Below are 72,089 nucleotides of genomic sequence, written 5' to 3'. Positions count from 1 at the left end.
ATCCATATTGGAGCACTTTTTGGTATAGCCCCCTTATAAACCGAATCCCAGATTTGGATTGCTTAACCTCTTGGAAGAGAAAATTTCATCCGATCCGGTGAAAATTTGGTACGCGTTAGTTAGTACACTCAAACAAAAGTGAACCCTCTAAGGCTCGAAAGCCAATTTAACTCTATATAAGTTCATGGAATCATTAAGTTTTGAGAATATTTCCTTAACTTTCATAATTAGTTAAATGAACTAAAAAAGCATAAAGATTTACAAAATTCGGGACTGACACAAAATAATTAAGAATTTCCTAAAATTTTTAATTATATGGCGTCCATCTCGAAGTTCGTATGATACCAAAGACATTTTTGCAACTCCAATTTTTTCCTTCAAACTATGAAATTTTCTTGAACGAGTGAAAAAAAAAACATTAATTATATCTAAAAAATGTTTTTGAATTTGTCGAAAAATATTTATTTATTTTTTTTGAAACCCACGTCGTGACTTCCAATACTGTCAACATAAATCCAGCATATAAACCTCATGAGCCATAAAGAACTAAAACTCTTCACTTGACACATTTCCTCATTACAATTGGCCACTAAGCAAACCATGACCAACTTAATCGGTTGAGGTTCAATTACAAAACCAGTGTCCATAGGCAAAAAGCACACCATTCATCCATTCATGTTCCATCCCACCCAACTGTGGAATTGAGCACTTTTCTTGGCTACAAATCCAGTTGAGTACACCTTTTTCCATTTCTGGGGTGTAATCGATTTTAAATTGAACACCTTAAGTGTCATAAGAGAATACAGAAGTCCAAGAATGATTACAATGAAAACGTAATATGAAATGTAATAAATAAATCTAAAAATACGCTCACCCATCTCAAGCCATGCCATATGTGAACGTATCGGAAGAAGGACGAATATGCGAATCGATTAAAGTCGATTAAATTACACGCAAATAAAAATGATCATTTGATGTAAACGGAGTGGACGGACGGTTATTGTAGCAATACCAACATGAAATAAATCTTTAAGAAAATGCCGCACTAAACAGGGCATTACATTTAGTAAAACTGGTAGCAAGATTTTGAAATGGATGAGAACTAAATAAAAACACTGAAGGAGTGGATGGATCTTCAGTTATGGGGATTGGTATGGTGAGCATTGCTAATCGCTACTTATGCAAGGCCAAAGTCATACGAATACTAAACGTTTATTCAAGAGGAAATTATAGACTTGTTTTTAGACACAATCTCCGATGTGATGAGGGAATCACTACAATCTCTATCGGACAGAGTCAGTAGCGATGGAATTTTCCCCTTCTGGAAAGGGTAAGAGAGAAGGCACTTGCCTTATGATTTAAGAGAAAGTAATGGGCGTTTATTGTGTGACAGTAACTATACAGAGCGAATGCGAACAATTATCTTGATGCGAGCGAATCCTGGGTCATGGACTAATTGACACGGGTCAAATGCTTACAGAGACCCAACGGTACTCGGACTTAGCGATCAGACAAATGGGATTTTCGTCAAGAAAGTTGCGGTAGCGTACGTGCTCGGGATCGGAAGCCACAAATGTGTCGCTTCCCTTGCAGTCGCACGATGTGAGGGGAGGAGGTTTGACAGAGCCTTTTCCCTTTGGCTAGAGGGATAGAGGTAGGACAAACGTCGTGTCCAGAGATACTACTCTGCTCCAGGGCTAGGACAAGGTTACAAGGATTCACGAGGTGAAATGAATTAAGGCAACTCAACACTAGAGAGACAACTCTCCTCCAGTGAAAGGACGGGAATGTGTAGGTGATGAAAGGAAACTCACGACTAGAAACCCAGCTCTCCTCCAGTGCAAGAGAGAAGTTGGGTAGGGGTGAGGAAAGGAAACTCACGACTAGAGACACAGCTCTCCTCCAGTGTAAGGACAGGAATGTGTAGGTGTATCAACGGGAACGTGTAGGTGAGGAAAAGAAACTTGGACTAGAGAGACAGTTCTCTTCCAGTATTAGAGGGAAATTGGCCAGGGGAGAGAAAATGAACCTCACAACTAGAGAGACAGCACTTCTCCAGTGTAAGGAGATTTGTGTAGGAGAATAAAGGAAAGTCAAGACTAGGGAGACAGATCTCCTCCAGTGTAAGAGGCGATAGGTGTTTGGTATGGAAGAGGAAAGGAAATTCACAACCAGGCAACATACGATTAGAGAGACCGCTCTCCTCCAGCGTAAGGTGGGGAATGTATAGGTGAGGAAAAAAATTATACGACTAGAGATAGTGATACCTGTCATACAGTGTTATACGGGTGGAGGATAGTATAATGATGATTTGTGTAGGGGGAGAGAGACAACTCACGACTAGAGAAACAGCTCTCCTCCAGTGTAAGAGTGGTGAAGGGTGTAGGCAGCGTTGCCAATTTAGCTTTTTTCCCGCTAGATTTGGCTTTTTTTGAAGACGTTTAGCGGGAAAAAAATGCATTTAGCTTTTAGCTTTTTTTCTGGCTTTTTTTCATGATCCTTTTAGCTATTTTTGGTTTTTTTATTTTTGACATGTTCCTATTGAAATATGGATAAAACTTCGTTTTTATCTAAGCCTTGCTGCCAGAATAAGGTTTTTCACATGTTTCAAATCTCAATTGAAACATTAATAATTATTCCAGCCATTATGCGGGCATTTTTGCAGCAAATACACCTTGTTGTAAAGTTCTTGCCTCGTATTCATAAAAGTATCGTAAACTTTAAATCTACTATTACCATACAAATTCCTTATATAAAATGTCAGTAAATTATTAGGAATATTAGCATTTGACCTGTTTATCCTTTTGATATTACTAAATTAAAATAGTAGATGTGAATTGCTTTGTACACTGAAAAAATATTGTCGTAAGGCCAAAGATTTCATGTCCTTAAAATACGAACGCGAATTTTGGTTATTTGTGAATTTCTCTTATATAAACTGTTTTCCTTGTCCAAAAGCCGATAAAGTCATTTGGTCCTTATAGTTAAGTGATTCAACTTAAGAATGGGTAGCTTTTCATGAAAGAAGGCTAGGGTCAATTCTAAAAAATTCTTTAAATTAATAGTCTTTAAATTTGTGGAGTTTTTGTATATTGACCACAAACCAAAATAACGTTAAAAAATAGAAGAGGTTTTGAAACATTTTATTTTAAAAACGTATACATAAAATAATTTCTATTTAAAGTCGGGTCTGAATTTGAAAATTTAAGTTTTCGTTAGCACGTTTTTAAAGCACTGTGATAACTCATGAAGAAAAAGCTGAGAAAACGAATAAATTCAAATTTGACTCGGAATCAATACAAAAATCATTAGTGTACAAAATCTTTGGAACCGAACATAGAAATAATTAAGGAAATAAAGTTTTGAATGTGGTATTATTTTTTTTAGCACCGAAAAATGCAATGAAAAATTCGTAGTGATAGGATCAAAACAAATCTGCTATTTATTAATGGGATGGATTTACATTTACGAAAATTGGACAACAATAGGTTTGGGAAATTTTCGAATAAAAGTTATTCAGTATAAACTTGCAAGACAGTTAGAATGGGTTTTATTCCCTTGGGTAAAATTAGGAGAAGTGTACACGTTCACGAATTTATCATTAATTCAGTTAAAACGAAATATATAGATATTTTCTAATGCAGTTCTATGTGACATGATTAACCAGCTGACAATTGCAAGTTCACTGGGAAAAATGTTTTTACAAGGAAATATAAACGAAGGACTTCCAGTAAAAATTTGTGATAGTAATCAAAATGTATCGAGTACGCCAACACAGCTAATATGACTTAGATTTTCTTACAGTCTCACAGAAATGGAATTAAATTGAATACAATTAAAATAATATGCATTTTAAGTGAAATAAAGCCTTTAAGTTTGTTAAATTTCAATCAAAAATGTGACTTTTGATACAAAAAAATTTAGCTTTTTTCTAGCTATTTTTTTAAATTTTTTAGCTTTTTTTGGCTAGTTTTTTGGACAAATCTAGCGGTTTTTGGTGAAACAATTCTGGCAACGCTGGGTGTAGGGCAGGGATGGAAAATGCAGTACTATAGTACTTTTTTCAATACTTTTTCACCCTGATCAGTACCGTAGTACCCCCGCGAATGATTTAGTACCTTTTGTATAGACATTTTTTGACCCGATATCGAATTTATGGTACAATAGTTTTGACAAAATATTTTGAGAAAGTATTTTGCTTATTTGCTCTTTTACATATTTGGCAAAACAGACAAGTTCATGCGGGAAGAAAATCTTGATTTTTAAAAGCCATAGTCAAAAACACGATTTTATTGAATTTCAAGAATGTCGAGAAAGCATGTGTTTCTATACTAAGCTTCCACACGAACACTTTCTAGATGAGAAGTTATCGATCGCATACTAAAATAATGCGAACCATTCGTCAGTCACGGTCGAAAGTTGAGACAAAAACTACCAAAAAATATTATTTTGCAGAATAAATCAGAAAATTTTGTAAAAATTTTACTTCTACAGAAAATTTTGTCAAAATTGTTTTCTTTTGGAAAATTTAGTCAAAATTTTATTTTTATAGAAAATTTTATCAAAATTTTATTTCTATAAACAATTTTGTTAAAATATTATTTCATTAGAAAATTTTGTCAAAAATTTACTTTAATTTATCTACAGAAAATTTATAATGTACCATGAAGTACAACTGTGGCAACCGTGATTACAATACTACGGCAGTCTTTGTAAGCGGATATAAAACTAAAAAAATATTTACAATTGAGTTGACAAACAAAATTTTATTGTCTTTCAAATTCAGTCTAAAGGAGCTCTTGACAATAATCATCCAATGGAATTTTTGTTAAAATTTAGTTAAAAGTACTTTTTTGCTCAAAAAAATACCTTTTTGTACTTTCTTAAAAATTGTATTTTCCATCCCTGGTGTAGGGTAGAGAAGAGGAAAGGAAGCATAAATAGATACAACTCTCCTCCAGTGTAGGGGAATTTGTGTATGTGAAGAAAGGCAACTTACGACTAGAGAGACAACTCTCCTCCAGTGTTAGGTGGATTTGAGCAGGGGAAGAAAGGCAACTTACGACTATAAAGACTTCCCTTCAATTCAAGAAGGGGGAATATCTAATATCCGACTAGTGAGACGGCTAGGAAAACAGATTTAGTTTTAGTTTATCTTAGGGTCCAGACTGAATTGGCTCCATAATACAGAGGATCGTACGAAGTATTAATGGGAGTATGTCCACAGGACTACCACATAAGGAAGAATGCGGTGGTTATAATCATTCGAATTAATGGGCTGAAGTCATTGAGAATACGGATTGCGGACATACTGAATAGAGGTGTGCGCGTGACACGCGTGAATCACGTGAGTCGTGAACAAAATTTGAAGGAACTCTCGTGAATGTGACTAAAATAAATATATTGTGCGTGAGCGTGCGTGAAAAAATAAAATCGGTTCGTGAGTGTGCGTGAATTAAATTTCTGCAAAACACACTCACGAAAAAAATCAATATTTAATTCATACTCGTATGTAAATTGAAATTAATTTAGCTCTCGAACTATATTCTATTTTTGAATTTTGTTAACTTTGCTGATTTCCGTTTGGAAAATGTCGTGAGTCTCGTGAATCACGTGAATTGTGCGTGAGTCTTTAAAAGTAGTTCGTGCGTGAGCATGCGTTAGTACTGGTTTTCAGTTCGTGAATGTGTGTGAGTGGGATTGGCTACCACACGTATCGTGCATGAGCGTGCGTGAATAAACATTTTGCTTCGTGAATGTGCGTGAGTGTGAGGAAAATTTCAGTCACGCGCACACTTCTAATACTGAACCGGTAGCTTCAGTTTACAGACATACTAAACTGGTAGCTTATGCCGGTCAACAAATTAGCAGCATGTTTATGATGGTGATCTTAACTCTATTATTCTAAACGTAGAGGACAGGGACGAGAACAGGATATATTTCGCAAATCGGAACATCTATGCGGATGGTTCTAAAATGGCTGACGTAGGTTGTCTCTATTACATTAAGCTGTACTACCTCTATCGTCGACAGTCAGGCCCTAAGCTGAGGAATATTCTCGGTTTCATCAAGGCCTCTGGGTGGAGAGCATAGGCAGGTCTGAAGGATATTATACCATATGATGGTATTATAACCGGCCGGAATGGAACAGTCATTAAGAGGAAGAGAAATGGAGGTTTAGTAACCACCATGGACCAACTATGTTCTAAGTGGACACAAATCCCTCCTGTATGGATTCGTGACATCCTCCATAACCTAATATAACCTAAGGCGAGTTTAGCTACACGCTGAAAATTAATATGATCACCCCAAACATGTTTTAAGAGCATCATTTTAGTTTTGGATGGAGAACATGTAACATGTTAGGTTAGGTTAGGTGGCAGCCCGAAGATTCACTTAACGATTCAGTCCATTGTGATACTATATTGGTGAAGGAACGTTATGCTCCTGTAACATGTTTGAGATGATCATAATATTTCTCAGCGTGTAGACTGTCATCTTAAAAGACACTCATCTTAAAAGACCAGAGAAAATATACCGAGACAAAATTCAATCCTATTGCTTTTTTGCCAGCCCTCGATGTTGCATAAAAAAATCTAAAATCAGATCAATATCATGTTGCAATCACATTTTTTATTTAGAGTTTGTTTGTTCCGTTTAGAGATTAAAAAGTGGTCGGATGACAATATACCCCACATAAAAGCAAACTCGTCGGATTATCTGATGCTTCATACTTGAAGAAGCAAGTGCAGAGAACGCACATAGTAGCATCTTTCGCCAGCGGATATTAAATAGAACTCTATATACAAGTCACCACAAAAGGACTACCATAAGTCTCTAACTCGTATTATATCACTTCAAACTATCCAAGAAGAGCCACCAAACAAGAGAAGTGGAATGGAGTTTTTGTTGTAGGTTTACCTTGTGTCCTTCATATATCTTTCCAAATGCTGTGCTTCTCTCGTATTTTTTTGAAGAACGCTGGTGGTGCAACGTCATTGATTATGGTGTCCAGGGACATATCCCTGGAGTCTCATTTGTGCGATCTTATGATCGCTTGGTTTTGTGTTGGCCAATACCTGTGACTTTTTAAAAGGCCACAATGGAAAAAATCATCATTTTTTAACAGACCATTTGACAGCCTCCAAAAGGATTCCAATATGGCAAATAAAAGGCACACGTAGTTTGTGTATAGAGAAATCTAATGTTAACCTTTTAATGTCCCATTTTTTTTCCAAGCTGCCAAAATATTCAAGGTTTATGACACAAAACCCAGAAAACGAAACAAGAAAAATCTATATGGAAAATTCAGTATATGCTGCAAAGTCTCTTGAAGAGTTGTTATTTTACTCATTTTCGACTGGCTGCGCCATTAGAGGGTTAATTATTTGAATTTTACTAAAAGTCTGTTCTATAAACACGTACGCCACTCGTTGAACTGAGTTCTTGCTTATATCTCCTCACAGTACTCTTCCTATGGTCTTTCTGGTGGACTTTGTGGCGCTTCTTAGAGGGAGAGCGTAGCGAAGTACTCGGTGGGGTTCTGTAGATCCCACGAGCTACGTGGATACTCTATCATTTCAGAGGAACTCAGTGGGGAGCTGTAGATCCGAGAAGTCAAAGGTGAAACTGTGGATTCGGATATCTATCCAGTCGCTCAAGCGATGTCCGTCCGTCCGTTAAAATCACTCTAACTTCCGAAACAAGCTATCGACTTGAAACTTGGCACTAGTAGTTGTTATTGATGTAGGTCGGATTGTATTGTAAATGGGCCATATCGGACCACTTTTAGATATAGCCCCCATGTAAACCGACTCACAGATTTCTCTTGCAAAGCCCCTTCGAATATCATGCGATCCGGTTGAAATTTGGTACGTGGTGTAAGTATATGCCTTCTAACAATCTAGGAAAAATTGGCCCATATCGGTTCATAATTATATATAGCCCCCTTATAAGTCGATCCCTAGATATGATATCCGAATCCTCCTGAAGACACAAATTTCACCCGTTCTATTTGAACTTAGTCCATGGCGTCTAACTACTTTGCAAAAATCTTTTTCTATACATGTAACATTGATCGAAAATCCCATGCCATTGCCACAACCAATGACACCCCAGTGATTCGTATGTTTGCCACCATGGATCACCAAAGGCATTTCCCTCTTAAATCCCTACAGAATTTGAATGACAAACGGAGAAAAAAAATCAAAGCTGTAAATCGACACTTTAGCTTTGTAAGCGGCGTCTAGAAGTAACGATTGAGCTTTTTCCGTCCGATCATCTTATTTTTTCTGCCAAGTCTTATTGTTTTGACCGGGAATTTGTGTTGGCCACTGGGTTTTGATCTTTTTAGCCAGATGTTAAAAAGAGGATATTAAAGTTTTGTGTTTTTGTTGTTGGTCGGTATGTCTGTCGGTTGGTCGGTCGGATGGTTGGTTCTATGCCACCAATGCATACGCAATGGAGGTTCAATAATCCATATTGGAAGCCCAAAAAACCATGTAACAACGCGTTTTACCCAACCAAACATCTTGTAATCGCACTAACATTGTCGGATGTCAAAAGGGGATTTCTGTTTTTTCGATTTGGATTTGCTTGGAATTCTCTCCTGGTTCACATCAACAACTGTAGCTGTACAAGTAAACGCATCCGAAGCAACAAACAGTGTCTGGCATACGCGCAATTTAAATGGGATTTCTTTTAAGGATGATCATTTAAAAATGCGTTGATGCTACCGCCAAACTAAGATTCATCCGTTTAGCTGTTGCTCAATGCCTCATTGGCAACAACGATAAATGCTTCTTCATCAGATATTTGGGAACAGAAGGTAGAAAGAAGTAAGCACAACAAGTAGTTTGATAGCAATAAATAATCGTTCTCTTGGCACTTATCCACCCTGGTGAAGATCGAAGACCATTCCATTCATTGATGGTAGGAACACATATCCACTATATTACCACCATATCGATTGGAACAGTTAACACGGCAATAAGTTTTGCCAAGAGATTTTGCTGTTAGTTTTGTTGTTGTGGCTCATGATCACCATCTCACTATCACCACCGCCTAGCTAGGTCGGTATGAGGGTGGGCTATAAAGATTGGTGAGCTTAATAAGCTATAGTGACAAAATTCACTTTGGGAAATTTGAGCTACATTAGAATACACCGTCGAAGATTCAGAACTCGGTCTTAATTTTGTTTTTGCGTACTAAGGAATTCGTTCCTATTCGAGTAATACAGTTATGTCACTTAACTCTTAGGGTCCATAGTTCCCTTACAAAAGCATTCAAGCTTATAAATCGCGATGAGACCTTCGACCACATAATTCTCTCCCAAAGTCATTTCAGCCTACAATTCCTACTGATACATCCGAGCATTCCTACTGATACACAGGGACCACAGTTCCCAAAATGAGACCTTCAATCCTACAGTATCTTACATCTCCGAGCTTACACACCGGGACATTGGATCCCACTGTTTCTGTTACTTTTCGGCCTACAGGCTTTCGAGCCATGGGAGCCACCGTGGTGCAATGGTTAGCATGCCCGCCATGCATACACAAAGCCGTGTGTTCACACCCAGTTTCGATAAAAACACCAACAAGTTTTTCAGCGGTGGATTATGCCACTTCAGTAATGCTGGTGACATTTCCGAGTGTTTCAAAGCTTCTCTATGTGGTTTCACTGCAATGTGGAGGTCCCTTGTCATTGAGCTTAATATAGAATCGGGCGGCACTCAGTGATTGGTTAGTTAGGTTAGGTTAACTACCTTTCCTTACACTGAGATCGTTGGGTCTGCAGTTACTTCACTGGGGCCATGGAAACCTCACAAAGACATTCCCAATAAGACATCGGAAAACGAAAACTTTCAGACCTGCAGTTCCTTAACTGAAGTATTAGAGCCTTCAGTTCCTTCATTGGGGTCGTCAAGACTTTCGGGGTAACAATCATCGATCTTCGGCCCTGAGATCTCCGACCCCACAAGCCACACTGAGGTATTGACCATACAATTGCCGCACGGAAACTTTCAGGCCTGCAATTCGTATACTGAGATCTTAAGGCCTGCAGTTCCTTCACTAATATCTTCGAAACACCAGTTGCCTCACAAAGGCACTCGAACTTACAATTCCCACAGAGGCCATTAGTTCCCATACGAAGACCTTCTGTCGTACATTTCTCAGACTGAGACCTTCAAGCCCATAGTTCCCCCTCAGAGGCCTTAGGGCCAACAGTTGCCATACGTAGATCTTCGGATTTGCAATTCTCACAATAAAATACTCGAGACTAAAATTCTTACTGAGGCGATTTGCACATAGATACATTCAGTTCTGTCATAATTGCTATTCGAAAACCTTCAATCCTACAGTTTCCATAGTGATATCTTATGCCCAATGAGACATTCACTGAGATTTTTGAACTCCAGCTCTCTCACAAAGGCCATCGCACCTACAGTTCCCTCAGAAACATCGGACAAATAATTGCAACACTGAGATATTTGTTCCTTCAGTTCTACCAATGAGATATTCGCACTTGCAGCTCCTTCACTAGAGCATCTGAGACCACAGTTCTCACACTGAGATCTACAGCCTCGTGACCTACACCCCAACCGGCGTGGTTTCATATACCGCCCACTCACCGAACTGAACCGTGAAGTGATACGCCACCGTGAACCGAGTATATTATCGATAGTTAAGGCTGCAAGATATTGTGTACCGCCTAGGCAACCCACTTAATTCTCAATAAAGACTCACTGTAAAACCTAATCACCTCTTGTGTTCTCTTTGTCTCTGAAACAAATAAATTTCTGTGACGAACCCGGCCCCGTGGGCAATACCCTAGCCTTGAGGGGAAACTTGTCGTTACAAAGCGTACAATTCCTCCATGTAGGCATTCGATCCTACAATTCTCACTGAGACCTCCGAGGCTACAATTTCCATACTCAGGCCTACAGTTCCTTCACTAAGACCTACGAGTCCTCATAGTTTCCTCATTGAGACCTTCGGGCCAAAAATGCTCACACAGAGACGTTCAGGGGGCTAATCACGGCATTCGATATCGAATTCATAATCGTATCGAAAAAATTGTCGATACGATTAAAAGTTTGGATCACGGCATTCGATCGAAATTTGATGCAATTTCTCAAGCGTTGCCAACAGCAAAAAACGAAGCAAAGCAAAATGAAATGACAAAACTAAGTTAGCGTCACAAAATACAATGTAGAAAAAAACATGTTTTTGGAGGTTTCAAAATAAAAAGTAAATTGTATTGCATTATATCTTATGGACCCATATCTCTTTTTACATTCCTCCAAATTCCTTCCTAATTGGAGGATGAGATGAATATAAAATAATTCGGCGACAAATAAGGAATAAAAGTGCACATTGTTATTGGTGTAAGTACATGGGTTTGAAATGGTGTGCACTGTTAGAAAGTCACCTTTTGTAGGCTCAATGGACGATTTCGGCTGACAAAGGAAGCGTTCAAATGGAAAATAATTTTTGGTGGCATGTCAACGTCAATTTTATCACTTTACAATTGTCTGCCGTTTTAAAACTTTTTGCGAGTGGGAGACTTCATAATTCACTATTCTTACAAGGTGGTCCAGAAGCGTTATGTTGTCACGGAATGGTACGGTATTTGGTCGATCACAATCTCTTGAATATCGATCTAGCATGTGCGCTTTATATATGGTTCTTTGCCAAGCTAGAATGCTCGCTGCGAACACTACTATGACCAATTTTTGTTTAACTTTTATTGGAATTGCATTGGTCCTAAATATTAAAAATATGTTCATTATATGTAAATTTACTACAAACTAGCAACAATTCGAACTAAAACTAATATATTTACTATTCCTATATGGCGAAAACAATGTAAAAAACATGTGAAAAATGTTTTACGATTGCAATTTACCAATCGAAAAAATTGTCGATCAAAAAAACTCGATATCGACTCCCGTGATCCGAAAAATTTAGATTTCGATCAAAAGTTCTCGATATCGAATGCCGTGATTAGCCCCCAGGTTCACCTTTCCGAGAGCATAGTTGACTCAATGGGACCTTCCGGCCGACATTATCTCTCAATGAGATTTCAATGAGCAAACAACACTCTCACTAAGCCATTCCAACCTACAATGCCTTTGAGACAACTGCCTACATTTCCTTAACTGAGACCTTCGTGCTCACCGTTTATTCACAAATGCATTTGAACCTACAATTCTCAGTGAGACCTCCTAAAATACAATTTCCACCTGAGGCCTATGGATTTACAGTTCCACAGAGATATCGAGGCTCACCTTTACTGCATTGAAACCATCGAGCAAACTGTTCCATCAATTCCTTCCGGCTTACAATATCTTTCACTGAGATATTAGAGGTCACAGCTCTCTCACAAAGACATTCAAGCCTACAATTCCCACTATAACCTTCGAGTACACATTTCCTTCAATGAGACCTCTGACTTCCTACAGTTCCTTTACCAAAATCATCCAGCCAACATTTCCAGAGTGAAATGTTGGCTGGATGAGTGAAGTCTTAAAATCTGCTCCAGAGAAGGGACTCATTGGAGCCTTCGAGACTACAGTTCCAAGACTAAGATCGAGCTTACAATTTTTACTGCGACCTCGTATCCTATAATTCTCACTTACGTTACCGACCAGCCTACGATTTCCAAACTGAGACCTACGGACCTGCAGGCCCATCACTAACATATTCGAGCCCATTGGTTTCTCACGGATACCTTCGGTTCAACAATTCTCGTACTGAAATCTCCGAAATTACGCTTTGATCACTGGGCCCCTGAGGACGCAGTTCTCACATTGAGATCATCTACCCCACTATGCTAAAAATATGTGACTCTACAAATTCCCTCTTAGACCTTCAAACCTGATATCTCCCCAAAGGAAGTTTAACGTGCAACTTTGAGATCTTGGAGCACACACTTGCCTCTGTGAGACCTTCCAATCTTCGATAGAATTGGGGACCTATAGTACCTTTGCGCTTTTGAGATCATCGGGCACACCGTTTTGAGATAATCGGGCACACAGTTACCTTAGTAATTCGCACACTGAAACATCTAAACTAAACTCAGTTCTCTTCTAGCCCACAGTACCTTACAATTTCCACTGAGACCTCCAACCCCAAACAAAGTTTGCAATTTGATGATCGAGCACACAGTTGTCCCAATGAGACCGTCCAATACCCACACTGAGACCTAGGAATCTAAAAATTCTTTTGGGCTTACAGTTGCCACAGTGAAACCTCTAAATCACAGTTCCAGCACTAAGACCTTCGAGCCCACAGTGCCTTCAACGATACCTTCCCCACTAATTTTTCTCATAGACGCCTCGACCGATCGCACAGTATGCCAGTCAATTACGAAGGTTGCCATCAATATTTTGGGATTTGGAACACCTGTTACTGCACTCTGGCAGCAAAAGGCGTTATCGTAAAGTTGGAAATCACATACGATCGCAATTTGTGCAACTTAAAAGATTCATATCGGCTCGGAATTAAAACGTGAACATTTCCGTGCTCTTATTTGTTCAATTTCGAATTCAAGTTTTGGTGATGAAGCTACATTCAATCGCGGTCGTAGTTCACTTAGCTGTGGTCCCGAAGACCATTGATGCTATGCTCAAATCGATTCTGCAAGATCGTTATTCTATCGTCTCAGCGAATAAGTCGTCGATGTCAAAAAGTGGTCGCCTTCATTCCCACTCATGATTGCAATTATCCATAACTGAACATACCACAATCATGGGAGTATACTTCAACACTTGAGAACATGATAGTACTTGGATTTGGTTGGGAGTATGAGTACTTATATCGATGTTATTATTGTTGTGGCTCCATTTCATTGGATAAATGACTATTTTGTGGTTTATCGGCGAGTTAGCAATGTCGTCTGGGCCTGCTGTTGCGGCCGCCGCCATGAACAACGATCGATGATCGTGCGATAAGGTAATTGGACTATTATGTCAAAAAGTATTTGGCATTCAAGAAATATGGGCTGACATGTGACATTTCGGCCAGGAACAACGCTTCATTCATACCGAGAGATGGCAGTAGCACAGTATGAGATGAAAATCGTTGGAGAAAAAGCCCTGGAAAATTCAAAATTTGTTAAACTCCAATTTTATGTAGAAATACAAATGTGAATGCTAAAACGAAAATCAGGGGAACGGGGGAACGTGTTGTATTATAGACCACAATGTTAGGTATGAAACATTTTTAAATAGTTTTTAATTAATTTTACCCGCCCTTTTGTGCCAAGACAACATAAATTTTCTTTGGTTTCAGGCATTCTCATCATTGCGACCTAAAAAGTGTATCATTCAGAATTTATGCAGCAGGTTGATTGCATTGCTAAGCATTAACCATTAAAGCCAAGCGCGACGAAGCGGGATGATCCAGGCAACTTCCATTAACTGCACGCCATTTTGATGTCACACTCATTTTTTTGGGCTCCTCTTCATTATCAACGGCAGTTTTAAGCATCAACCAGCTAGAAATCATTATGATTGGTTAATGGGTTTTCATGGCTTATCGTCCGTGTATTCAGCTACATCCCCTTTTGTATGTCGTTGCGGAAGGACGAATTTATGAAGAAAGCATTCATGTTGCCAGAGTTTTTATTTCATTTAGTGAAAGATGTAAAAGATTAATATTTTCCTATTATTTTAGACCATATTACCAATAAATATGAAGAAGTTAAGTAGCAATCTAAATAATCGGATAGCCAAGTAGACACCGACACAGATATCTCAACAAGATGGCGGTGTCATTAAATTGGCTCCTTTTATATTAATTGTAGTCCTCGAATTTGAGGGGTATTATTAATATAAATTCGAGAGACATATTCACATTGGAGATGATTTTCATTTCCAAGCTATGTCCCAAAAAAAAATTGAATAATACAGGGTGGCTGATACTAACTTTGTCATTCTGTTCGTAAGACATAGAAATATTGCTCTCAAACCCCATAGGTCAAGGTTAGGTTAAAGTGGCAGCCCAATTAAGTTTCAGGCTCATTTAGACTATTCAGTCCATTGTGATACCATAGACCCCATAAATTCCCAGAAAAAATTTAGAAGTTGTTCTAAAGGCACAACATTACAAGTACTTACAAAAATGTTCTTCCAAAGATGTTCTTTATTTTAGCAACACAGGAAGTTCTTTTAATTATATTTTTTAAAACTCGTTTTTTCATATTTTTAATGGGAATTGTTTTTTTTTTTTTTAAGCCATGTAAAACAGAGTAAAAATTGATAAAATGGGGCAAACAATTTAAATGATGTCGAAAAAATGCTAAATCCATTCTAGAAACGTTGCGCAAGCTTTAGAATGTATGCAATTTCTTAAAAAAATTATTTGGCAAAATACCATAACATTTTTATACCCTCCACCATAGGATGGGGGTATATTAACTTTGTCATTCCGTTTGTAACACATCGAAATATTGCTCTAAGACCCCATAAAGTATATATATTCTGGGTCGTGGTGAAATTCTGAGTCGATCTGAGCATGTCCGTCCGTCTGTTGAAATCACGCTAACTTCCGAACGAAACAAGCTATCAACTTGAAACTTGGCACAAGTAGTTGTTATTGATGTAGGTCGGATGGTATTGCAAATTGGCCATATCGGCCCCCATATAAACGGACCCCCAAATTTGGCTTGCGATTGCTCTCAAAGAAGCAAATTTCATCCGATCAGGCTGAAATTTGGTACATGGTGTTAGTATATGGTCTCTAACAATCATGCAAAAATTGGTCCATATCGGTCCAATTTTGCGTATAGCCCCCATATAAACGGACCCCCAAATTTGGCTTGCGATTGCTCTACGAGAAGCAAACTTCATCCGATCCGGCTGAAATTTGGTATATGGTGTTAGTATATGGTCTCTAAAAACCATGCAAAAATTGGTCCACATCGGTCCATAATTATATATAGCCCTCATATAAACCGATCCCCAGATTAGACCTCCGGAGCCTCTTAGAGGAACAAAATTCATCCGATCCGGTTGAAATTTGGTACGTGGTGTTAGTATATGGTCTCTAACAACCATGCAAGAATTGGTCCATATCGGTCCTTAATTATATATAGCCCCATATAAATCGATCCCCAAATTTGTCTTCCAGAGCCTCTTGGAGGAGCAAAATTCATCCGATCCGGTTGAAATTTGGAACATGGTGTTAGAATGTGGTCTCTACACCGAAAGAATTCTCTTCGTTAATTTTACGAAGAATTCTTCATTAACTATTCTCCCTGAATTCTTCATTAAAATAACGAAATTTTCATTCATTTTCGTAAATTTTACGAAGAACATTTTACGAATATACGAAACTTCTACGAAACATTCTACATTAACATTTCTTCGTAAAAAGTTCGTACTTTTAACGAAACTTTCTTCACATTTCATGAATTTTGTGAAGAAGTTTTTACGAATATTTTACGAAACATTCTGCGTTAAAATTTCTTCATAAAAAGTACGAAACATTTTCTTTGAAACAACGAAGAAGTTTCATTGAAGTTGTAAAATTTCCGTTCGCGGCATTAAATTGTCTTTTATAATGTGCTTGAGTGCATTCCTTTATTCTATTTTTTTATGCAAGTCTATGCTACTTCTCATTTGGGTGATAGCGCGCTATGAATAAAAGTGAAGCAATAAAACTAAAAATTATTCAAAAACTTAAGATGTAAAGTAGTGATGTCATTTTTCACACTTGCAACTACAACCAAATGCACTTTCGACTATAAATTTTTTTCTAAAAGTTCGAACATTTGTCAGAAAAAAGTACGAAAGTTTTTCATAAAAAGTACGAAAATTTTTCATAAAAAGTACGAAACATTTTCATAAAAAGAACGAAATTGTTTCATAAAAAGTAAGAAGATCGGTCCATAATTATATATAGCCCCCATATTAACCGTTCCCCAGATTTGATCTCCGGAGCCTCTTGGAGGAGCAAAATTCATGCGATCCGGTTGAAATTTGCAACGTGGTGTTAGTATAATGCCGCTAATAACCATGCCAAAATTGGTCCATATCGGTCTATAGTTATATATAGCCGATCCCCAATCACACAAAAATTGGTCCATATCGGTTCATAATCATGGTTGCCACTCGAGCCAAAAATAATCTACCAAAATTTTATTTTTATAGAAAACATTGTCAAAATGTTATTTCTATAGAAAATTTTGTCAAAATTTTATTTCTATAGAAAATTTTGTCAAAATTTTATTTCTATAGAAAATTTTATCAAAATTTTACTTCTATAGAAAATGTTGTCAAAATTTTATTTTGTCAAAATTTTATTTCTATAGAAACTTAATTATATATGTATTTAATCGGCCTTTTTTAGTTTAATATATACCATGTATGGACTATGTTGTATATATTACGGCGTTAGGAAGTTTTAAGATACCTTGTCATCGGATTCAGTAGAAGTTTCTACGCAATCCTTGGTGGAGGGTACATAAGCTTCGGCCTGGCCGAACTTACGGCTGAATACGCACCTCACCTCAAGGAGTCCTACAAATCCAGTGCAACGGATGTTGAAATGGTGGACATCCGTCCTATGGCAAGCCCAAGTTAAATTCCAATTCCTTTTTTTCTTAATGGGTTATTATAACATATATTCTGGGACAGGGTGAAATTATGAGTCGATCTATTGAAGTTTGTCCATCCGTCTGCTGACATCACCTTAACTACTGAAAGATCTTATAGGTATAGCCCACCTTTAAACCGACCCTGGTGGCACGTAGCCTCTTCGAAGAGCAAATTTCATCCAATCCGGTTGAAATTTGACATGTGGTGTTTGTATATGCCCTTTAGCATCCATATAGATCGATCCCCCGTTTTTTTTGGACTGACATTTGGTCCGTGATGTTAGTATACTCCTTCAATAACCATCCATATCCCAATCTGGAACCTCGTGGTGAAACAATTTTCATCCGATCCGCATGCAATTTGGCAACCTAGATTAGGTTAGGTTTAAGTGCCAAACCATTTTATCGGGCTCATTTAGACTATACGGTCCATTGTGATAACGTAGTAAAAATAGCTATTACTTTAAGGTTTTGCCGTTGAACCCACCTGGTATTATCCTTCAACCAACCTAGCTTATTGTTCCAAAAAGCGATGAATTTAACATAGGCTTGTGGTAGGTCAGATGTCCAGACGCTGTACGAAAGTAGCTCTGCGGTATTTTGGTCCATTCCTGACGAAGCGACGTCTTGCGAGGATCTCCCCAGATGCAAAAGTCCAACGGATTGAGATCCGGAGTATTGGTACCTAGTCTGGGCAGAAATGAAGCGACGAACCTCCTTTTGCGATGTTGCGAGTCCTGTAGGATTTTCCCTTGTCAGCGGTCGAAATGTTTGTCTGCCCAGGGCTTCAATACTAAGGCATTTCCCCCGATTCGTCGTTTAATCCCTTGGTCGATAAATACAAGCGGGGAGCGAACATCGTCCGTAAATTTCCAGCTGACCCACCATTTTGTGCAATTTGAATTTGCTTCTGGAATGACTTCTCACCGGAGTGGTGGTTACTAACTGACCTCTTTCGTGCAAAGTGAATCAACTCCTTGGCTCTTTTCAACCTACACAGAAAAAAAGTAAACTGTTCTGTACCAAAAATGAAACATGAACTAAATTATACTCCACATTTTGAGATTTCAACAAAGCGATTTTAAAACCAGGAAAATTTATTGCCCTGTTGTAATATTTAAATACAACTCACGAAATTACACTCTCTTGTAGAGGAAACAAGGAACTAAAAGTAAAGAAGAAAATCATTGACGCGAAATCATGACCATTTTAATTTTTGGAAACGTACTAAAATTTTCTATTGCGTTAGTTCATATTGAACTTATCTGTACGGTCATTGAAATTTATGCCCACGTTTAGTTGTATCATATAATTATGCCCACGTTTAGTTGTATTATATTTGAGACATACTTAACAAAATGGAAATTTCTTTGGGCTGTGGAAAATTTCGAAAATCACGGTTGAATTTCATAACAAATGACTTTATTTCTGAATGCAATAGATCAAAATGCCTTTGTAAGCTTGTAAATAATAAGATAATCTGCCACTGCCATAAATCTGTCAAATGAGGGGTTTAGAAATTATAGCAACACCATGTAAACCGATGCCCCAATTTAACTTTGTGAGTCCCCTGCGGGAGCATTATTCATCCGATCAACTTGAAATTCCGCACGTGATGCCAGTATAGCTCTTCTAGAAATCATACAAAATATTATTCATATCAATATATAGTTATACATAACCCAACAAGTAAATATAATCCAAACTAAGATTTCTTGAGCCTCCTGGGCCAACAATTTGCATCCGATCAACTTGGAATTCGTCCCGTGGAGGGTACATAAGATACGACCTGACTGAATTGTCGGCTATTCCTACCTATTGAATATATGCGATCATTGAAAATTGTTGCTATTATGGAATCGACGGCCATGTCATTAATCTTCAGTCATTGTATCCGGGTGGCAACATTGGACTTAACCCTTTAACAATTGCGTGAGCCTGTGGTAACTCTGAAAGAGTAGGTGCTCCCATGCAAATGCCCATGATGTTGCTCATTTTGTCTAAGCCCATCTCCTTTTCAGAAAACTAATGAATTTCGAAGGGAAAACAACGACAAAAACCTAAGAATTATTAAATGCTTTTGTGCTTGCAACATGAAGCCAAAAATGCATAAATTATGTTGTCCAATACCGCCGAAAAAAACGAAATGGAAATGCTTTGGAAACAAAAGACATGAAAATGTGTTGAAAAGTCATTGAAGTCACTTCACTGGTGTTGAGGTTGTTATAAATTATGGAGACCATCTTTGCACACCTTTATCCCATATTTAACTTTCCTCCTCCTCCTCCTCTAGAATGCATCGCGCAGTCTACTGCATTCATTGTGGCTAGCCTGATTCGCACCCCCTACCCTTTAGAGTGTAACCCTTAATGGCGAACTTTCAAGATTTTTAGTTTACGAACTCTTTTTTGTGAATTTCAATGGCGTGCTTGTTTTAAGTTTAGTGTCAGCAGACAATTCATCTTCGTTTTGGGGATTTTTCAGTCATTTTCATGATCATGACACACGATGCATATTAATTTCCATCGCTTTTTGTTTGTTTTTTTTTTTTTTTTTTGTTTCTTTCAAGCCAAGGCCTTTTTTTAAATTCTTCATTAGTTGGAGGTTATCCGCTAACTAATGACGATAAAATGGTGCCTCTGCTGACCCATTCGTTGACATGGAAGTTTTGGAGAACATTCATTTCGGAGGAATAGGAAATGCATTCCCATAGTATGATGTACAAAAATGATGAAAAATTGTTTTATAATAACCTGTATAAAAATATGCCATTAGGGTAGTCCAAATAATTTTATTCAGATATGGAAATTTATTCCTTAGTACACCACCTTACATTACACTTAAAATATTGGAAATGTTCTTTAAAAATTCCTAAGAAATATAATCGAGCGATCTGGCCAGATAGCGACATTATTATACCCTGCGCCACACTGTGGATCAGGATATTATGGGTTAGTTGATATGTTTGCAACACCCAGAAGGAGACGAGATGAACACATGGTGTCATTGGCAATAACGCTCAGGGTGGGTTCCTGAGTCGATTTAGCCATGTCCGTCCGTCTGTTTGTGAACGCATTGTGATCAAATTCAAGGTCGCAGTTTTAGTTCAATCGACTTCAAATTTGACACAAGTATGTTTTTTGGATCATAATAGAACCCTATTGATTGTGGACAAACTCAGTTCAGATTTAGATATAGCTTCCATATATATCTTTCGCCAAATATGCACTCAGATGGCCCCAGAAACCAGAGGTTTTCCCTGATTTGCTTTAAATCTTGCACAAGGTGTAGAATTAACAATCTTACTTTGCATGCCAAATATGGTTGAAATCGGTTCAGATTTAAACAGGGATCCGGAGCGGTCCATTTTTTTCGCTCCGCTCCGGAGAAAAAATCGATCCGCTCCACTCCGGGAAAAAAATTCGCTCCGCTACGATCCTTAGAGAAAATTATTTTTTATACCCACCATCATAGAATGGTAATTGGGGTATAATTAGTTTGCCATTCCGTTTGTAGCATATCGAAGTATCGATTTTCGACTATATAAAGTATATATACTTTTGATTAGGAAGAAATTGTAAGACGATATAAGCATGTCCGTCTGTCTGTGGTAATCAGGCTACAGCCTTCGCTATCGTCCTGAAATTTGGCACAGATTCGTCTTTTGTCTGCACGTAGGTTAAGTTCGAAGATGGTATATATCGGTCCATGTTTTTAGATAGCTCCCATATAAACCGATCCCCCGATTTGGGGTCTTAAGCTTATAGAAACGGAAGTTTTTATCCAATTTGCCTGAAAATAGAAATCTACAGATATGTTAGGACCATAGAGAGGTGTGCTGAAAATGGTGTGTATTGGCAGTGCCAAAACATCGGCCCAAGAAGTAAAATCGGGAGATCGGTCATATAGACCGATCTCCCGATTTTACTTCTTGGGCTTATAGAAACCGAAGTGTTTATCCGATTTGCATGCAATTGGAAATCTGGAGGTTGAGGTCTAGATTCTGAAGGTTTTTCAGAACAACAATTAGGTGTGGAATTATGATTTATCGGTCGTTACACTGAAAAAAAGCATGTTCGGTTCCAAAGATTTTGTCTTTACTTTAAAAAAATTGGTATTGATTCCGAGCCAAAGAAGCGAAGAATACAAGTAAGGATACTTTTAAGACACAATTCTCTTTTAAATTTAGGTTTTGTGTACTTGCTTCTAGGAAGCAAATTTTAATTTTTCGCTTTCTCAGTATTTTTTCTTCATATGTTATCAAAGTCCTTTAAAAACGTGGTAACGGCAACTTTATTTTCCAAATTAGGACTCGACTTCCAGTAGAAATTATGCTATGTTTGAAGTAAAAAACTTCTTTAAAATAAAGTTTTGAAAAACATGTCTTATATTTGAACGATTTTTTTGCTTTGTAGTCAAGATGCAAAAAGACAACAAATTTAAAGACAATTTCATTAAATTTAAAGAATTTTTCTGTATTATTAAAGTCAAGTTGACCTTAGCCTATAAATTTTTTCTTTCATGTTAAGATACCCATTGTTAAGTCAAATCACTTAATTATAAGGACAATACTTCAGTGAAAAGTTTATCGACTTTTGGAGAAATGCGTCTTCTACGCTAAGCAAAATTTGTATTCGTATTTTAAAGACATGAAATCTTTGACCTCACGACAATATTTTTTTCAGTGTAGATACGAATTAGACGTATGGGAAAATTTGAGTAATGTTTGGACTTAGCAGCGGCGATATTAAATAGAAAATGTGTGTATTTTGGCCATATTTGCCTAAGACGGAAAACATATATATGGGGGCTTTGTCTCAATCTTAACCGATTTTGACCAACTTTGGCACACTTTTCTAAAATGCTAATTGTACTCTATGTGCACAGTTTCAAAATATTCGGAGTGAAACTTTGGTCTCCATGGCCATATGAATCAAAATCGGGTGAAAGATATATATGCACAGAAAAAAAGTGTCTTGTAAATTTAAGGACCATTTTGACTTCCACATAGTTCAACAAATTTACTGTAATATAGTTCATTTTTCGTAACCACAACGAAAATTAACTTAGCTAAAGCAAAACTTATAAAAATTCAGTAAATGTTTTTTAGTTCACTAACTACGAAATGGGAAGGATTTTTCCTTAAATAAATTTCCAACACAGTAGTTAATGCATCGTTGATTCTGTTATAAAAATACATGGGCAATATAAAAATCTTACTACGAAATGTGGACAATTTACTAAGACAAAATTTTGTATGGAAAAAAATTTTTTTAGTAAAAATTAACTTAACGACATTACCGATTCGTACGATGACTACCTACAGATTATTTCCCTTTTTATTATATGTTGGAGTGTTTTTACTCACATTGAAAATTTTAGTTAAAATAGAATAAAAATTATTTAATATAATCCTTGACAGGTGTATATAATTTTTATAGATTCCTCATAGATTTGGTATATATTTTACCTTAACTTATAGATAGAATTCCTACTAATCAATAAACGTGCTACTGGAAAATGTGAGTGCATCATGCGAGGGAGTTTTTAGAGACATTTTGTGTATATCTCGTATGATTGTTTGTGTTTGTTATTGCGTCATTTATGCTGTTGTTGGTTGTTTTGATTCTAGAGACAATGGAATGTGTGTTGTTGGTATTTTTTGTGGTGAGAGTTGTTTTTTTGCAATAGCAAGATCAGAAAGGGATCGTGTGTGTGTGGAGTTGTTTTTCTTTATGGCAGGTATGTATCCCTTATGACTATTTGTGTCTTTGAGTTTTATTGTTGCATTCAGTTATGTTGATGCATTTATGAAGTGCACACGTGGATTTAATTTTGCAAAATTGTACGTGCGGTATTGGTGTTTATTAATGAAAATACATTTATTTCGAAACATTTTAGAAACTGAGAAGTGAATGATGTGATGTTAGAGGAATCAAAAACGCTTTTTATTGATAAAAACAAATAACAGATTAAGGAACTGTATATTTCTGTTAATATGTTAGTTTAAAATTAGTGCGGATTTTAAATTGATTTACATAAAAAATATACAACATGAGTGGTAATAGGATGATTTATATTTATTCTACATCTGGATCACAAGTTGAGAAGCAACCATTTTTTTGAATCTATATTTTTTATGTTACAGCAATTCCTACAGGTGAGTACTAAGTTCGAGTTTAGCCGCTAAAATTAAAAATAAATCACTAAGCAAAGTTTAAAATTATACGTCTTCGATACAAATTTAAATATAACTTGATGGAGAATAGCCCAAATCAAGTTTTTTATAAAGATTATTTTTTATAATGGATTATTAAAGAAAACTTATCATGGAAATTGTAATTTTAGCCGCTAAACTCGAACTTAATATCCACCTTAAATACTAAATGCTATACTGACAAGTGGAAATTATGTCTAATTTTATAATATTTTTTATTTCAAATATATTCTGAGAATAATTTCAATAACGTCCCATTTGTCCATGGATATGATTCCAATAATGTACCTACTGGATGGATTTTTCAATGTGGTAAGTTTTTCTATAAACGGTATTTTGTCCGTTTTTAATAAAACCAAAATTTCAATTTATTAAAAATTATTTTTTTCACTTGCAGGTGACAGGTCTCGTAATGGTAATTTTTTGAATATTCTTACTGTTTAATACTAATTAAGCTGATATCCTTATTGACTCTAGGAAATACTCTTGAAAACCGTAAGTTAGAGATCAATGTGAACGATAGAATTAATTAATTAATTAATAATATTTTTCTTATATTTTGTATAACTTTGCAATTTCAGATGCTTATAAGCCAAATCCGCCAAACAAAAGTTAGCCAAAATCGATGAAATTGGACAATTCAATTGAATATAGCAACTTATGCCACATATATCTTTCATATGGATAGAAAACATGGAAATTTAAATTAATTAGTTTAGTCCTAATAACATAGAATATTACTCTTTTGAAGAAGCAATTACTAACTACCGACAAGTAAATGCGTCCAACGTACTAATAAAAATATTTCCTTTATTGTATATCATAAGCCATAGTTTTGTGTAATATAATAATAATTCTTTGAAATAAAATACTGGTGGTTATAGAAAATTGACTTGTTTTGTACGAAAAATTTCTTAGTTGTATACAGGCTTTTTGTACTTTTGATTCCTCAATTTCTCTACTTTTTTGAAAATTATACCGACAAACAGTTCATTTCAAACCAATTTCTTAATACAGGTTTCCCAAAAAATTGTTAATTTTTCCGGATAGCAGGAATATTTTGAATGAGTTTAACTATATTCTTCCCACAGCATAGTAATAATGAACTAAAATACGATGTAATACATGAACTAATTTATAAGAAAATCATGAACTTATCTAGATGAAAAAAATCTTTGGCGCCAAATCATGGTCATTCTTACTATGGGTTAGTTCATTTTTCATAAAAAATAGTAAACTTTTTTTTCGGTGTGGGAGCTATGTATAAATCTGAACCGATGTCAACCAAATTTGGCATGCATAATAGGAATATTAGTTCTACTCTCTGTACAAGACTTCATGTAAATCGAAGTACAACTTTGGGCTCTGGCTTCTGGGGCAGTATAAGTGGATATCGGGCGAATGATATATATGGGAGCTATATATACACACAGAAAACAAATTGTTTGGAAATCAGTTGTACTAACGAAAATTGTACAATCATAAGCGTTTGCCTGTCTTTAATATCATTTGATTATAATTTCAATAGATTTTCGTTTGTAATTACAAACAAATGATTGTAGCAACTAATTGCCTCTCTTTTGAAAAAAAATATTTGAATTCGATAGATATGACCTACCTTAACCCTCATTTTCATAAAGCTCCGTTAGTGTTCCGTTAACTAACCAACTTTTAAACTGTATTATGGAAGAAGCTGTCATCTTGCATATATATTCCATATGTCAGTTAGGAACTTAACTGACGAAAATTCTTCAGTTAAAGTTAACTGGAGAGAAGATATTTGCAATTTACTTTCTGCTAACTGGCAGTTAAAGCCTAACGGAGCTACATGAAAATGGCCGTAAATAAATTTCGTAACTCTCATTTAGTAGTTTTAACTGATATTCGGTTTTCTCAGCCGAATGCCGGTTGATTAATTCTCAAATGTCATTTTTATTTTAACAAACTATTTACCATTAAAAGAAGGCTTCAAATTAGTTTAAAACGAAACGCATATATATTGTATGTAGGATAGGAATAACAATATTAGCTGTGGTTTTTAACTTTTCATTGAACCTGCCGTTTTGTATCTGGTAATAGCTGTGGACCATTTTTGATGTGATATGATATTGTGGGTAAGTTTTGGAATTAGTTTTATAAACTCTAGCAGTGATACCTATACCCCGTGACTTTCTAATATTATTTCTTAATTTCCCTACGATAGCGACCCATTTTTAAGCATGCAGCATGCAGCACTATGTACTTTGGACGCCACCTTGGGCAGAAAAAACTCTGGTTAGCCAGCGATATAGTCGTGAATTTTAAGAAGCTACATTTCAATTATATTCAATTATTGATATCCATAAAAAAGGATGCTGTCGAAGTCAGGTACATAATGTCCGAGAAAATAAGAGGATTGCGGCAACCATGCTACATGTTCACCGTCAAAAAATTGCTACTAATTACATACATTTAGCGTATTAAGATTTATTTTTACCACTATATGTTACCTATATGTAAATAAAATAAAATATAATATTTCACTGTGAAGTCATTGATTTTAAATATATTTTTAATTCGGCCATTATTTAGGTTGGGCAACACAACCGAATGATGAAGGTAGTCACAACCAATATCGTCGGCAGACCCAACCAACAACATATGTGGTATTAGTTGTGTCGACCGAATCAGACGGGTGACACAAATGCCAACTAGTAGTTGTTACAACTGCCAAAAGGAGGTTGGCAATAAATTCGATTGGCGCAACCAATCTGTATTCTCTGTGTAAATTTGAACCGATTTTAACCAAATTTAACCTCATTATCACACTATCAATTGTACTCTTTGTGCAAACTTTATACTGGAGAAAACGAAATAAAAAGAAACTATCATCGCATTTGATTGAATCTAAGTTTTGTTTTTCGGAAGGGAGCGATTTTTCCTTTGGAAATCGTTCCGCTCCCGCTCCGCTTCGGGTTTTAAAAATAGCGCTCCGCTCCGAATCCCTGGATTTAAATATTTGGTTTAAATCGGTTCAGATTTAGATATATCTCTCATAGATATCTTTCACCCGATTTAGATTTATATGGCCATTCATTCTGAAAATTTTGAAATGTCGCACAGAAAGTGCAATTAAAATGTTAACAATGTGATTGGTAACATATATATTCATGTCTGTACACATAGAAAACAGATTGGTTGGAAATCAGTTGTACTAACGAAAATTCTATATTGAGTATTAAATATCAATTGTGCTGATCTATTTTCTTCAATCACAAACATTTTTGTGTCCTTAATACCATTTGGTTATAATTTCAATATTTAGATATTCGTTTGTGATTCAAAACAAATGGCTGTATGAATTAAATGTCTCTTTCTAGAACAATTTTATTAGAATTCGATTGATATGACCTACTTTTGTTTACTATCATTCTGTTGTCCTCACTGATATACGGTATTCTCAACCGAAAACCATTTGATAAATGTATCAAATGTCATTTCTATTATAACAAATTATTTAGTGTCCAAAGAAGACGTATGTTTATTTGTTACAAACATAATCACTAAATTTAGAGCGGATCTAATAAAATGCTCCGGCACTACGACCTATAATACGTGACATCGAAGATTTGATACATTTGCGGGTAAGTTCTAAATTTTATAAATTCCAAAATGGATACATGTATCCTCTAACATTCTAATTTTATTTGATTGTCTCTCAACTATATCAACTATATTCCTAAATCTGAACGATTTTACCAAATATTTTCACACCACGAATGTTAAATTATTGATATCCACAAAATAGAGGAGCATATATATTTTTGATGCATAGAATGATTTCCATGATTCTGGGCCAAGGTTTAAATTGTGACTTTTTTGGACGAAAAATGATATAAGTTTAACCTACAATTTTTATTGGTGTATTTACTGAAAAATTTAAATATATGAAAAAAATACAATGCTCGCGGCTATAGAATTATCATTCAAATCGGTTGTGGGGATTGTTAAGGTTGGATGACACAACCGAAACATGAAGGTGTCAACAACCAATTTTATTGGTTATTGACACCTTATTGGTTATTTATATATATATATATATATATATATATATATATATATATATATATATATATATATATATATATATATATATATATATATATATATATATATATATATATATATATATATATATATATATATATATATATATATATATATATATATATATATATATATATATATATATATAAAATGTGCCTACCAGAAATATTGATTTTAGACCCCATAAAATATATACAGATCGACTCAGAATCGCCTCATGAGTCGATATAGCGCTTGGTGTCCGTCCGTCCGTCTGTCCATGTATTTGTTGTTCACAGGATTCCGGTCGCAATTATTATTGGGCACAAGGACGAACGCTATTGAATTTGGAAGAAATCGGATCAAATTTAGATATAGCTCCCATATATATGTATCGCCCGATTTCGACAAATGGGGTTACGTTGCGCTTTTTTACCAACGGATCGTCACCAAATTTGGCAAAAGATACGCTTTTTCATTGCCCTTAAAGTCTGCAAAATTTTATTCAAATCGGTTCAGATTTAGATATAGCTCTCATATATATGTATCGCCCGATTTTCCCAAATTTGGCCACTAAACCCTTATTTATCAACCGATCTTACTCAAAGTTGGCTAAATATAATCTTCTATAGCACTAAATATATGTGCAAAAAATCATCGAAATCGGTTCAGATTTGGCTATAGCTCCCATATATATGTACCGCCCGATTTTTCTAAATTTGGCCATAAAACCCTTATTTATCAACCATTCTTACTCAAAGTTGATAAAATGTAATCTTCTATAGCACTAACTATATGTGCAAAAAATCATCGAAATCGGTTCAGATTGAGATATAGCTCCCATATATATGTATAGCCCGATTTTCCCAAATTTGGCCATAGAACCCTTATTAACCGCTCTTACTCAAAGTTGGCTAGATCCAGTCCCCTATAGTACTAACGGTATATGCAAAATTTCATCGAAATCGGTTCAGATGTAGATATAGCTCCCATATATGTAATGCCCGATTTTGAAAAATTTGATCGTAATAACCTCAAATTTTGCACAAGGTAACCTTTTGTGGTATTAATCAAACCCGCAAAATATTATTCAAATTGGTTCAGATTTAGATATAGCTTCCATATATATGTATCGCTCGATTTTCCCAAATTTGACCATAGTACTCTTATTTATTAACCAATGTTACTCAAATTTCAAATTTTGATGTTCTAGCCGATCGTACTTATACGTACTTGTAGCTCTTACATAAGAATATTGCTCGATTTTTACAAATTTGTATTTATTACCCACACTAATTTAACGATTTTAATGGGCTCAATATTAGTGGCATACTAACTCCGTAGGCGCAATATCAACAACAGCCAGTGTTGCTAGAGCTAGGGGAAATTCCGTATATATAGGGTTTTTCTAATATTTAGCGTTTTGTATGACGTAGGGACATTTTCACTCAACACAATTTGTAATAATTTTTACATTTTGGTGGCTCTAGAGGCGGAAATTAGAAGCCGGCAAGGCTTAATATTTAACTATGTGTGGTAACAACAGTTACCACTCGTGCCAAAAAAAATCTAACAAAATTTGAAGATTACCACAAATTACCACAAATCTACCAAACAAAGATTTCTATAGAAAATTTTGTCAAAACTGTATTCCTGTAGAAAATTTTGTCAACATTTTATTTCTATTGAAAATTTTGTCAAAATTGTATTTGTATAGAAATTTTTTTCAAAATATTATTTTTATAAAAAAAATTCTCAAAATTTTATTTCTATGGGATTTTTTCTCAAAATTTTATTTCTATAGAGATTTAACAAAAAATTTAACGAAAAATATTGTAGGGAAAATTGTTTGGGAATGTATGGGAAAGTAGGGAACTTCTTTTTTTGTCCTGGTAGGGTAAACCGAACATTTTCCCTGTCAACATTGACTATGAGCTATAGTCAGATTGAGACAAAGCACCCATAGACATGTACCCCTTAATTTTCATAAATAATGCTTAGATTACTAATTCAGTAAGGGCGGTTTAGGGTATCATATAGTCGTCCCCGCCCGTATTTCTACTTTACTTACTTGTTTTAATTATGATTTTGAAAATAAAAACAAACAATTTTTCGCATACTATTCAAAGTATTTACAGTGATTTCTAGAAAATAAGGTAAACTGCAGTTCAAACCAACTATCATCTTTTTCCAACTACCATTTATAAATTATTTACGTACTACATGGGAAAATAAATTACACAAAATATCTTGTGTTACAAAATCCATGGAACGAACGCTCCCCCAGATCAGATGTTCTTCTTCTTAAAATGATGACCCTTAGAGAAAAATATCTGAAAATCTTTTCAATACTTCAATATATTATCGCAAAACCATTAACACTGGTGAAGTTAAGTAGATTTTCTTCATGGCTTTGTTGACAAAAACAAAAAAAAGAAGAAATCTGTCTGTTACGCAGTGGTGGTGGGTATAGCTTATCTTTGAAATCGTTTCTTCGGACCGGCCATGAAGGAAAAACAAAAGCCTAGATAATCAGTAAATTTGACCGCGGCATCTGCCGCTATAACAGCAACAACAATGTTCATCTCAACGAAATGGTAGTATTTGATATTATCGCTCGTCCAGAGTAGACGAAGAGTGAAAGATGAAGAAGCTAAGCTAGGTAGTAGCCTGAAACTTCTATTAAATAAAAATTGTCGTTAACGATTGTATTGAGTGCTCAAAGGCCATTCAATTGTCAACTCGTAGTCCTACTCGATACTTCTTATACTGCTGCTGCGATTGATGCCGGTAAGGTAGCACAGTGGGTGTGTGGAAGCAGGCATTCATATTAAAATAAAATGAATTTTCCATTATTGTAGCGATTTTTTTGTTTACGATGGTTGCCTTTTATATTTCGGAAATAGAGAACCAGAAAACAAATATTAATCGTTGAAAATCGCTTTATTATTTTTCGGTGCCATTTCAGGGCTATACGTCGGATGCAGAGCTGCCAATCACGGTTGATAGATATACTTCTACCAAATATGGTAGATTTTTAGGTTGGTATAATTCTTTAGGTAGGTTGATAGGTAGGTTGGTATAATTCTTTATGTTTTGGTAGATTTTTCAAAATATTCTTCCAGGGCCAAGAGTTCTATAGAAATAAAATGTTGACAAAATTTTCTATAGAAATAAAATTTTGACAAAATTTTCTATAGAAATAAAATTTTTACAAAATTTTCTATGAAAATAAAATTTTGACAAAATATTCTATAGAAATAAAATTTGACAAAATTTTCTATAGAAATAAAATTTTGACAAAATTTTCTATAGAAATAAAATTTGACAAAATTTTCTATAGAAATAAAATTTTGACAAAATTTTCTATAGAAATAAAATTTTGACAAAATTTTCTATAGAAATAAAATTTTGGCAAAATTTTCTATGGAAATAAAATTTTGACAAAATTTTCTATAGAAATAAAATTTTGACAAAGTTTTCTATAGAATAAAAGTTTTGACAAAATTTTCTATTAAATAAAATGTTGACAACATTTTCTGTAGAAATAAAATTTTCAAAATACATTTATCATAGTGATGCTCATTCAGGACTGTTTGTTTTTACGAAGTACACAAAGCATACACTCAAAAAAAAAGTGAACTCTCTATTTCACTAAAGCCAATTTAACTTTATTTTAGTTCATGGAATTATTAAAGGGTGATACGGTCAAAATTTGGTCAAGGGGAAAACGCGTGTAAATCGGTGAAATCGTTTATTTAAAAAATCAAATTAAATTTCTTTTTCAAGTTCAATTAGTATAAAATTCAGGAAAAATATTCAGTTAGGCTTTCGCTTTTCCAAATCCGAATTGCCGGGCCTCACGCTTGACACCTACCATCAGATTTTGTACAGCCACCTTGTCCACCTTCTTCGCCGCAGAAAGCCAGTTTGCCTTGAACTGCTGCTCGTCCTTAGCAGTTTTTTGGTCTTCTTTAGGTTCCGCTTGACAATAGCCCAGTATTTCTCAATTGGGCGCAGCTCTGGCGTGTTGGGAGGGTTCTTGTCCTTGGGAACCACCTGCACGTTGTTGGCGGCGTACCACTCCATGGCCTTTTAACCGTAATGGCAAGATGCCAAATCCGGCCAAAACAGTACGGAACAACCGTGTTTCTTCAGGAAAGGCAGCAGACGTTTATTCAAACAGTCTTTCACGTAAATTTCTTGGTTGACAGTCCCGGAAGCTATGAAAATTCTGCTTTTCAAGCCACATGTAAAGATGGCTTGCCAAACCAGATATTTCTTTGCGAACTTTGACAGTTTTATGTGCTTGAAAATATCTGCTACCTTTCCCCTTCCTTTTGCCGTATAAAACTCCTGTCCCGGAAGCTGCTTGTAGTCGGCTTTGACGTAGGTTTCGTCGTCCATTACCGCGCAGTCAAACTTCGTTAGCATCGTCGTGTACAGCCTCCGGGATCGCGCTTTGGCCGTCGTATTTTGTTTATCATCGCGATTTGGAGTCACTACCTTCTTGTAAGTCGATAGTCCGGCTCGTTTTTTGGCTCGATGCATGGTTGTGGACGATACACCCAGCTTATTTGCGGCATCTCGGAGAGAGAGGTTAGGGTTTCGCTTGAAACTACCGGCAACTCTCTTTGTCGTCTCAGCGGCTTCCGGTTTTCGATTTCCCCCCGATCCAAACTTCCTGGCTGTCGACAAACGTTCCCCAAACACTTTAATTATATTTGTAACGGTTGATTTGGCAACTTTTAGCGATTTTGCCAGCTTTGCGTGCGAGTAGCTCGGATTTTCGCGATGCGCGAGCAAAATTTTGATACGCTGCTCTTCTTGCTTGGACGGTATTTTGACAACTGAAGAGTGAATTCCAAAATCCACACACACACACCTTCAAAATGAGGGGTGTTCAGGTTTTTTAAATGCAAAATTGAAAGAAATACGTCAAGTTTATATTGACCAAATTTTGACCTATCACCCTTTATGTTTGGAGAAAGTTTCCTTTACTCTAATAATTTTTTGTGTACGTTAGTTAAATTAACTATACTCGGGGAAAAATATATACTCAAATGAAGAATAAAGATTAACTAAATTCGTGTCTTCCACAAAATAGTTCAGAATTTCTTTAAATTTGTAAATTTTACGAAAAATGCGTCCATCATGAACTACGTATGTAACTAAAGACATTATTGCAATTTTGAACTCCAAGTTTTTCCTTCAAACTATAAACTTTTCTTTAGCAAGTGAAAAAACTTAGTTATGTCTAATAAATTTTCTTTGTCGAAAAATATTTACTTATTTTTATGACATCGGCGTGATGCCAACGTTTGTAATACTGTTTAGTTAAAATTTTCTACAAATATTCAAAATTTTCTAAAATTAACCGAAACTTATCTTCCTAGTGGGTTCACTGTTTTTTTTTTTTTTTTCAGTGTACTGTAGTACATGTAATGACATCATGGCTTATTTATTAGGCTATCATTACCAGTCTTTTTATCGTGTTTGAAAAGTTAAAAAGGTGTTTCAGATTTCCACATCCTCATCAGTTCCCTTTATTGGACGATCTACTCACTTGAATTATGTTACACTAGTTTACAAAATAAATTATTTTTTCATGTACATTTGATGAGATGTGACTTTTCTTATATGTATATTTTTATCTGAAGAATTCGAAAAATGCATTTTTGTGTGGATGAGTGGCTCATATTTGCATGATTTGACATCGGATTTGTTCACTCAATTGCTTATAACTTTCTAATTTTTCGGTCGTTTTTCTTCTAGTTGGTCGTATTACTTACATCTATGCGGCCATTTTTTTTTCAATGGTTTGTACTTTTCCGGCGGAAAAAGGTCACTGTAAAACATGATTGTTTTGAAAATTTTCCCTTTTTGCATCCATATTTTAACTTATCACAATTATACACGATTATTTGCCATCTCAATATATTTCATTTATGTTAAGTGCCAACACCGATATAATCGGACATTTCTAACTCAAGTTTAGTGAAAAAGAGCGAAACACTAAAAATAACGGGATATCTCAAAAACTGTTCCATAAAAAATGTTTAAACATTTTTTTTAATTCAGCAGATCAATATACATAAGAAAAGTCACCCCTCATCAAATGTACAGTTTCAGTGTAAACTAGTTCTATATTGCTAAAGTGTTCTTCTAATGCGAGAGAACGAGCTTCAAAAATCCAACACGTCCAAAAATAAAGGGAACATATAGGTAAATGTTTTCTCCAAATATGTAATTTTAACATATTAATATATGTATCCCACACATTTTATGATATTTTAGGAACATTATATTTTTGTACTTAAGTATATTGTGTGTAAAAAATCCAGCCCGAAACATATTTTGTTTACATCGGAACATATAAAAAAACATATGCATTCAGAGTAATTCAAGAGAATCAGAAAATACTTGAATTTTACTTTTTACGGTTTTAATTAAAATATTAATTATTTCAATTATTATTTTCATTAATAAAAACATATTTCCAAACAAAAATATAATTCAAAATTTTATTCGGAAAAAATTTATTTCCATATACAGTGACTCACAAAAGTAGTAGTTTTTTTTTCTTTCTTGAAATCAAATGTATTTTTATACCCTGCGCCACACTGTGGAACAGGGTATTATAAGTTAGTGCATATGTTTGCAACACCCAGAAGGAGACGAGATAGACACATGGTGTCTTTGACAAAAATGCTTAGGGTGGGCTCCTGTCTGTCTGTCCGTCTGTCCGTGAACACATTTTTGTAACCAAGGGATTAGGTAGTAATTTAAGGCCAATCGACTTCGAATTTGGCACAAGTATGTGTTTTGGGTCAAAATAGAACCCTATTGATTTTGGAAGAAATCGGTTCAGATTTAGATATAGCTCCCATATATATGTTTCGCCCGATATGCACTTATACGGCCCTAGAAGCCTGAGTATTACCCCAATTTGGTTGAAATTTTGCACTAGGAGTACAATTGGTAGTATAGTCAAATGTGCACCATTTTATTGAAATCGGTTCAGATTTAGATGTAGCTCCCATATATATCTTTTGCCCGATATGGACTAATACGGTCCCAGAAGCCAGAGTTTTACTCCAATTTGGTTGAAATTTTGCACAAGGAGTAGAATTAGCATTATACCTATGCGTGCCAAATTTAGTTGAAATCGGTTCAGATTTAGATATAGCTCCCATATATAGCTTTCGCCCGATTTATACTCATATGACCACAGAGACCAATTTTTTCCTCCGATTTTGCACAGGGAGTAGAATTAGCATTGTAGTTATGCGTGCCAAATTGGGTTGAAATCGGTTCAGATTTAGATATAGCTCCCATATATAGTTTTCGCCCGATTTACACTCATATGACCACAGAGGCCAATTTTTAACTCCGATTTAGTTGAAATTTTGCACAGGGAGTAGAATTAGCATTGTTGCTATGCGTGCCAAATTTGGTTGGAATCTGTTCTGATTTAGATATAGCTCCCATATATATGTTTTTCTGATTTCGACAAAAATGGTCAAAATACCAATATTTTCCTTGTAAAATCGCCACTTCTTAGTCGAAAAGGTGTAAAAATGACTCTAATTTTCCTAAACTTCTAATACATATATATTGAGTGATAAATCATAAATAAATTTTTGCGAAGTTTCCTTAAAATTGCTTCAGATTTAAATGTTTCCCATATTTTTTTTATACCCTGCTCCACACTGTGGAACAGGGTATTATAAGTTAGTGCATATGTTTTTTACTAACATTGTGTTCCATCCTAGTGCATTAGCAGACTTAAATTTTGAGTCTATAAATTTTGTAGAAGTCTATCAAAGTCTGTCCAGATCGAGTGATACGTAAATGTATGTATTTGGGACAAACCTTTATATATAGCCCCCAACACATTTGACGGATGTGATATGGTATCGAAAATTTAGATCTACAGAGTGGTGCAGGGTATAATATAGTCGGCCCCGCCCGACTTTAGACTTTCCTTACTTGTTTTTTTTTTTTTTTTTGTAAACCGTTTAACATTTTTATTAAATAGTTTTATTGAAATGTTTTCATGAACATACATAAAAATAAAAAAAAAACCAGAAGCCTGGGGAAACTTTGAAAATAAAAAATGTAAAATCAAGTTTAAAGAATGGTGCTTGTATGTATAAGCACGTGGAGTTGGAAACTTAGTTTTTATTGATGGGAGAAGGAACGCCAAAATGTTTCTTTGGTTGTAAATCAATGACAAATTTCGTACTTTTAATGAAATTTGTCGTTCCTTTTACGAAGAAAATTCTTTCGGTGTACTCCCCCATCATATGGTGATGGTGGATAAGTCTATAATACCGCTGCAAAATTGAATTTTAAATGGTATTATGACTTTTTTCGAGCATTATAACATCCCCCATTTATTTCCAAAATCCCAGAAATGTTTCAATAATCACAATAATTTCCGAAAACGACGCTAAAATGTTTACAAAAACCACTGTTTTGAGATGTTTTTTTTTTTTTTGTGATCAACCTCATCCCCAACGGCATTGCAATTTTGCGGCACTACGACAATTGGTGATAACTAGAGTCGCCCGGGGAGAATGAGAGCCAAAGCAACGCGCAATGGTCTTTCGGTGCATAGCGCAGTACTGAAGACACTCAATTGAACTCAGCAAAACGAATGTGTGTGTCCGTGTCAATTAACGGCGGCTTAACATGACTTGAGGCAAAAATCACAAAATAAAAAATCCCAGAAAAAAGACAACAACAAGATTTATGAGCAATGACGTATAGCACAGAATGTTGTTGCTACGTAATAGGATGCTGCCAAAGCGTGTTGCTAAATCTTCATAGGTAACTGGCAACATTTTACTGCCACTTTATCGAAAATAATTGGAAATAATGTCAATGTGGAAGAAATTTAAACGAAATTGTTAAAAATAATAAAAACTAAAGATTTCTTATGGTTTTCCACCCCATTTATTCGCTGTAATCAACAAACACAATAGATTTGAAAAAATAATTATGCTCCCTTGTCATAGAGCAATTTAGGGGTGGCAAACAAATGGCATTTTCAAATTTATCATTGAACAAGCGGCGCTCACAAGCAGTCGTGGCCGAGTGGTTAAGGCGTCTGACTCGAAATCAGATTCCCTCTGGGAGCGTAGGTTCGAATCCTACCGGCTGCGAAAAATTGTGTTTTGCATTTTTTTGTTTTGAAAAAAAAAAAAAAAATAAAAAATAGCCTGAACTCATTAGTATAACACATTCGTAGCGAATGTCGGTAGACCAATTTAAATGATGATATAATTGATTCACTATATTCAAATTAAACACATTTAATTAATTTATTGTCTATTTTATCATCAACGAAATTTTAAAATTAAGAATTTACTCACTTTTGAACCCCACTGTAGATATTGTTCTATAATTAGACGACCATCACTTACGGCCAATTTCATGTAGCTCTGTTAGGTTTTAACTCCCAGTTAACAGAAAGTAATATCGAAATATCTTCTCTCCGGTTAACTTTAACTGAGAATTTTTCAGCAGTTAAGATCCTAACTGACATATGGAATATATAAGCAAGATGTCAGATATGTCCATAGTACGGTTTAAAGTTCGTTCGTTAGCTAACGGAGCACTAACGGGGTTCCATGAAAATGGGCGTTAAAGTGTTATTATTCATAAAATAATGATCCGACCACTGTGAGATTTTTACTGTAGTCAGTAAGCATTAAAGAAAATCTTATGAAAATATCGCCTTTTACATAATTTGAGACATAAATTCGGTAGTTTCATATAATGGAAAGCTGTTGATATAAATGAAATATTTTAATCGGGAATATTGAGTTATATGGTAATTATATCAAACTAAAGACAAATATTAATACGCGGAAAAAAACAGTTAACCAACCACGAAGAAAAAATTTTATCAAACTTTGAATATTTAGATTATTTTTACAAAATTTAGTATTACAAACCTTGACATCACGCCGATATCACAAAAATAAGTAAATATAAATTCAAGAAAATTATTTTTTTTTCAATTGCCTTTAGTGCCAAGAGGGGCGCATTTGTAGTAAAATTTACACATTTTAAGAAATAATGAACTTATTTGTGAGAAGTACGATATTAGTAAATCTGTATGTTTCATTTGTGTATAAATTTTGCCGGTTTTTAGTTCATTTAACTAACGAACGCAAAAACTTTTAAAGTCGAGGAAACTTTCTACACACATAATAATTCCATGAACTAAAATAGAGATCACTTGACATTAGTCAATCCATTGTGGAGAGTACATAAGATTCGGCCGCACTTACGGCCGCACATACTGTTATTCTTATAATGACTTCGATTAAATTATAATAAATAATTTATGAATTTGTTTGCGAAATCGCCTTTAGTTTGCTGAGTTCTTCTTCAACATAATTAATTTTTCCCTTTTCTTATGTTTTCTATTTAATATACATATTGTATTTGTTGCTCTAATTTGATTTATTTTTGCTTTAACTATTTTTTTACCCTCCACCATAGGATGGGGATACCCCCCATTAACTTTGTCATTCCGTTTGTAACACATCGAAATATTGCTCTAAGACCCCATAAAGTATATATATTCCGGGTCGTGTTGAAATTCTGAGTCGATTTGAGATGTCGTCCGTCAACAAGCTATCGACTTGAAACTTGGCATAAGTAGTTGTTATTGATGTAGGTCGGATGGTATTGCAAATGGGCCATATCGAATCACTTTTACATATAGCCCCCATATAAACCGACCCCCAGATTTAGCTTGCAGAGCCTTTTAGAGGAGCAAAATTCATCCAATCCGGTTGAAATTTGGTACGTGGTGTCAGTAACAACCAAGCAAAAATTGGTCCATATCGGTCCATAATTATATATAGCCCCCATATAAATCGATCCCCAGACTCGGTTGAAATTTGGTACAAAGCGCTATATGGCCGCTAACAGCCATGCAAAAATTGGTCCATATCGGTCTATAGTTATATATAGCCAATGGCCAATCACACAAAAATTGGTCCATATCGCCAAAACTAATCTACCAAAATTTTATTTCTGTAAAATATTTTGTCAAAATTTTATTTCTGTAGAAAATTTAGTTAAAATTTTATTTCTGTAAAAAATTTTGTCAAAATTTTATTTCTATAGAAAATTTTGTCAAAATGTTATTTCTATAGAAAATTTTATCAAAATTTTATTTCTATAGAAATCTTAGTCAACATTTTATTTCTATAGAAAATTATATACGTATTTTATTATATACGTATTTAATCGGCCTTTTTATACCCTCCACCATAGGATGGGGGGTATATTAACTTTGTCATTCCGTTTGTAACACATCGAAATATTGCTCTAAGACCATAAAGTATATATATTCTGGGTCGTGGTGAAATTCTGAGTCGATCTGAGCATGTCCGTCCGTCCGTCTGTTGAAATCACGCTAACTTCCGAACGAAACAAGCTATCGACTTGAAACTTGGCACAAGTAGTTGTCATTGATGTAGGTCGGATGGTATTGAAAATGGGCCATATCGGTCCACTTTTACGTATAGCCCCCATATAAACGGACCCCCACATTTGGCTTGCGAGGCCTCTAAGAGAAGCAAATTTCATCCGATCCGGCTGAAATTTGGTACATGGTGTTAGTATATGGTCTCTAATAACCATGCAAAAATTGGTCCACATCCGTCCATAATTATATATAGCCCCCATATAAACCGATCCCCCGATTTGGCTTGCGAGGCCTCTAAGAGAAGCAAATTTCATTCGATCCGGCTAAAATTTGGTACATGGTGTTAGTATATGGTCTCTAATAACCATGCAAAAATTGGTCCACATCGGTCCATAATTATATATAGCCCCCATATAAACCGATCCCCCGATTTGGCTTGCGAGGCCTCTAAGAGAAGCAAATTTCATCCGATCCGGCTGAAATTTGGTACATGGTGTTAGTATATGGTCTCTAACAACCATGCAAAAATTGGTCCACATCGGTCCATAATTATATATAGCCCCCATATAAACCGATCACCAGATTTGACCTCCGGAGCCTCTTGGAAGACCAAAATTCATCTGATTCAATTGAAATTTGGTACGTTGTGTTAATATATGGTCTCAAACTTCAAAATGGGTCGGTATCGGTCCATAATTATATATACGCCCCATATAAACCGATCCCCAGATTTGACCTCCAGAGCCCGTTGGAAGAGCAAAATTCTTCCAATTCGGTTGAAATTTGGTACGTGATATTAGTATATGGTATCTAACAACCATGCAGGAATTGGTTCCTATCAGTCCATAATTATATATAGTTCCCATATAAACCGATCCCCAGATTTGACCTCCGGTGCCTTTTGGAGAAGCAAAATTCATCCGATCTGCTTGAAATTTGGTACGTTTTGATAGTATATGATACCACAACCCAAGTAATTCGATTGTGGATGACAGTCTTTCGTAGAAGTTTCTACGCAATCCATGGTGGAGGGTACATAAGATTCGGCCTGGCCGAACTTACGGCCGTATATACTTGTTTTTGTTTAATATATCCCCCGTATGGACTAACTTACAATTTAGAAGACGGTGTTAAGGATTTTTTAAGATACCTCGCCATCGGCAAGTGTTAGCGCAACCCAAATAATTCGATTGTGGATGACAGTCTTTAGTAGAGTTTCTACGCAATCCATGGTGGAGGGTATCGAAGATTCGGCCTGGCCGAACTTACGGCCGTATATACTTGTTTACTATTATTTTTTAATACATAAATTTATTTACAATTATATTTGTGGATTTATGACAAAACCCCATACGTCTAAAAGCTCAATTTTATAGGAGAGCGAAAATACACCTTTACGGTGTCTCAAAAACTTCTGTAGAAAAGAATTGGAAAATGTTTAATATTTATGTGATAGACCTTTCCGATAGCTTATTTGCCAAACCACCTAGAACCCCCCGATTATGAGAAAATTAGGAATTACCGACTTATGTTGTTTTGTCATATGATATTTTATTTTAAAAAACAAGTAAGTAAAGTCTAAAGTCGGGCAAAGCCGACTATATTATACCCTTCACCGCTATGTAGACAAACATTTGTGTTACCATCTCAACTACATCAAATTTGAAATCGGCTAACGCCCTGGAATGAAACACAATGTTAATAAAAAAGTATGGGAAATATGAAGCGAGAGAAATTTTAATGCAATTGTACATGTGCGATTTATCAGGCGATACTTATGTATTCGAGATATCGGACAATTTGAGTAACATTTACAATTCTTGCTTTATCTAATTCTGAACCAAATTAGATCAAACTTGACACACACAAATATCATATTATATGTATTCTCCTTGGAAACTATCCAGTCCATTGGAGGTAAATCCCATTAAAAATGGGTCTAAAATATGAAACAGTTTACCATATTTCCACAACTTTGGAGCTATATATAATCTGAACCGATTTTGACTAAATTTAACATGCATAGTTAGAATAATTATTCTGCAATCTCTGCAAAATTTTACGAAAATCGGCTTTGGCCTCTGTTGCCATATGAGTCTAAATCGGACGAAAGATATATATGGGAGCTATATCTAAATCTGAACCGATTTGGCTGATATTTTGCAAGTTTTTCGAGGCTCATAAAATATTCTGATGCACGGAAGTTGAAGAACATCGGTTGATAAACACGCCAATTATGACCAAATCGGAGATAAATATATATGACAGCTATATCTAAATCTGAAACGATTTTTTTTCCAAATCAATAGCGATTGTCTTTGCTCCAAAAAACGACCCTGTGTCAAATTTGAGGACGATCGGACTGAAACTGCGACCTGTACTTTGCGCACAGAAATACATGAACATACAGACGGACAGACAGACAGACGGACAGACAGACGGACGGACATCGTTAAATCGACTCAGAATTTAATTCCTAAGACGATCGGTATACTAAACGATGGGTCTCCGACTCTTCCTTCTTGGCGTTACATACAAATGCACAAACTTATTATACCCTGTACCACAGTAGCGGTGACGAATATAAATAACATCATTATTTATGGTGTTTTTGTCACATTGCATCATGATCATATTCTGACTAAAAAAACAACACAACTGAAGTTAAATATGCGTTTATTTTTATTTGTTTTTCGACAAAACACCATGACTCGAAATATGTTGTTTTGTAAAAAAAAAAACCAGTAAGGAAAGTCTAAAGTCGGGCGGGGCCGACTATATTATACCCTGCACCACTTTGTAGATCTAAATTTTCGATACCATATCACATCCGTCAAATGTGTTGGGGGCTATATATAAAGGTTTGTCCCAAATACATACATTTAAATATCACTCGATCTGGAAGAATTTGATAGACTTCTACAAAATCTATAGACTCAAAATTTAAGTCGGCTAATGCACTAGGGTGGAACACAATGTTAGTAAAAAAATCTGAAATCTGAAGCAATTTTAAGGAAACTTCGAAAAAGTTTATTTATGATTTATCGCTCGACTAAGCAGTGGCGATTTTACAAGGAAAATGTTGGTATTTTGACCATTTTGTCGAAATCAGAAAAACATATATATGGGAGCTATATCTAAATCTGAACCGATTTCAACCAAATTTGGCACGCATAGCTACAATGCTAATTCTACTCCCTGTGCAAAATTTCAACTAAATCGGAGTTAAAAATTGGCCTCTGTGGTCATATGAGTGTAAATCGGGCGAAAGCTTTATATGGGAGATATATCCAAATCTGAACCGATTTCAAGCAAATTTGGCACGCATATTCTACTCCCTACGCTAATTCTACTCCCTATGCAAAATTTCAACTAAATCGGAGCAAAAAATTGGCCTCTGTGGGCAAATGAGTGTAAATCGGGCGAATGCTATATATGGGAGCTATATCTAAATCTGAACCGATTTTGCTGATATTTTGCAAGTTTCGAGACTCATAAAATATTCGGATGTACGGAATTTGAGGAAGATCGGTTGATATACACGCCAATTATGACCAGATCGGTGAAAAATATATATGGCAGCTATATCTAAATCTGAACCGATTTTTTCCCAAATCAATAGGGATCGTCTTTGAGCCGAAACAGGACCCTATACCAAATTTTAGGACAATCGGACTAAAACTGCGAGCTCTACTTTGCACACAAAAATACATCAACAGACAGACAGACAGACAGACGGACATCGCTAAATCGACTCAGAATTTAATTCTAAGCCGATCCGTATACTAAAAGGTTGGTCTATGATTACTCCTTCCTGGCGTTACATACAAATGCACAAACTTATTATACCCTGTACCACAGCAGTGGTGAAGGGTATAAAAATGGTCAACTACACAAACCTTATGTGGACTTATGTTGTTTTGGCAAAAGTATCATACAAGTATTTCGATTTTAGTTACAACATATGATGTTATTTTAAACATTCGCGACTTATGGTGTTTTCACCATTCTATATCTCCCGATCTAGTGCAAATATTGAAAATTTGTAAACACAGAAAGATGCTCTTTCAAAAACTACACATAACATAAAATTGTCCTATCTCGACTTATGGGGTTTTGTCATAAGTCCATAGATATATTTTGGTTTCAACTTTAGTGTTTTTTTTCTCGCACGTATAAATAAATAAACAAATAACTAAAAAAGAAATAAAGAAGAAAAAACAATGTGCGTTGGCCGGGAATCGAACCCGGATCAACTGCTTGGAAGGCAACTATGCTGACCATTACACCACCAACGCCACTGTCGTCGGTCGAGTGAAAACATCTACTTCAATGTAGTCGAAGCTTTAAGCTTTTTAAATAAAAAGCTTTTGTTATTTTGCTAAAACACATCGTACGATGTACAATAGTATTCATCTATTTTAATCAATGCCAACAATGCTTGAAATAGTTGTTATCTTTAATTTATTATAAAATTTAAATAAACGATTTTTATACCCTCCACCATAGGATGGGGGGTATATTAACTTTGTCATTCCGTTTGTAACACATCGAAATATTGCTCTAAGACCCCATAAAGTATATATATATTCTGGGTCGTGGTGAAATTCTGAGTCGATCTGAGCATGTCCGTCCGTCCGTCCGTCTGTTAAAATCACGCTAACTTCCGAACGAAACAAGCTATCGACTTGAAACTTAGCACAAGTAGTTGTTATTGATGTAGGTCGGACGGTATTGCAAATGGGCCATATCGGTCCACTTTTACGTATAGCCCCATATAAACGGACTCCCTAAATTTGGCTTGCGAGGCCTCTAAGAGAAGCAAATTTCATCCGATCCGGCTGAAATTTGGTACATGATGTTAGTATATGGTCTCTAACAACCATGCAAAAATTGGTCCAAATCGGTCCATAATTGTATATAGCCCCCATATAAACCGAACCCCCGATTTGGCTTGCGAGGCCTCTAAGAGAAGCAAATTTCATCCGATCCGGCTGAAATTTGGTACATGGTGTCAGTATACGGTCTCTAACAACCATGCAAAAACTGGTCCACATCGGTTCATAATTATATATAGTCCCCATATAAACCGATCCCCCGATTTGGCTTGCGAGGCCTCTAAGAGAAGCAAATTTCATCCGATCCGGCTGAAATTTGGTACATGGTGTTAGTATATGGTCTCTAACAACCACGCAAAAATTGGTCAACATCGGTCCATAATTATATATAGCCCCCATATAAACCGATCCCCAGATTTGACCTCCAGAGCCCCTTGGATGAGCAAAAATCTTCCCATTCGGTTGAAATTTGGTACGTGATGTTAGTATATGGTATCCAACAACCATGCAGGAATTGGTTCCTATCAGCCCATAATTATATATAGCTCCCATATAAACCGATCCCCAGATTTGACCTCCGGTGCCTTTAGGAGAAGCAAAATTCATCCGATCTGCTTGAAATTTGGTACGTGGTGATCGTATATGATATTTAACAACCATGCCAAAAGTGGTCCATATCAGTCCGTAATCATATATTGCCCCATATAAACCTATCCCGAGATTTGGTTTTGGAGCCTCTTGGAGGAACAAATTTCATCCGAGTCAGTTGAAATTTGGTACATTGTTCTAGTATATGGTCGTTAACAACCATGCCATATTGGTCTATAGTTATATATATCCCTCAGATAAAGCGATTTCCAATCACACAAAAATTGGTCCATATCAAGTTCATAATTGTATATAGCCCCCATATAAGCGACCCCCATATTTCAATTCTGGCTCTCTACGTACAAAAAGTCCATATCGATTCGTAATTATTTGTAGACTTAACTATACATAACTTTTTTGTCTAATATATACCACGTATGGACTAACTCACAATTTAGAAAACAATGTTAAGAAGTTTTAAGATACCACAACCCAAGTATTTCGATTGTGGATGACAGTCTTTCGTATAAGTTTCTACGCAATCCATGGTGGAGGGTACATAAGATTCGGCCTGGCCGAACTTACGGCCGTATACACTTGTTTTTAAATTGGAATTAAAAAATAGTATATTACAAAGGAAACAACATTTCTGTTAGATTTTAATATGACAATAATGTCTAAACCAATCTTGGATTTTTTATGGATTTTGGATTATAATCACAAATATGGAGAGAGATCTCTACACGGTTTCACCTGGGCATGTGGTTATCTTTAGCAATCATTTTAATATGCAATGCGAAATCTATTTTTAAGTTTAATACTCAAATGTAAAAACTTATTGTACTGTGGGCGATATCGAGGTTTTAGCGTCAAAAAATCTTCCCACCAAGTTAGCTTCACAAAATTTGGTGAATAAATTTGTAGTTATAAAAAAATGGATTTAAGCTAAAATGGGCGGAACACGCCCCTTCTTAAAGTAATGCCTATAAAAATCTTCAAGCAAAGTGGGTTCAACAAAAATATGAGTACTCTTGTTATCACCTGTTAAAATTTTTGTAAATACTAACAGCTGTTTGTGCATAAACTGGGTTGCCAAATGTAACAATTTATATTAATTTTTATACCCACCACCATAGAATGGAGAAGGGGGGTATAATAAGTTTGTCATTCCGTTTGTAACACATCGAAATATCGATTTCCGACTATATAAAGTATATATATTCTTGATCAGGGAGAAATTCTTAGACGATATAACGATGTCCGTCTGTCCGTCTGTCTGTCTGTCTGTTGTAATCACGCTACAGTCTTCAATAATGAAGCAATCGTGCTGAAATTTTGCACAAACTCGTCTTTTGTCTGCAGACAGGTCAAGTTCGCAGATGGGTTATATCGGTCCAGGTTTTGATATAGTCCCCATATAAACCGACCTCCCGATTTGGGGTCTTGGGCTTATAGAAATCGTAGTTTTTATCCAATTTGCCTGAAATTTGAAATCTAGAGGTATTTTATGACCATAAAGAGGTGTGCCAAAAATGGTGAGTATCGGTCCATGTTTTGGCATAGCCCCTATATAGACCAATCTCCCGATTTTACTTCTTGGGCTTATAGAAACCGCAGTTTTTATTCAATTTACCTGAAATTGGAAATCTAGAGGTATTGTAGGACCACAAATACGTGTGCCAAAAATTGTGAGTCCATATTTTGGTATAGCCCCCATATAGACCGATCTCCCGATTTTACTTCTTGGACTTATAGAAACCGCAGTTTTTACTCAATTTACCTAAAATTGGAAATCGAGAGGTATTGTAGGACCACAAATACGTGTGCCAAAAATGGTGAGTATCGGTCCATGTTTTGGTATAGCCCCCATATATACGAATCTCCCGATTTTACTTCTTGGGCTTATAGAAACCGCAGTTTTTATTAAATTTACCTAAAATTGGAAATCGAGAGGTATTGTAGGACCACAAATACGTGTGCCAAAAATTGTGAATATCGGTCCATATTTTGGTATAGCCCCCATACAGACCGATCTCCCGATTTTGCTTCTTGGGCTTATAGAAACCGCAGTTTTTATTCAATTTACCTAAAATTGGAAATCGAGAGGTATTGTAGGACCATAAAGAGGTGTGCCGAAAATGGTGAGTATCGGTCCATATTTTGGTATAGCCCCCATATAGACCGATTTCCCGATTTTACTTCGTGGGCTTCTAGAATCCGAAGTTTTTATCCTATTTGCCTGAAATTGGAAATCTAGAGGTATTTTCGGGTCATATAGAGGTGTGCCGAAAACGGTGAGTATCGGTCCATATTTTAGTATAGCCCCTATAAGAACGATCTCCCGATTTAACTCCTTGGGTTTCTAGAAACCGTAGTTTTCATCTGATTTGCCTGAAATTGTAAATATTCTGGTATTTTAGGCTCACAAAAACGTGTAGCGGATTAAGTTTTTATCGGTCCATTTGGTAATGCCTCCATATAGACCGACTTCACTTCTTGAGGGTGTAGAAGGCGCACTGATCATGAAAATTGCTTGAAACTCAATGTAAAATTTCCAGATTTTACTTCTACAGATTTAAGATTTCAAATCAAGACGTTATTTTATAATTTTCTTGCACACTTACAAGAGATGTTAATGATTCCTCTAAAACTCAAACAAAAAATGGTTCTTATAAATCCAGAATTGATATAGTCCTCATATGTGAAATCTTTAAATTTATCTTCGGGAAGTGTCCTGAAGTCCTCAAGCCCTCCTGAAATTTCAAAGGAAACCCTAATATTTGGTTCATGGTGGTGGGTATTTAAGATTCGGCCCGGCCGAACTTACTGCTGTATATACTTGTTTAATATCAATATGTTGATAATTAAACCCTTAAGGTGGGTATTAAGTTCGAGTTTAGCCGCTAATTTTCACTAAAGTGAAAACTAAATGAGTTAAAAACGTCATAAAATTATACACATTTGTCGCAGATTTCATTATAACTTGATGGGGAATATCCCAATGCAAATTTTCACAAAGTTTATATTCCTTAAAATGAATTATTAAAGAAAAGTAATCGTGAAAAACTGACAATTTTAGCGGCTAAACTCGAACTTAATACTCACCTTTAATAGAAAATATTAAAAAATTTAAAGCTGAAAAATTGATTTTTGCCTCCATAATTGCGTTTTCGGCCATAGTTGTTTGGCATGAAATATTGCACATATTACACGGCTCTGTTGTATTTTGGCCCATTCAAACATCTTGAGATGAGCGACTGGTAACCCTACCAGATGATGACTGTCGAAATCCGGTACATTGCACCGCTCAAACCATACATTTTAAATTGTATATAAAATTTTATTTATTGAGTAAAATAAAAACATAACAGTCCATGAATTTTCGGGACGGGATTTATCCCGATTGGCGGATTTTTTTTATTTTGAATCCCATGATTTTACGGGATCCAGAAAAAATAATCCAAATTTGTTAAATTTGTGGCTTTTTAGGATTTTTATACCCTCCACCATAGGATGGGGGGTATATTAACTTTGTCATTCCGTTTGTAACACATCGAAATATTGCTCTAAGACCCCATAAAGTATATATATTCTGGATCGTGGTGAAATTCTGAGTCGATCTAAGCATGTCCGTCCGTCCGTCTGTTGAAATCACGCTAACTTCCGAAAGAAACACGCTATCGACTTGAAACTTGGCACAAGTAGTTCTTATTGATTTAGGTCAGATGGTATTGCAAATGGGCCATATCGGTCCACTTTTACGTATAGCCGGCTGAAATTCGGTACATGGTGTTAGTATATGGTCTCTAACAACCATGCAAAAATTGGTCTACATCGGTCCATAATTATATATAGCCCCCATATAAACCGATTCCCCGATTTGGCATGCGGAGCCTCTAAGAGAAGCAAATTTCATCCGACCCGGCTGACATTTGGTACATGGTGTCAGCATATAATCTCTAACAACCATGCAAAAATTGGCCCACATCGGTCCATAACTATATATAGCCCCCATATAAACCGATCCCCCGATTTCATCCGCTCCGGCTAAAATTTGGTACATGATATTAGTACACAGAAAAAAATATCACCAAAATATTTCCAATTAAAAGGTTAATTGAAGTTGAAAGTTTTTTCAATTAATAAATTAATTGGTACAATTAACTTTTTAATCAAGATAGAAACATTAAGTTAATTAAGTCAATGATTGAAAATTTTAAAATTTTTAATTAAAAAGTTAATTGATACAATAAACTTTTATCATATTCGGAAGACTAAGTCAGTTAAAAAAGTGATTAACATTTTTTTAAATTTTTAATTAAATTTTTTTTTTTAAACAATCAATTGTTAATCCAACTAAAAATTCTAAGCCAATTCAAAAGGTAATTGAAAATAGTGTGTACACACAAAAAATTTTTTCTCTGATTCAATCACCAAATTAATTGATCCAATTAATTTTTTAATTGAAATGTCTTCAATCACGAAAATGATAATATCAATCACAGTTTTAATTGGGCATAGAAAAAATTCTTGATTAAAAATTAATTGATCTTTTCAGCAAAATTCAATTAATTTTTGAATTGATTCAATTAAAAATTTAATTGATGTTGATTGCAAAACGCAATTAATTTATTAAGGTAACTATTTTTAAAAAGGTAACTATTTTTAATTATTTAGTTAGATTGGCTTAGAGTTTTTATTTGGATTAACAAATGATTGTTTGAAATACATTTTTAATTAAAAAATCAGCACTTTTTTAACTGAATTAGTCTTCCGAATTTGACTAAAAAGTTAATTGTATCAATTAATTTTTTAATTAAACATTTTAAAAATTTCAATCATTGACTTAATTAACTTTATGTTTCTATCATGATTAAAAAGTTAATTGTATCAATTAATTTATTAATTGAAAAAATTTTCAACTTCAATTAACTTTTTAATTGGAAATATTTTGGTGATATTTTTTTCTGTGTATATGGTCTCTAATGACCATGCCAAAATTGGTCCACATCGGTCCATAATTATATATAGTAGAGGTGTGCACGTGAGTAATAGTTTACTCACGCTCACGCACGCTCACGACTGAAAAATCATACTCACGCGCACTCACGCACGATATGTTTTGGTAGGACTCACGCACACTCACGAAAAGAATATTTGTATTCACGCACACTCACGCACGAAAACGTTGTGACTCACGAAAAATATCGTAACTCACGAAAAATATCGTGACTCACGAATAATTTTATGATTAATTTACCTTACCGAAGTGTCTGAAAACATGAGCATTATTAAAATCGAGAGTGTTATAAAACCCTTAACATCCCAGGTGTCACTAAAATTGTAATTGAATTTAACTCTTAAGCGTTTTATGTTGGAGAGCAGGTATATTTTCGTGAGTGTAATTATTTACTCACGCCAACAACCATGCAGGAATTGGTTCATATCAGTCCATAATTATATATAGCCCCCATATAAACCGATCCCCAGATTTGACCTCCAGTGCCTTTTGGAGAAGCAAAATTCATCCGATCTGGTTGAAATTTAGTACGTGATGGTAGTATATGATATTTAACAGCCATGCCAAAAGTGGTCCATATCAGTCCATGATCATATGTAGCCCCCATATAAACCGAGATTTGGTTTTGGAGCCTCTTGGAGGAGCAAATTTCATCCGAGTCAGTTGAAATTTGGTACATTGTGCTAGTACGTGGCCGTTAACAACCATGCCTTACTAGGTCCATATCGGTCTATAGTTATATATAGCCCTCAGATAAATCGATCCCCAATCACACAAAAATTGGTCCATATCAAGTTCATAATTGTATATAGCCCCATATAAGCGACCCTTATATTTCAATTCTGGCTCTCTACGTACCGTGCAAAAAGTCCATACCGATTCCTAATTATTTGTAGACTTAACTATACATAACTTTTTTGTCTAATATATACCACGTATGGACTAACTCACAATTTAGAAAACGATTGAAGATACAATAACCCAAGTAATTCGATTGTGGGTGACAGTCTTACGTAAAAGTTTCTACGCAATCCATGGTGGAGGGTACATAAGATTCGGCGTGGCCGAACTTACGGCCGTATATACTTGTTTTTATTAATAAATTGGTATCTTCATTCAGTGTAAACGACCATTAACCCTTATACTACGTTGGGTATTAGGTCGTATTTGTCATCACCGAGTTTTTTATTAAATTGAACCAAATATTTTGATGCTGCAGATTGTTATTACTCAGAATATTTAAAGAATCCCGGGATTTTTTCGGCATCCCGGCTTGACTATTTTGAAATCCCGGGATTTATAAAAGTCGATCCTGAATGAAAATATAATATGTTTGGATGCAAATATACATTACTTTAGAAATTGCCTATAAACACATATATATGTTTAGAAAGAGAGACCAAGAGAGTACGAGTATGCTGCAAGTAATAAAATGGATGTAGCCATTTGGCACCTTAAAAATATATTCAAACACAGAAGATCTCATTAAAGGTTTTTTTCTACCAGTTTATGCCTAACGTAAAATATAATATGTTTGAACGAAATTAATTGATTCAATTAATTTTTTAATTGAAATGTCTTCAATCACGAAAATGATAGTATCAATCACAGTTTTAATTGGGCATAAAAAATTCTTGATTAACAAATTAATTGATTTCATTAGCAAATTTCAATTATTTTTTTAATTGATTCAATTAGAAATTTAATTGATGTTGATTGCAAAACTGAATTAATTTTTAATTAAAAAGGGTAGCTATTTTCAATTACTTTATGAATTGGCTTAGAGTTATTCCTTGGATTAACAATTGATTTTTTGAAATAAGTTTTTAATTAAATATTAAAAAATGTTCATCACTTTTTGTAACTGACTTAGTTTTCCGAATTTGATTAAATTTGTGTGGGAGTCTATGTTACATAAGCGATTGTAACGGTAACATATTTGCATTTTTGGAAAAATTCTATTTTTCAACATTTAAGAGCATCGACAATAAAATATTTAATTTTATGAAAATATTCAGCTACGGCCGATTATTGCGTATTTTGCCTAATATCGGCTTCGGCAAAAAAAAATTCCGTTTCGACCGAGCTCTACTGGATACCAAATACAACTTTTGGAAGCGAAATGTGTGTGCTATACACAATATTAAATTTTTACTACGAATTCTCAAAAGTTGTCAAAAGGAGTCATATTTGTAGATATCGGGTAAAACATATGTATAGGAGCTATATCCAAAACTGAACCGATTTCTTCCAAAGTCACAAGGGGTTCCTTTTTGACGAACGAAATTTTAGACAAAGCTTTCTTTTGACTTTAAAAAATTATTGTAAACGCAAATAAATATATTATGAGCAGCGCTAATCGATGCAACGCTTGTCAGAAATTCGGATTTATTTTCTCTTAAAGAAAATACTTTGCTTCAAAGGGGAATTTCGTTTGTCTATAAATTCTTTGCAGAGTAAAGTATTATTTCTTTGGGTGTACTTATGATAAATTTTAAGTTGATTGGACCAAAACTGCGACGAACCTGGGTAGATCAACTCAGGGACAGGCCCTGAGCAATAGAGAGACACCATGTGTATTATAAAAAAATGGAAAAAGACATGCCCTGTTCCAAAGATTTTGTCTTTACACTAATGATTTTGGTATTGATTCAGGACAAAGCTGAGAATCGAAGTAAGGATTTTATGTTAAGATAAAATTCTCGTTTAAATTTGAGTTTTGCTTAGGAAGCAAATTTTAATTTATTCGTTTTTTTCAGAGCTATCAAAGTCCTTTAAAAACGTGTTAAGGACTACTTAAAATTCAAAATTCAGACTTTAAATTATGTTATGTTTCCATTAAAAAAGTCTTTAAAATAAAGTTGTGAGGAACATCTCCTATTTGTAAACGCTTGTTTGCCTTGTCAAGATGCAAAATAAAAAAAAATCAATTTAAAGATTTAATTTTTCAGAATTATTTAAGCCAAGTTGGGTATAGCCGAACGAAAGTTTCGTTCATGTAAAGGTACTCAGATTTATTTCCAACCACTTAACACTAAGGACAAATCGACTTCATTGAAAACTTTATCGACTTTTGGGCAAAGAAAAAAACTTTGTAGCAGAGTCTTCTGTGCTAACTAAAATTCGCATTCGTGTTTTAATGAAATCTTTGGTCTAGCGACATATATTTTTCAGCGAAAATATACAACAATTGTTTCTAAAATGTCTTATTTGAATCGTTCCTTTCCATCAAAAAAAATCTTTCAGTGTATGTTGTCCCAAGTCGTAGTCTAGAATTAATGAAATCTTTGTCTTCTAAATAAAGAATTCTTGTCGAAAGCTTCTAATTTTTTCGATTTATTCACAAGAGGCGTTGGTGGTGTAATGGTCAGCATAGTTGCCTTCCAAGCAGTTGATCCGGGTTCGATTCCCGGCCAACGCAAATCATTTTGTCAAACATGTGAAAATTTGTTTGGTTCATCTAGAACATGCCATTTTTGTATTTCCAAGACAAAAACCATCACCTATTAATACAACAAATTCACACTGTTTATTTATATTTGATTTCATATTAGACTCTCAAATAGAATCGACATGTTTTACTGTCCAATGATTGAGCAATTGATAAAAATCAACTGGAATTGATAACAACATTCCAGTAGGAAAACAATTGAATTTACTGTGTACACATAACCATAGCGATATACGATGAGCAAACACTTGTTCTGGTGTATTTCTCATGGGCTGAGAAAATATAGAAATAAAATTTTGACAGAATTTTATATAGAAATAAAAATTTGACGGAATTTTTTAAATAACTAAAATTTTGAGAAAAAGGTGACAAAATTTTCTATAGAAATAAAATTTTGACAGAATTTTATGTAGAAATAAAAATTTGACGGAATTTTTTAAAGAACTAACATTTTGAGAAAAATGTGACAAAATCTTCTATAGAAATAAAATTTTGACAAAATTTTCTATAGAAATAAAATTTTGACAGAATTTTATATAGAAATAAAAATTTGACGGAATTTTTTAAAGAACTAAAATTTTGAGAAAAAGGTGACAAAATCTTCTATAGAAATAAAATTTTGACAAAATTTTCTGTAGAAATAAAATTTTTGACAACATTTTTATAGAAATGATATGATGAAAAAATTTTCTATAAATCTAAAATGTTGACACAAATTTCTATAGAAATAAAATTTTTACAGAATTTTCTATAGAAATAAAATTTTGACAAAATTTTGTAAAGAAATAAAGTTTTGAGAAAAGTTTCTATAGAAATAAAAAGTTGACAAAATTTTCTGTAGAAATAATATTTTGACAAAATTTTCAATAGAAATAAAATTTTGAAAAAATCCTATAGAAATAAAATTTTTGACAAACTTTTCTATAAAAAAAAAAATTGAGAAAATTTTCTATAGAAATAAAAAGTTGACAAAATCTTCGATAGAAATAACATTATTACAAAATTTTCAATGTAAATAATATGTTGAAAAAATTTTCTATAAAAATAAAGTTTTGACAAAATTTTCTATAAAACTAAAATGTTGACATAATTTTCTATAGAAATAAAAGTTTGACAAAATTTTCTATAAAAATAAAATTTTCACAAAATTTTCTATAGTAATAAAATTTTTCTAAAATTGTCTAAAGAAATAAAATTTGTATAAAACTTCCTAAGAAATAAAATTTTGACAAAATTTTCTATAGAAATAAAATTTTTGACAAATTTTTCTATAAAAATAAATTTTTGAGAAAATTTTCTATAGAAACAAAATTTTGACAAAATTTCCCAAGAAATACAATTATGACAAAATAAAATTTTGAAAAAAGTCCTATAGAAAAACAATTTTTGACAAATTTTTCTATAAAAATAAAATGTTGAGAAAATTTTCTATAGAAATAAAAAGTTGACGAAATCTTCTATAGAAATAACATTTTTACAAAATTTTCAATGTAAATAATATGTGGACAAAATTTTCTATAAAAATAAAATTTTGACAAAATTTTCTATAAAAATAAAATGTTGATAACATTTTTTATAAAAATAAAATGTAGACAAAATTTTCTATAAAACTAAAATGTTGACATAATTTTCTATAGAAATAAAAGTTTGACAAAATTTTCTATAAAAATAAAATTTTGACAAAATTTTCTACATTAATAAAATTTTTCTAAAATTTTCTAAAGAAATACAATTTTTATAAAACTTCCTAAGAAATAAAATTTGAAAAATTTTCTATAGAAATAAAATTTTGACAAAATTTTCTATAGAAATAAAATTTTGACAAAATTTTCTATAGAAACAAAATTTTGATGAAATTTCCTAAGAAATTGTTGACAAATTTTTCTATAAAAATAAAATTTTGAGAAAATTTTCTATAGAAACCAAATTTTGACAAAATTTCCTAAGAAATACAATTATGACAAAATAAAATTTTGAAAAAAGTCCTATAGAAATACAATTTTTTACAAATTTTTCTATAAAAATAAAATGTTGAGAAAATTTTCTATAGAAATAAAAAGTTGACGAAATCTTCTATAGAAATAAAATTTTTACAAAATTTTCAATGTAAATAATATGTGGACAAAATTTTCTATAAAAATAAAATTTTGACAAAATTTTCTATAAAAATAAAATGTTGACAACATTTTTTATAGAAATAAAATGTAGACAAAATTTTCTATAAAACTAAAATGTTATAATTTTCTATAGAAATAAAAGTTTGACAAAATTTTCTATAAAAATAAAATTTTGACAAAATTTTCTATAGTAATAAAATTTTTCTAAAATTTTCTAAAGAAATACAATTTTTATAAAACTTCCTAAGAAATAAAATTTGAAAAATTTTCTATAGAAATAAAATTTTGACAAAATTTTCTATAGAAATAAAATTTTGAAAAAATCCTATAGAAATAAAATTTTTGACAAATTTTTCTATAAAAAATTTTTTTTTGAGAAAATTTTCTATAGAAATAAAAAGTTGACAAAATCTTCTATAGAAATAACATTATTACAAAATTTTCAATGTAAATAATATGTTGAAAATATTTTCTATAAAAATAAAGTTTTGACAAAAGTTTCTATAAAACTAAAATGTTGACAAATTTTTCTATAGAAATAAAAGTTTGACAAAATTTTCTATAAAAATAAAATTTTGACAAAATTTTCTATAGTAATAAAATTTTTCTAAAATTCTCTAAAGGAATAAAATTTGTATAAAACTTCCTAAGAAATAAAGTTTTGACAAAATTTTCTATAAAAATTTATTTTTGACAGTATTTTATATAAAAATAAAATTTTGACAACATTTTCTATAGAAATAAAATTTTTGACAAATTTTTCTATAAAAATAAAATTTTGAGAAAATTTTCTATAGAAACAAAATTTTGACGAAATTTCCTACGAAATTGTTGACAAATTTTTCTATAAAAATAAAATTTTGAGAAAATTTTCTATAGAAACAAAATTTTGACGAAATTTTCTAAGATATACAATTTTGACAAAATTTTCTATAGAAATAAAATTTTGACAAAACTTTCTATAGAAATTGAATTTTGACAAAATTTTCTATAGAAATAAATTTTTGAAAACTTTTTCTTTAGAGTTAAAATATTGACAAAATTTTCTATTGAAATACAATTTTTATAAAACTTCTTAAGAAATGAAATTTTGGTAAAATTTTCTATAGAAATAAAATTTTGACAAAATTTTCTATAAAAATAAAATTTTGACAAAATTTTCTATAGAAATAAAATTTTGAGAAAATTTTCTATAGAAACAAAATTTTGACAAAAATTCCTAAGAAATACAATTATGACAAAATTTTCTATAGAAATAAAATTTTGACAAAACTTTCTACAGAAATAGAATTTTGACAAAATTTTCTACAGAAATATTTTTTTTTTAATTTTCCTGGAGAAATAAAATATTGACAAAATTTTCTATAAAAATAAAATTTTGACAATATTTTCTATAGAAATAAAATTTTGAAAAAAATTTTCTGTAGAAATAAAAATTTTGATAAAATTTCCTAAGAAATAAAATTTTGAAAAAATTTTCTTTTTTCATTCGTTTTGTTTTGTTATTATTGGTTTTGTTCTTTAAGCATTGTTGTTGTTTTTTGATTTCAGCTTAAAACCATGCATTGACTAAACTACAAGTGTAGCTTAACCAACAGAGGAAAAGAATGTTTGTCAAATTTATTTGGGCAAAGCCCTATAGACTGCAAGATGGTTGGATGGACACACGTTTCAGAATTTCCACATTCCTCATCAGCAAAACTATCAACCAATTATCAGAATAAATTCAGGCAGTTCATTAAACCCAACAATGAACCACACTTGAACCTTCCGAAAAAAGGTTTTGCATGATAGCCGGCTTATGCCGAAATAAATTCGTACAAACATATCTCTTTTCCTATGCCACTGTTAAATCATCGATTTGAGTGCAGTTGGCTGGGTTTATTTTGAGCGTGCTTCTTCTTTTTTTCTATACAAATAGAATTTTGACAAAACTTTCTATAGAAAAAATTTCATTTAGAAATAAAATATTGACAAAACTTTCTATTGAAATTAAATTTTGCAAAATAAGATTTTTGTTTGGTAGTTTTTTGGTCAAATTTTCTGCAAATTTTGGTAGATTATTTTGGGATCGAGTTGGGTATCTAGTCCTAAAAAGTCAACAAGGCTATTGTAGTTTAGGTTAATAATTACGAATTGGTTGCGCTGAGATATGCTACAAAATTGGCACAGTTTGCTCGCCGTCTAATCCTCAATGATATCAAAATCTTATTTCAACTTGTTCCCTAAAATCCTTAGTATCTATTTTATTTATTTATATTGTATTCTTGAAATCTTTTGTGTTTAATGTACTAATTTTTAATTCTCAAATGTCGCAATTTTCCACATATATTAACATGCAGATGAATGCAAAATAGATATTAACATAGAAGTAAATTGAGGTCCTTATAAAGTCTCGCTTATAATTAGCAAGGAACGAGTAAATGATTTCAAGTTGCTTTATACAAGAAAGTGAATATCGCTATGTCTGAACTGTGTAATAACTAGAACAAACAATAACAATAACTTTTGCAAAAGTTGTGGCAAGCGACAATCAAACTAATGCTTCAAGGATAATAAAAACAAACGCTGATGTTGATGCTTTTCACGCTCCCGAGTAGATGGTAGTATCTCTCCTCTTTCTCTCTCTCTCTCTCTCGTTGTCTCTTAATATGCCATGAATAATAAAACTTCCAAGTACAACTAAAGTCAAACATACGTAAATACTTTAATTCTCTATAAATACAAACATACAGGCATATAGTTGTGTATTAGAGTGAACCGTAAATTAGTACATTTTGACAGTCATCGACAAGTATATACCGGAACAAAATGGCAACTGTAGTCATATCGCATATTGAGGGTTGATTGTCATTGTTGTAAAAGTTAAATCTGTAATCGGTTAAATCAGATTACCAGAAGCAATGATCCGAGACCCCACATTAATATTGTTAATTTTCCTTTTTTTCTAGAATTCGCATGCACATTCTGTAAAAATTAATTACGAACCCCATCTAGTCTAGAGCATAGAGGAAGGTTATGACGTGCAAATAGGATACCCGATGCTTGCTCTATGGACTTGTGAAGGAACTTTCCTCTACCCAAATGCCTTTGATTCCTAATGTTTAAATCAATGAAGATTAAGATCTTAAAATTTGCTGAGAAGCTCCCCTTCGCTCGAGCTCGACATCATGTGCAAGAATCAGAGGGGAATTCCCAGATGCTTCAACATTAGCATTGAAATTCCATTGCATCTTGCGCCTTGTATGGATTTATGCTATTGATAGCATTGGTACCTTTGGCAGAGGTAAATTGTGATGTGTCGCTGGTTCGGAGACCACGAATGCGACAAATGGCTCTCCTTTTCGCTGTCAGTTAGAAAACCTCCCGCATTCAAAAGTGACTGACTATAACTGTAGACCACAACTTAATTGCACTTGAGCCAAGGTTACATTGCTTGAGGTGCTCAAGCCAGGTGTTAAGCTTGGGTTCGACGACTATTATACTAAGGTGTCTGAAATCCCATCATCCCCTGTAGCGAGGTTCGAGAGGGGACTTACTCTAGACCACATCTAACTCACAACTTTGCTTAGGTTAATAGCTTCAGATGCTTTAACCAAGTGTTCCGCTGGTATTCGTCAACTTACTTACTAATCTCTAGAAACAGTTCCCTGATTCACAGTTCCACTGGGACTTGATGTATCAGCTCCCTGAATGTTGGATCAGCAGGGCTGCCACTATAGCGCTTTACTGGGAAATTGGATATCACATTGATAATTCGAGCAGCGCATATGAAACGAGCGGCTGTTGCGTTGATGATGTCCCGCAACAACCTCTGGGCAACATAAACGTAGGTCAGCCCACTTTGCTTTTTTTGGATGATAAATACCCTGCGCTCAGGGTCTATGAAATTTGAGGGTCGGCCAATGTAGAGAATTATGGGGATGTGATAGCACCCCAATGAAATGACGGAGGCGACGCCAATGATATGTCTGGTGAACGCCTGCAGTCTCCCATACTGCTCGTGAGATCCCATCATACCTTGTTAGGCTCTTACTCTGAACCACAACTTACATGACCATGAGCATAGGTTATATTGTTTCAGGTGCTCTAACCAGATGTTGGGCTTGTGCTCGTCGCTTATCTTACTAAGATGACTGAGATCCCATCATCCCATGTAGGGAGGATCGAGAAGGCTCTTATTGTAGACCACAAATACCCTATGCTTGTGTCTAAGTTAAATTGTTTCAGATGCTATAAGTAGTTGGGCATCACCGTGGCAAATTTACCAGCTGATATGAAGCGAGCGTCTGTTGGATTGATGATGTCCCGGAACAACCTCTGGGCAACATAAACAAGGGAGGGGAAAGGGAAGCGGCTATCGATGCATTCTCTGAAGCCATCTATGAAATCTTAGGGTCGGTCAAGTTGAAGATGTCTGGTGAACGGCTGCTGTCTCCCATAATTCTCGTGGAGTTATCGCGCTGTTCTTCCAAAACTCTGCATTTTTGGTCATTACCAAGGAGAGAAAGCTAAAGCTAATGGCGACCATTAAAGTCTCGTAACCTGGAGCACAACTACACACAGAGGGTTTATACACTTTGTATATCTTCATCTCAGCAAACCCCAACTGCGGCGCAGAATATTGTTGTCCGTGAGATGTTGAGGGCGTAACGTAAGCTGACGACCAACTGCTGTTGTACTTGACACATCATCCTGCCATGTAGTCTGTATGCCTACACTTATACCGGAACATTTACGAAAGTTTAGCGAACGATGGTAAATCTGCTTTCGGTAGACTGAACTGTACCATTGTTCGGTAAACGGATGAGGCTTCACGGATGGATTAGTTGGGCCAACCCGTTGCCGAGAACCCACCGCAGTGGGATTGACTATAAAACACTTTTGTGATCCTAGTGGAGTATTCAGCTTGAGGAGTATTCAGCTTGAGGTTTCAATTTACAATTTATTAAGTATTGCGAGAATTGTTGAGGGACTTTAAGAGCTACTCAGTTAGCAACATTAGCGGGGAACAATCGACAAAAGCTTTGGGTACCTAAGAGTCACAGATACAAAGTCAGGTTTAGAGCGGTGGTTTATCTTCTCTCTGTAATGATGATGGGTTTTTGCAGTGGTTCAAAGCTTCTCTAAGGCGTGTCACATGTAAGGTGACAGACTAATAGGAATCGACTATAAAAAATAAAATACAGAATTGCACAGCACTCTGTGGATTGATGTTCACCACGTATGGTCTCACAATGGGGATTGAATAATTAAGTGAGTCTGAAATAGCAGGCTGCCACTATCACTTTAGACTCAGGCTCCACACTAAATTTTCGGTTAGAGAGAGAGAGAGGTTTTGTCCATTTCGTAGTTATAACCCATGACACTACCATATATCGTATCTTTGTGGCAAGAATGCACATCTTCTGGTATATACCTCCATGTATAACCCGTACGCAAAGTTTTCGTTATATATGATTCCAGAGTAAGTTAGTTAGTTGGTGCGCTACTTTTAATATCAGAAAAAGTTGATGCAACAAAATCCAACCAGAAATACTTTCACCACTCACAGCACTATGTGTGTCTGTCTGTCTGTCCGTCCGTCCGTTTGTTTGTCTACGCTTATGTCTGCTCATTGTCTGGTGCATTCGTCGGGAAAAACGGCTAAGAACAATTTTAGAAAAAACTCACACACACATTCACACAGGATACAAACTTGGTATAATGGAATCTCGGAAACCTCTTTCATCCTTGTGGCTGGTTGGTACAAACCAACACCGTCGCCACCGCCGCTGCCACCGCCACCGTTGTAGTCATCATCTCAATTGATGTGTTGGTACCGTGGTAGTGGTGATGGTGCCGGTGTAAGAACTTCTTCCTTTGGTATCTATCCTGGTGCATTTACTTGCATAGACATAGCTCGAGATACACAACGCTAGACGCCGAGAAGAGAGATGCACTCATCCACTTTGACTTTATTTTCCATTGGCATAGCTTGGTTGCTCTAGTCCTAGATACTTTTGCTGTTGGTCTTGAAAATGGAGAAAAAATAAAAAAGTTTCTTGTTATTTAATAAAATAAAAATGGAATAAAATCAGCACAAAGAAAGGACGAAATTCAAAACTAACAGTTAAACATATGATACTAAATATATGTATATTATAAGGATATACTATACATAAATGTTTACATATATAAATGTGGGCTATATACTTAACCACTATATGGTTAGCACCATATAGATGTTTTATACAAAATAAGTATCTTGGTATATAGAAAACTAAAATAATTTCACTTTCACTTGATGATGACTTGTTTACCAGAACTTTATGTGAAGTTACGGGGAATAGGAACAAACCCCGTTCTATTCTGCTTTGGTTTGAATTTAAATGGTCTTTGTGAGAGCTGTATTTGTATGTCACCAATGGTGTGACAACGCTAAAAATATGGAGTCGTTTAAGAAAATAAAATTAGGGAAATAATGAAATAAAGAAACTGATTTAAATATGTTCAACGAAAAAAGGATTCCTTAATCCAGAAGTGAGAATGTTACTTGCCACCCTGAAAAAGAGTTAACTGCTTTTATGAAAATTTAACCACTTCGTGTGATAATTAAACTAGCTTTTTGTTTTATTTATACATCAATTTTCTTTATCTGTATACCTGAACTAAAATAAAGAAATCAATTAGGACCTTTACCATGTACCGATAATTGATACCATCGAATAGCCTTATAGCCGAAGACATTTGTTGTAGATTGGTGGAATTACTTGCCCTAACATCGGCAGAAAATTGTACAAAAAGCAAGGGCTATATACTCGTACAAAAATTCAAGGCCTATATACGTTAAGTATAGTGGCAGCCTGGTACTTAGACTATTCAGTCCATTGTGATACCACAGTGGTGAACTTCTCTCTTATCACTGAGTGCTACTCGATTCTATATTCAGCTCAGTGGCAAGGGACCTTCTTTTTATAGCCGAATCCGAACGACGTTCCACATTGCGAGAGGTGATAATTCACCGCTGAAAAAGCTTTTGGTAATTGCTCGAAGCTGGGTTTGAAGCCACTTCACTGTGCATGCAAGGCGGGATCTGAAATAATTGTCATGAAAGGGGCTATTCGCATTGAAGGAGCTTGACACAATGGTCATAACTTTTACAGAGACCTATGCTTTTAATACGCACCAGGAAAAGAAAACGTCGTTGCAGACACCTTATCTCGGCCACCATGTACAGGTGATCAATGTTGTATTTCTTATGAATGTAACACGATCTAAATTGAATTTTCCAGACAAGCTTGAAGATGCCGAGCTAAAGAAAATTATAGAGTCCTTTGAAAACAACGAAGAATACGTTTACCGACTATACCATGGCTACATCATGGTAGACGAATTTCGTTACTGTTCCTAGGAAGACTCGGCCAGCTTGTTGTACCCGAAAGTTTGGTAGAATATATCATGAACCAGTATCATAAAAATGCATTGGCAGCAAATTATGGAATTGATGAAATCATTGCTCGAATAACGCCTCTTTTCCTTTGGTCCAGTATTCAGACCGACATAAGTAATTATGTGAAGACGTGCGATGAATGTAAAAAATGTAAAGCCTCAAACATACACCCAGTTGGGGTATTACAAACTGTTAACAGCAAACAACGCGTCGAAATAGTTGTAGTCTATTTACTTGGACCTTTAACACGTACAGATAATGGAACCAATGGATCCTTATTGTCGAAGACATTTATAGTAGATGGGTGGAATTATTTGCATGGGCAGAAAATTGTGCCTTGACTTTGTTGAGCGAAGTCACTTTGTGATATGGCGTCCCGCAGAGCATGCATGCCGACAATGGTCCCAGTTTATATAGGCATTGTGCAGAAGCTGACATTTTGTTTGGGGTTTCAATAGACTTTTACCTCCAGTGTATCACCCTGAAGCTAGCCCTGTAGGAAGGAAAAGCAGGGATTTGGCGATCAAATTAGTGATATGTGTTGGAAGGGAACATATAACATGGCACATAATGTTACCAGCAATGCGTTTCGCTGTGAACCCAAACAGCCACATATCTCACATTTTGAAAAGAGTTGAGTACTCTCATTGTGAAAACTTCATTCTACAGATCCATACCCTATTTATTGAGAATAGAAGATCGCTAATGAATTTCAATTAAAAATGCATTACAATAACAAACAAATGGTAGACAAGAACCGTAGATACCAAAAGGATGGGGAGCCACCGTGGTGCAATGGTTAGCATGCCCGCCTTGCATACACAAGGTCGTGTGTTCGATTCCTGCTTCGACCGAACACCAAAAACTTTTTCAGCGGTGGATTATCTCACCTCAGTAATGCTGGTGACATTTCTAAGGGTTTCAAAGCTTCTCTAAGTGGTTTCACTGCAATGTGGAACGCCGTTCGGATTCGGCTATAAAAAGGAGGTCCCTTGTCATTGAGCTTAACATGGAATCGGGCAGCACTCAGTGATAAGAGAGAAATTCACCAATGTGGTATCACAATGGACTGAATAGTCTAAGGGAGCCTGATACATCGGGCTGCCACCTAACCTAATCTAACCTATACCAAAAGGATATAACAATTGGCGAAAAGTGTTATTATGCACGCATATAGTGAGCAAAGCATGGAACAATGCGATGTTCCATATCTCATTATTTGCAAGGAAGGATCAGGATGCCAAACTAGACGATCCAAACACTCCAAGTCTTAGCACTTACCCCTTACGAAGGCAAGGCAGCAACTCATATGTATCGGAAGAGAGGCCGCCCAGAATCAACCACCAACGCAACAAAAACGATTTTGATGTTACCACGGCACAAGGAAGTTGTAAAATTTTAACAACAGCCACATCAAATCACACCGAAAACCAGGCCAGTCCGATTGAAGAAGGAGGCTAGCAATAATTGAAGTTCTGGTCACATTATCGAGGCGATATAATGCACCAGAGGGGTAAAATATTGCGGCCGTATTTATTTATTTATTTCTATACCCTCCACCATAGGATGGGGATATATTAACTTTGTCATTCCGTTTGTAACACATCGAAATATTGCTCTAAGACCACATAAAGTATATTCTGGGTCGTTGTGAAATTCTGAGTCGATCTGAGCATGTCCGTCCTTCCTTCCGTCCGTCTGTTGAAATCACGCTAACTTCCGAACGAAACAAGCTATCGACGTGAAACTTGGCACAAGTAGTTGTTGTTGATGTAGGTCGAATGCTATTGCAAATGGGCCATATCGGTCCACTTTTACGTATAGCCCCCATAAAAACGGACCCCCAAATTTGGTTTGAGGAGTCTCAAAGAGCACAAATTTCATCCGATCCGTATGAAATTTGGTACATGGTGATAGTATTTGGTCTCTAACAACCATGCAAAAATTGGTCCACATCGGTCCATAATTATATTTAGCCCCCATATAAACCGATCCCCCGATTTGGCTTGCGGAACCTCTAAGAGAAGCAAATTTCATCCGATCCGGCTGAAATTTGGTACATGGTGTTAGTATATAGTCTCTAATAAGGATGCAAAAATTGGTCCACATAGGTCCATAATTATATATAGCCCCCATATAAACCGATCCCCAGATTTGGCATGCAGAGCCTCTAAGAGAAGCAAGTTTCATCCGATCCGGCTGAAATTTGGTTCATGGTGTTAGTATATGGTCTCTAACAACCATGCAAAAATTGGTCTACATCGGTCCATAATTATATATAGCCCCCATATAAACCGATCCCCCGATTTGGCTTGCCGAGCCTCTAAGAGAGGCAAATTTCATACGATCCGGCTGAAATTTGGTACATGGTGTTAGTATATGGTCTCCAATGACCATGTAAAAATTAGTCCACATCGGTTCATAATTATATATAGCCCCCATATAAGCCGATCACCAGATTTGACCTCCGGAGCCTCTTGGAAGACCAAAATTCATCTCATTCAGTTGAAATTTGGTACGTGGTGTTAATTTATGACCTCAAACACCCATTCAAAAATTGGTCGAAATCGGTCCATAATTATATATAGCCCCCATATAAATCGATCCCCAGATTTGACCCCCGGTGCCTTTCGGAGAAGCAAAATTCATCCGATCTGGTTGAAATTTGGTACGTGGTGGTAGTATATGATATTTAACAACCATGCCAAAAGTAGTCCATATCAGTCCATAATCATATATAGCCACTTGGAGGAGCAAATTTCATCCGAGCCAGTTGACATTTGGTACATTGTGCTAGTATATGGCCGTTAACAACCATCCCAAACTAGGTCCATATCGGTCTATAGTTATGTATATAGCCCTCAGATAAATCGATCCCCAATCACACAAAAATTGGTCCATATCAAGTTCATAATTGTATATAGCCCACATATAAGCGACCCCCATATTTCAATTCTGATTCTGCCGTGCCGCGCAAAAGTCCATATCGATTCGTAATTATTTGTAGACGTACCTATACATACCTTTTTTGTCTAATATATACCACGTATGGACTAACTAACAATTCAGAAAACGATGTTAAGAAGTTTTAAGATACCACAACCCAATTAATTCGATTGTGGATGACAGTCTTTCGTAGAAGTTTCTATGCAATCCATGGTGAAGGGTACATAAGATTCAGCCTTGCCGAACTTACGGCCGTATATACTTGTTTTATTATTATTTTTTTTTACTCTTTTATTAATTTTCTATTTTTTTAATTTTTTATTAATTAAAATTGCGTACTGTGTAATAATTGTCCAAAAGGACTGCATCGGAATTAGAAAAAATTCATTGAGGGTCCCAAAATGCGCTTTAGAAGAAATGTTTGTGGACTTGTCCAAGACGACTGCATCGAAAGTGAAAAAAAAATCGGTGGGGGATTCTGGGATGCACTTTAAAAGAATTGTTTGTAGAACAACTTCCAATTTTTTTTGCTGGGTTTAGATTAAAGTTATCAGTCGTCGTTCACTGAAGAACCTGAGCAAATAAAGGATTTGAAAAGAACCTGGCAGCATTTCTTTTCTTTGGGAAATTATAAAATAAAAAGTTATCCATAAAAATCATAGAAACACCAAGACACTATCTGAACCTCGGGACTATAGTGGCTGGTGCATAATCTGAGGACGAGTACTGATTTTCTCACTCGTACCACATTAATAAAATATTATTCAATTAAAATATAGCTTATTACCATTTATATTACAGTGACTTCAACTCAAAGAAGGAAAGAGAGAGAGATTACTCGAATAGATGAAATTTACTAGAAATGAATTACTTGTAAATTGTAAATTTGTAAATTTCTAACCAAGTTTGTACTTTAATTAACTGAAAATATATTGGCCTTCCACATCTTTCTCTTCAGAATGAATGATAATAATTCTTACCGAAGTCCAAAAAAATATTGAATGGAGTAATTGCTCTTTTATTGTTAATATTGGTATATGGGTACCTAGCAATTATTATCTAACATTGACCAATGGCGGCTCCATGTATTGGTGGTAAATTCCTCTTCGAAATTTACCCAATCCCATGGATATGTATCTGCCTACAAGAGAATGCTTTTATCTTAATGGTATTTTTTGGTCCCTAGCCTCACTAGCACTGACTTGCACCATTTTTATCCTGTGGCGTATATCTGGAAGTTATAAATTCATCTTCGTTTTTGTTTGTTGGCCTTTTGTTTTAGAGCTTTGGTGGAGTCCATAGCATTGATGTTGTCATTCAGTGTCGTCCTAGTTGTAGTCGGTGTCGCTGTGCGGTCGTGACCACCATCTATTTTTCATCATGCTGTGACAGCCCATATATACCACAAGTGACATTATAAATTTTGATGCAAACACAACAACAGCACACATACATGCATCAGCAAGTCCCCAATATATATTAGAGGAAGAAGGCACAAGGCTATGCTACCAACTGCAAACACTACACCCACACACATACTCGTTCTTGACTGCACGCATACATGGTGACTTCCAAATATAAACATACATATGTACATATGTATGTGATAACCCAGCGGCGGAATCGAGAAGGACCTTACAAATTCAGGCATGTTAAATGCCTTAAATTGGAAGGAGTTGTGTTTATAAGACATGCATGTGTACTGATTTTACATTCATCGTAGGCATTCTAAAATCAGACGTGTAATTAAGCATTGCGTTTCATTTACTTTTTCATTTTATACACCCGGACATTCTCTTTGCCTTCTTTATAGAAGTTGTATAGCATGGGTGTTAAAATGATGTAGCAAGAGAGTTGTCTTGTGCTCTCGTTTAAAAGAGAGCTTTAAAATTGTTTACATCCCTATTCATTTATAATTAGAATGCATTTGTAATGCCTTTGGAAGTCAAGCGGTTATTTCATATTATGACAGAAAATATTTATGTCAGAAAATATTTTCATTAATTGTCTTTGCATATGTTAATAAACGATAATAAAAGTGCATAATAATTTTGCGGACGCCAATTCACGCCATTCGTTCGTTCAATTTTGATTTTGTGAAGTACAGACGCGTTCCTTGTTTTGTGTTTTTAAATTTGTGAAATTGTGAAAAGTTAAACTCACAGCATGGGTGTTAAAGTTATGCAGCAGGAGATTTGCCTTGGGCTCTCTTTTAAAATATAGTTTTAAAATTGTTTGCATTGCTATTTAATTATAATTACAATTCATTTTCAATGCCTTTCTAAGTCAATCGCTCGTTTTATAAAATCCCACTTTCAAATATAAGTAGACAAGCATCTAACATAATTGGATTGCCTTCATTTTCCCAAAAAGTGCCATTATTTTTCTATAATTTCTTGAATTTAAATTTTTCCAGATCTCAACAACAAATGTGGCGAAAGAAGTCCTGACTTAAAAATTTGTATATTTTTTTCTTTAATTTTATATTAATTATCTATTTATTTATCTATCTTTGAACTCGAAACTTCTTATTGTAACAATAAATCTGAATTAAAACAATAACTATTTCTAGTAATGAGAAAGTCATTCTTTTGAGCACGTATAGGGAAGACCGCCCTGTACTACAGAACACCTTCTTGACGTAGCGCTACAACATGCCTGTAATAAGAAGGAGCGAAGGTGTGGTTTTATTTTCAGTAATTATGTAGGGATTCTTATATACACCCCTGTAGAACTCCTGTTTAGAGGGCTGGTGAACGCCCTTTTATGTAAGCTACAAAGAAGGCCTTGCCCTCCAATCTCACCCTATGTTAAATGGAAAGGAAGGTGTAATGTCCTAAGCAGGCCTCTGTAATGCCTAGACAGGCCTGGAAAAAGGCCTTCCAAGCACATGAACTACGCCGCTGGGAATGTAAACATATACATATAAATATACTCATATATATTTCAATAGTACGAGGGTCAAAATTGTAGAACAAAAATAGATCCCAACCCAAGTACTTCTGTTGAGGTTGCAGAGGTTCTATGAAAAATCTACCAAAAAATATGAAAAATTCCCCAAATGAAGACTACCCCGAAAAAGAAGAAAAATTGCCCCAAAAACACTAGTACAGCATTCGCCGCTTATTTATCCCTACGACTCTGAATCCCAGATTAGTTTTCTTTGTTTAATACAAAAATACACGGTTAATTAACATACCAAAAAAAAAAAATTAAAACTTTGTCATTCCGTTTGTAACACATCGAAATATTGTTTCTAGAAACCCAATAAGTCAAATATGATATATGTGGGCTATGCCAAAGCATGGACCAATACGCATCATATTCGGCAAAGTACCTCTCGATTTTGAATTTCAGGCAAATCGGATAAAAATAACGGTGTCTAGAAGCCCAAGCAGTCTAGTAAGGAGATCGGGCTATATTGGGGTTATATCATATCAAAATATGGACTAAATCACACCATATTCGGCCCACTAGATTTTAAAATTCAGGCAAATCGGATCAAAATTGGAATGTCTAGAAGCTCAAGACCCCGAATCGGGGGATTGGTTAGTACGGGGGCTATATGCAAATCTGGACTGGCTCTCTAATTTTCGTACGGTAATTAGAGAGCCAAATTTCAACAGTATCGGATAAAAATTGTTGCTTCACCCAGAGAAGGAATATGATCACCCCAAACCTGTTTTAAGATAAAAATGTTACTTTTTCATGTAACATATTTGTCACAAAAATATTGTGTTCTTGGCAAACATAACGTGAATATAATATACATAAATATACCGAAATAATATACATAATTTCTGTTGTGTCGTTAAATTGGTTTCCAATAACAATAATTGAAAAAATGCACGCTGCTTTTATACTAAAACTGTATTTATTTTCTAACAGCAATTGATCTTATAATAATAATTACAAAAAGGTGACTTCTTTTTATTTAATGCGATCGTAAGTATATCAAGAACAAGAATAAGAAATAAGGGTAAACAAGAATGACAGTTGCCCTTTATGGTGATGCCATATTGATTGATCTGTACGGCTGTGCGATGATTAATGGTCATAACAATTCTCCCCCACTTATTGAAGACTCATCCAGTTAGTGTCGAACATAATCGCTGTAGTAGCTAGGTGGTTTCCTTAATCTGCTGGATGTACGCCGTGACGGTGTAGTGTCAACTTCCGAATTCCCTGTTGAGGTGCTTGGTTGTTGTTGTAGTGGTGTTGACGGTGTTTCAGGCTCATTACTGTGACTTGTTGAAATACTGCCGGGAATATTCGTAAGAAGATGCGGATGATACAAAAGTTGATTATCCGAATGTTGATTATCATTTGTTGCTGGTTCTGCCTCTTGAGACTCTTGTACATCAAGTTGATTCTTTGCCATGGTAAAATTAAGTTGATTTATATGGCGTTTAAAAATAAACCCATTGTCCAAACGAACAAGGTAGTGAAGACGACCAAGTTTTTTGACAACAGTCCCAAGCTTCCATGAAGGTTTATTTGCCATGTAATACCTTGCTTGTATTCTGTCTCCCACACGTAGCTGTCTGACAGGTAACTCCGGATTTGAAGATGCTGTAATTTTTGAAGGTTTTAATACATCCAACTTTATTTTAATCTGCCTTCCCAGATATTGTTCAGCAGGCGATTTACCGTTGTTTAGAGGAGTAGCTCTGTAACGAAAAAGTATTTCTTGCACCTTAGTTGAAATTGACGATGAATCATCTGCCATAGCCGATAGGCGTTTTTTCAAAGTCTGCACATTTCGCTCGGCTAAACCATTGGTCGCAGGATGACCAGGAGCGATGAATTTCTGGAAAATTCCACAATTGTGACAAAATGATGTGAATTCTTCGCTTTTGAAGATTGTAGCGTTATCTGAGACGATAACGTCAGGAAAGCCGTTTCTTGCAAATATATTGCTCAACATGTTTATGGTTGATGAAGATGATGGTGCATTGGAACAAATTCCAACTTCCACCCACTTCGATTTGGAATCCACTACAATTAGAAATTGATGGCCTTGGAAAGGTCCAGCGTAATCAATATGAATACGTTGCCAGTTTTGTTGCGGTTCCTCCCAGTGGTGTAAAATTACTCTTGGAGGACTGTTTTGCACTGAAGCACATGCTGCACAAGATCGAACGTAATTTTCGATGTCTTTATCAATAGCTGTCCAGTAGACGTAACGCCTCGCTAATTGCTTCATCTTTGTTATCCCTAAGTGGGTATGGTGAAGTTCCTCAAGAACAGCTTTTTGTAACAAATCTGGAACAACCACTCTCGGCCCCTTGAATAAAATTCCGCAATTTATTGTGTATTCAGTATCGACCATACCTGACGACTGCAAGTCGAACATAATTTTAGAAAGTTTTTGATCTGATTTTGTAGCTTTCTCGAGTGAATCGAAATTAATAATTGTTGATGATATCTGTTGCACAGTTGAATTACAAATAGACTGCACTTCTTTATCGATGAAATTTATATAATTTATCTTCGTACTTATTGGTGCACGTGAAAGACAATCAGCGTTTGCATTTTCTTCACTCCTTTTTGCTATAACTTCATAATTATATCCAGCTAGAAATGCTGCGTACCTTTGAAGTCTTGCCGAAGTCATTTGCGGTAGTTTAGAGTTTTGATGAAAAATTCGTGATAGCGGTCTATTATCAGTGACCAGCTTAAACGTTCTACCGTAAAGATATTCATGAAAATATTGAACAGCATAAACAATGGCTAAGGCTTCTCGGTCCAGCTGAGAATAATTTTGTTCTGACGACGTTAATGACCTTGAAGCAAAAGCTATAGGCCTTTCTTCGCCGTTGATTAAATGTGATAGCACCCCAGAAATGCCTGTAGGACTAGCATCACAGGCTAGCTGCACTGTATGATCCGGATTGAATGGCATGAGGACACGATTACCGGCTATTTCTTGCTTTAAAGCTTCAAAAGAATTTTTACAATTTGAATCGAATTTGAAAATTGAATTTTTGCACAATAATTTCCGTAAAGGTGCGGTAAGTGTTGACGCGTTAGGTATGAAACGAGAATAGTAGGTCACCATACCTAAAAATCTCCTGACGTCATCTACATTCTTGGGTTGTGGCATCTCGACAATCGCTTTTATTTTAGAATCAGATTTTTGCACTTTGTTGAATTCAACTATGTGGCCCAAGAATTCGATGCGTTCTTGAAAAAATGAGCATTTTGAAAGATTTAAGTGTAGATCGTATTTTTTTAGCTGCGCTAAACAAGCCTTCAGATTAGATTTGCACTCAGTTACAGTTTCGCCATGAACCAAAATATCATCGAAGTATGCTTCTGTTTTTGGAACCTCACGCAGTATTTGATCGATAATT

At 34.9% G+C, this 72,089-nt stretch overlaps 3 non-coding genes across 3 annotated transcripts; 2 read left to right on the top strand and 1 right to left on the bottom strand.

Moving 5' to 3' along the window:
- The first annotated feature begins 36,974 nt into the window (after positions 1-36,974).
- TRNAS-CGA (transfer RNA serine (anticodon CGA)) lies at positions 36,975-37,056 on the top strand. The gene has a single exon. It is a non-coding gene; the product is annotated as a tRNA-Ser (tRNA).
- Positions 37,057-43,567: 6,511 nt separating this feature from the next.
- On the bottom strand, positions 43,568-43,639 carry TRNAG-UCC (transfer RNA glycine (anticodon UCC)). Its single transcript has one exon. It is a non-coding gene; the product is annotated as a tRNA-Gly (tRNA).
- Positions 43,640-53,136: 9,497 nt separating this feature from the next.
- Positions 53,137-53,208, top strand: TRNAG-UCC (transfer RNA glycine (anticodon UCC)). The gene has a single exon. It is a non-coding gene; the product is annotated as a tRNA-Gly (tRNA).
- Positions 53,209-72,089: the final 18,881 nt, after the last annotated feature.

Source organism: Haematobia irritans, chromosome 3 (genome assembly GCF_050003625.1).
Source record: "Haematobia irritans isolate KBUSLIRL chromosome 3, ASM5000362v1, whole genome shotgun sequence".
In the NCBI taxonomy this organism is placed as follows: domain Eukaryota; kingdom Metazoa; phylum Arthropoda; class Insecta; order Diptera; family Muscidae; genus Haematobia; species Haematobia irritans.
The sequence above is the reverse complement of the archived record's forward strand: the minus strand, read 5'-3'. Positions and strand labels throughout refer to the sequence as shown.